At 44.5% G+C, this 69,476-nt stretch overlaps 5 protein-coding genes across 7 annotated transcripts; 2 read left to right on the forward strand and 3 right to left on the reverse strand.

Moving 5' to 3' along the window:
- The first annotated feature begins 15,290 nt into the window (after window positions 1-15,290).
- cibar2 (CBY1 interacting BAR domain containing 2) lies at window positions 15,291-21,426 on the forward strand. Its single transcript, XM_023810843.2, has 10 exons — window positions 15,291-15,385; window positions 15,775-15,897; window positions 16,352-16,586; window positions 18,823-18,891; window positions 19,083-19,184; window positions 19,516-19,521; window positions 20,067-20,171; window positions 20,258-20,371; window positions 20,623-20,766; window positions 21,002-21,426. Exons 2-10 carry the CDS (start codon window positions 15,878-15,880, stop codon window positions 21,143-21,145), a joined length of 939 nt encoding a protein of 312 aa, XP_023666611.1. The 5' UTR covers window positions 15,291-15,385; window positions 15,775-15,877; the 3' UTR covers window positions 21,146-21,426.
- Window positions 21,427-38,120: 16,694 nt separating this feature from the next.
- Window positions 38,121-42,916, reverse strand: LOC111843358 (protein phosphatase 1 regulatory subunit 3E). Its single transcript, XM_023810888.2, has one exon. It carries the CDS (start codon window positions 42,583-42,585, stop codon window positions 41,677-41,679), a length of 909 nt encoding a protein of 302 aa, XP_023666656.1. The 5' UTR covers window positions 42,586-42,916; the 3' UTR covers window positions 38,121-41,676.
- A 4,447-nt stretch (window positions 42,917-47,363) lies between these two features.
- atmin (ATM interactor) lies at window positions 47,364-54,102 on the reverse strand. Its single transcript, XM_023810890.2, has 4 exons — window positions 53,777-54,102; window positions 51,680-51,805; window positions 51,250-51,449; window positions 47,364-51,118 (listed from the first exon to the last, which is right to left on the reverse strand). The coding sequence occupies exons 1-4, from the start codon at window positions 54,014-54,016 to the stop codon at window positions 49,387-49,389; spliced, it is 2,298 nt and encodes a 765-aa protein (XP_023666658.1). The 5' UTR covers window positions 54,017-54,102; the 3' UTR covers window positions 47,364-49,386.
- Window positions 54,103-54,798: 696 nt separating this feature from the next.
- On the reverse strand, window positions 54,799-60,429 carry cenpn (centromere protein N). Its single transcript, XM_023810704.2, has 10 exons — window positions 59,998-60,429; window positions 59,245-59,290; window positions 58,648-58,707; window positions 57,770-57,843; window positions 57,471-57,644; window positions 57,253-57,354; window positions 57,095-57,146; window positions 56,900-57,009; window positions 56,652-56,775; window positions 54,799-55,225 (listed from the first exon to the last, which is right to left on the reverse strand). Exons 1-10 carry the CDS (start codon window positions 60,166-60,168, stop codon window positions 55,104-55,106), a joined length of 1,035 nt encoding a protein of 344 aa, XP_023666472.1. The 5' UTR covers window positions 60,169-60,429; the 3' UTR covers window positions 54,799-55,103.
- Window positions 60,430-62,131: 1,702 nt separating this feature from the next.
- cmc2 (C-x(9)-C motif containing 2) lies at window positions 62,132-65,580 on the forward strand. Of its 3 annotated transcripts, XM_023810657.2 has the most exons (5): window positions 62,132-62,231; window positions 62,377-62,459; window positions 63,421-63,516; window positions 64,915-64,986; window positions 65,191-65,580. In XM_023810657.2, the coding sequence occupies exons 3-5, from the start codon at window positions 63,436-63,438 to the stop codon at window positions 65,275-65,277; spliced, it is 240 nt and encodes a 79-aa protein (XP_023666425.1). In that variant the 5' UTR covers window positions 62,132-62,231; window positions 62,377-62,459; window positions 63,421-63,435; the 3' UTR covers window positions 65,278-65,580. The 3 variants fall into 3 exon arrangements, with proteins under 3 accessions (XP_023666425.1, XP_023666445.1, XP_023666435.1); XM_023810677.2 differs by lacking the exon at window positions 62,377-62,459; XM_023810667.2 differs by having other exon boundaries at window positions 62,176-62,459.
- The last annotated feature ends 3,896 nt before the right edge of the window (window positions 65,581-69,476 follow it).

Below are 69,476 nucleotides of genomic sequence, written 5' to 3' on the forward strand. Positions count from 1 at the left end.
AAAGATACCTTGGTCAGTGATGGCTTCCTACAAACAGCCAAGCTGCCCGACTGAGGAGGGAATGAAAACACTTCACTTTCCAAACAAATAACACGTGCATTTCTTGTTTTTCTGACTGTACTCTCGATGACAAATGATTCAGCTTCACACAGTTTTATGTGAATACCATTTGTTCTTAAATGCTTTTAATAGGTTTCCATTTTTGATTTTATATAGTTTTAAGCAGTTCCACATCAGTGAATCAAATGAATGAAGTATATTGACATTCAAAACAGAGTTCCATGTGACTTTTTGCATGGGTCTTGCATATAAGAAATGAAACAACAGCATGCACAATAAATTTTGGCCTCATCATGACAGTAGGACTCCCTGGCAGATTGTCCTTGACATAGTAGTCCCACATAATTTTTAACTAGAAGAGTCATTTCATGCAGTCAGATAGGAATTCAAGCCTGGAGTCCAAGTACAGTCCATTTCAGTGATTTATGAATTCATTTTCCCCAGATAGTTCTAATCTAGACGTTTCCAGGTCTCTAGCAAGTCATGCAAATCCCCTATTGCGAATATCTGCCGCTGCCACATTTGTTTCATACCCGCGTGCAGCAGCATTGTCTGAGGGGAAAGCGCATTGTTGACGGCGATCGACACCGTTATTTAAGGCCTGCAGGAGATGTTCACATAGCAGCCAGCTGAGATGCCCTGGCCGACTTGAACCCAGCTGACGTCTAAAACAGAACGATCTAAATTACACCCCACCACTGCAGAATTCTTGGTCACAGTTGGCGGGCAACATAAAGATTGTGTCCATATGGGAGGTATTAAGCATTCATTATGGAATCAGGAATAATTTCACAGAAAAGACCCTGACTTACCACAAGATTCTCCTCAAAAGGTTTGATGGATACATGTTTCAGAGCATGATGCAAGAGATGCATGAACACAGAAATCCCGGCCAGCAATGTTCTGATAAATAAGCAGTTTTCTCCTGTCATGCAACAGAGCTTTAATGATGACTGTTGCAAAGGGGCAGAACACCTCCAGTGGTTTGCTTTGTAACTGTTAGATTCTGAGCCATCTGAGAAGATTCCCAGAGATGCACTTGGAAATGCACACGGACAAACACACATGCAGGACTTGTGTCCTCATTGACTGTCTAGGCGCTCATTAAATCACCAGTGATTCAGAAGCAGACAGAAATGTGATTGTTCTTCATTCATTTAAGGGCTTCTTTCAGAAATTGGAAAATGATGATAGTGTATATGCAGAATGCATTATGGAAGCCTAATACTTTCTCTCACATGTCACAGGCTCGCACTTTAGCCGGTTAGCGATGTTAGTCCTTCTCTGAGGTCCCAGCAGGCTGTGCTATCGTCCGCATTCACCTGTCAAACGGGTTGGGATTCTCTCCCATGACGCTGGCTATATCGCCGCCAGGCCGCCTCTGTTCACCCCACACAGCCCGAGTGTTACCGCGACCCAGACTGGAGCCGCCGTCTTGGAGCCGGCAACTCGGTCTCCCAGGATTCTGTGGCAGTGGGCCAGCCTGGGCGGCTAACAGATTCAGCTCAGTGCTTCCAGCTTGCAACAACAGTCGGGGCCAAGGGAGAACATGGGAAAATGATTAATAGCACAGGAATAATCTGTTTGAGCTATTTCACAATGAATACAATACGCAGAGTCTCTTTGGTTTCAAAGACTCTTTGATTTTCAGTAGATATGAGTGCTTTGTATCATGTGCTGCAGTTTTGTCATCTTTCCATTGTGCCTGCTGCGTACAGGCTGCCAAGTGAACAGCTTCCTAAAGGCAAGTATTACTGGAGCTTTGAAAACAGAAGACGAACATTATATTGGAGTGATAGGTGAGGCTTCCATATTGGTATTGGGGGGAGCTGGAAGCAAATGGCAGCTGGAAAAAGACTGAATCTGTAAATGAGGATACCAAAACTTCAGTGCTGTCACCTAAAAGTTCTGGAACGAGACTGGCACTGGATGAAAATGCAGTGAAGAAGATGTCCGCCCACTATCTTAGTGACTGTGTCCAAGTCTAGGGGTTTTGAAAACTGAAAAGTCACCGACTGCAGCTGTAAAGTGCACACGACAGGCCTCTGACAGACTCCACGACAGGCCTCTGACAGACTCCACGACAGGCCTCTGACAGACTCGCACATCTAACTCTGCGTGAGCAGACAACTTCAGGCTTTCCTTTGTCCGTGGTGTGATTAGAGAAGGAGCTGAAATGGAAGGACGAGACACATTCAGGGTGTATTTTATTTGGGGAGGAAGGAGACAGCCAGCCGCAAGTGACTGGATTCTGTGTTCTCATTTTTCAGCAGCGGAACTATCTGCCAGATCGCGCCCCAGATGGCCTGCCTCCTCACGATTTAGAGAAGTTTCAAGTGAAATCTAGCTGATGCAAAATTGTCAGACGCTCACTATGAGTTCGTTTTTAAAGGGAAGGTGATGACTTCGACACCGGTTCAAGGGCAAAAATGTGACGGGGTGAAGGGAATAAAACAACCCCCTGGAAGAGGAGTGATATCCGTCCGGGGGGGTTTCCAGGGGTGCTTGACACAGGGTTAGACGTTGTTGTGTGGAATGCATCTGCTCACACAAAACAAACAGCATCCAGCTGATGGCCTTGTTTTCATTAATAACCCATAAAACCCTGTTGTTGATCTGCCCCGACCATCTTTCCCCACACTGGCACGCCGCTGAGAGACTGTTCCAGCTGATGTTCCCTCTCTCGCTCTAAACACGCTCACTCTGCTCCTCCAGCGTTTCGGACTGAAGTCTTGAAGCCAGCATGTTCAGAGTCACGTGAAAACCTACTAGCCCCTGTTTTCCGCTTCCGCTTCGTCCGGCTGCCTTGGTCATTCTACAACCAGAACATCTGCAAAGGCACTGCTCACTGATGGCCCCGCCCCTCCACCGCCCCCTCCAGTTGTCTCACCTGTCCCTGCCAATCAAATTCCTGACCTGGATGACCTATACTGCCCCCTGCTGAGGTGTCTCAGAATTGCATTTCCCTCACTGGAAAGGTCACCTCTACTGTCAGTGATGTACGGCAGTGCTGAATGCCCAAATAAGCTTGGAAATGGTACAGGGATAAACCTGTGTGTGACAGGCCCCTTTAAGAGAGTGGGCAGTCTGTGTCAGGCACCTTTAAGAGAGAGGGCAGTCTGTGTCAGGCACCTTTATGAGAGAGGGCAGTCTGTGTCAGGCCCCTTTAAGAGAGAGGGCAGTCTGTGTCAGGCACCTTTATGAGAGAGGGCAGTCTGTGTCAGGCCCCTTTAAGAGAGAGGGAAGTCTGTGTCAGGCACCTTTAAGAGAGAGGGCAGTCTGTGTCAGGCCCCTTTAAGAGAGAGGGCAGTCTGTGTCAGGCCCCTTTAAGAGAGAGGGCACTGAGCTGAATGAAGCGCTAATTTCTCCTAGTAATTCTTTAAAAATAATTTTACCCATATAGGCCAGTGTTTCCCAATCCGGTCCTCGAGGACCCACAGACAGTCAACGTTTTTGTGCCGGGAGCCGGGAGGGAGCAAAAACATGGACCGACAATGAATCTCCGAGGACCGGATTGGGAAACACTGTTGTAGGCTGCAGAAATACCTCAAAGCAACATGACTTCATAAACATGTACGGATTTGAAACAATCACATTTGACAGCACTGAATTAGAAACAAGAGCCAATTCTGCTGTCAGAAGATATCTGTACTGTGTGTATTTGTGTACGGCGTGTCCAGTGCAATTCCAGTATGGCTTCAGGACTGCTTTAGATGTGGCTCCTTTAAGGTCTTCAACTCTACTGTGACAAAGTGCTTTTTGACATAGTCATACAGTTAAAAGTTGTGCTATAGACATACTGAGCTGTTAAATACTCACTGGCAGATTCTCTTGAAACCGTCAGAGGTCATTCAGAAAATCCCAAACACATGACATGCTCTAAAATGCATCCAGCCACTGGCATCAGCCAACACGTCAAACTCGTCAACGTTCACCGTGTGACTATAGGAAAGTGTAACTTATCTAGAGAGAGGAAGCTTCTCCATCCCATAATATTCACAGTGCGGTATAAAGAGCCTGTGCTTGGTAATGGAGATCTTTTGAATCAGGTCCAACAGCAGATTCACTTTGTGGGGGAAGCAAAAGCAATGTATTGTACAAAAGCATGTCCCAGTTTCCTCACACATACTACATGGGGGGGGGGGGGGGCGGGCATCACTTATGCAGATGGGGTTTCTCCCACTGGACCCCCAGGTCAGCTGGAGAAGGGAAGGGATAACAGTCCCCAGCCCCCACCTGAGCGAGGAGTCCCCCCCCCCAGCCCCACACAGCAAACACAGCAGTCCAGTACCAGTGAAAGATGTTAAAAAAGGTTTAAATCCCCTCAAATCAGGCTCCTCATAAATGGACTTGAGGAATAACGTGAAAGGAATGTGCCTCTGAGCCGTTATGGCCCCCGGGGGAGCAGCACACATGAAGGCGTGCTGGTCGGGGGGGGGGGGTGGCTTTACAAATCAGCCTCCAGCCACTCTCTTCCTGTGCCGACCTACTGGAGTCGGCTGTTGTTGTTGGCGTCCTGCCCCCTCGGAAGAAATCTCCCTGCCGCACGGCCGGAGAAACACAGATGACATGACACCCCTGGAAAAGATGACAGAGTCCCCGCCCCCCCCCCCCACCCCCCCCCAACTCCACGGCCTGCAGCCAAAGGGCCCCGAGAGGACACCCATTGCTCATTCTGCTCGTCACACACACACACACACACACACACAGACACACACACACACAGACACACACGCGCACACACACACGCGCACACACACACGCGCACACACACACACACACACAGACACACACACATACATAGACACAGACACAGACACACACACATACATAGACACACACACAGACACACACACACACACGCGCACACACACGCACACACACTTACACACACACACACACACGCGCACACACACGCACACACACTTACACACACACACACACACACACGCTTCCCACCTTTCCGTTTATTGGGGGGGGCTGAGGGGGCAGGCTTGCTCGTTTCTCGGTTTATTACATAACGCTATGTGATTTGTTTATGTTGTGATTCACCTAAATATTTAGTTTGATGGTATAATGGCAGAGCTCTCTGCAGGTACTTGAGCCAGCAGCCTTGATGTCTGCTTCTCTGATCCCACAGCTACCTGCTGCCTGGCCCAAAGGAAACACCCTCGCAGCTTCATGCATGCACGCAGGACCTGCGACGTCCAAGGTACATGGACTGATCCACTCCCGCATGCAGCAGGGAATTGATTTTAAAGTGATCAATGTGCAAACTGTCGTGATTTACATAACGAAAAGGAATTTTGAGCCGTCCAACTATTTTTTTCTGCAACGGAGAAAGAGTGAAATCAGATCTGAAGGGGTGGATAATGGCCATAGAGAAATGCCAGTTGGCAAAGCAAACAGCTCTGTTCACTACACCCTGGTATGATCCAAACATGGAAAAAGGAGCCATGTTAGATTATGGAGTTTCATATTGTGGGTTGCAAAGTCTTTCAAATATTTCAGTAGAGAAAAAAAAGCATAACTTGTGAAAGGGAAACTAGAGGTCACACAAAGAATGCTGACCAAAAATGCAGGTGGTGTCCACCCAAGTGGATGTGTGTAACCACCCAGGGAGCAGAAGATTCTGCGATGTTCAGGCCACAGCCAGACATCCTTTGGCGTTTGGCGGCGCCGTTTTCCTTTCTACAAAAACTGTCGACCTGTCCGACATTTCCTGCATCGGACACACTCCTTACAAAAAGACCCAACAGAAAAACACGCACAGAACACACTTGGGACCTTGATATAATATTATTTGTTCCAGCACAGTGGGGAAGGAAAGGGGGCTGGATCTTCCAGACCTGTGCGTCCACTTGGCTGAAGCGGAACATGGGCGGTGATGTGTCCGTGTGAGGATCCACAGCAACTGATGCTTCAACCTGAAATGTCAGCTAAGGGAAGATTCTCCTGCATGAAACTTTATTAAATTTCTGATGCAGGATCACCTTCTGCCATATTCTGTTCCTACCTGTTGAGGAGACATAATTCTACCCCTCATCATTAAAGGAGATGCACAGAGGCTGAACTTGACCTGCTTGGAACGAGGAGGCGCTACAAGCTGCTGTATCACCGCGTGTCTAACTGGGTCAGCTTATGGCCGGCCTGTTGCGGATAGGAATGCGGACCAGCTGGCATCGGTCACCGCCTCACTGCCCATGTGTCTGACGGCGATCGGTCTCTGCAGATCGCACCTGCGGTCAGTCTGTTTGGGTTCAGCGCGACAGAATCTGACCTGAAAATAATACATACTTAAGTAAATAATCCTCGGGTTAATAATTCCCCAGTGAGGTGGAGGTTCCGTCCTGCCAAACCTTTTCTGTTACGAACCAATCACCCCCTGGCCGTTTCGGCACCCGGGCGTCGAAGCTCGGTCCTGCAAGCGGGGCGGAAGAAAGCTGGGCCGCCGTCCCGGGCCTTGGATTTAACTTCACATCCAATTACAGGAGCCTGCAGTGGCAGGGCCGTGCTCCCTGCGATGAGCCAAGCACTATTTAAAGGCCTTTTTTTCATAATTAAAGGAAATCGCTGCAGCGCCAAGGGGCTTCTGGACGGCCCGTTTTGCACGAAGTTCTGCTGAGAGCCGCAGCGCCGATGCCAGGGACAGTTAAACGGATCTCCTGAACAGAAGAGCCCGCAGGACACGGCGATAACTACCCCGACGCACCCTGAATGCGTTAACGCGGCGTCAGTCGCGGGCAAACATGACCGAACCTGGAACTTTTTGGTGTTCAGTCCTCCTCCTGTGGTTGGTAGGCTTGAGTAAGTGGTCTGGCTGGGTGTTGAGCTCCGGGGTTCATGTCATGTGAAGCTGCGCTCAGGGTCGGTGGGCGATGCCCCGTCAGGAGCCGATGGGAGACACAGAGAGGCCGCATTAATCTGGGCTTGCTGCACTACAACTCAGCATCTGCCCCTCTCTCAGCCCCCCCCCCCTTCTCTAAATCTTTCCACTGTAAGGCTTAAAGGAGCAACCACAGTCTCTTTTTTTCCAGAGAATAAGGTTTTGTTTGCTTTTATCCATCCTTCCCTCTGTCCCTATAGCTCTGCACTCGTATATTCTGGCCATTTTAAAGATATACGGCTAGAGATGGATCTGGGCCAGATTAACATATCGAAGCCACTTATAGGTTGAAGCCATGAAAAAAAGTCTCTTTTTGCCACCAATGGACCTCCTCCTCTCCCGGGGAAGGAGACCCGAGCGACACAAAGGAGGAAGGATTCCCAGTGCACTGGCGGACAGCTCCAGCATGGATACTGGGAGAGCTCACTGCTGGGGGGGGTGGGTGTCTGGAGCTGTGAGTTGCCCAGTCTGGGTGGGGGAGGAGGGGGGGAGTTTGTTACTGACGAGGAAGGCTGAGAAGGAGAAAGCTGGAGTGTGAAGGGCAGTGAAGCATAATGTAGACCGTGTGTAGCTCTCAAACTTCTCAGCCTCCCGGTCCATCACAATGCTGGCAGGCCCAGTCGCCAGGCCTCTAGCCGCTTGCCGTGCGGCCGATGACTTCATCCCAAATCGCATAACATACAAACAAAGAGTGGTGGTCAGGTCATGTTATTCCTGGCTTTGTGGTCATGTGGGGCAATGTGGCTCCGTGGAACATAATGTACATAACTAAAGCAAAGAAACAGGAGGCTGCAGGAATACTGAGGCAGCAGGGTTTCAATCAAAGGCATCGTTCTCTGCTACTTTTGAAGTTTGGACTTTTTTTTATTGTATTGCTGTGGTCCTAATAGGTCACAGGTAGCAGAAACATTAAGACTACTGAACAGAAGGTCACAAGTTCTGTTCCCAAGGGGCTCAAAAGGGGAAACTTGTTTGTACACCTGTACAAGGTACTTATTGCACATTTGTTCTCTAAAAGACCAGCTGTAAAATGGGAAAAGGAATGCAAAGGTCAGGTCAGACAGTAAGGTCTTGGTAAGCAGCTAAGCCCATGATGGCTGCCATGTAAACAAACAGCATTAAACAATTCCTGTAAGGCACCTTGTAGCTACATCACCTCTTCTGAGAGCCTCCCCCCTCCCCCCTATTTATTGGATAGAGCCTCTTGGGGGAGGCTTCATGTCTGGGTGCCAGATTCCCTCTGCTTGGTCAGCTGTAGTAAATGGGTGCCACTGGGCCAGTCTCCAGCTGATGGCCCTTTGATAGAGACGGCGCACTGCCTGCTGTAGGCGAGCGGAATTCGCCGGAAAGGCGCCCGTCAGGATGGGAATGTTCAGCTCGACCTTGCCAGTGACATCACAAGCTGGTCCGGCTGCGATTGTTGCCCTGCCTGTCGCAAGTTCAGTACTGGCTGAGGCCATTTCGTACACTCGTGGGAGTTTTATTTACACAAAAATGTTCTGAGGGCAGAAGGAAAAATGATTGATTTAGAGAGATGGTTCAGAGAGGAGGTGGGACCAAGACATCAATCGCCTCCTCTAGTTGCTTGGACCCGCCTCCTCTACAATTTCATTGGTTATCTCTCTGAACCAATCATTTTTCCTTCTGCCCTCAGAACATTTTTGTGAAAGTAAAACTTCCATGAGCAATTCTTACCCCCCTAGGGGTGCCGTACGTGGGCGGCCAGCGTCTCAGATGGCTGGCAAACGATGGCGGCGCCTCCCTCTTAAGCTTGGTGGCCTTCGGTCACAGCCGTTATAAGTTTGTGGCTCATGATTTATGGCTTGGGGCTGGAGGCCATAAATGCCCAGAGAATAGGACTAACAGAGCAACACTTGGAAGCTGCAGGTTGTAAGTACAGTTCATTGTGAGCCCTGGAACTTCAAGGGCCGCTGTGACAGAGCTGGTCCAGACCACAGATGTCTGTAACCATTTCATCCATGTGCTTGACGCCATGAATCCGGTTTTGTGGACTGATTAATAAAATATTACACGTAATTCTCTATATGTTCCACAAAACCTTATGTCTATTAATATATAAATAAAGTTATATATAAAATAAAGTAAAAATATATTTTCGGTGTATGACGCCTTTTGAGTGCTAATGTAAACATTTTTTGGATTTCCTGAAGTTTTACGTAATTCGAGATCTGCCTGTACTCTGGCATGGATTACCATGCCGCAATGAGTTTTATCAGATTAATGGCTGCTTTTAAGTTCTAAAGGGGGTCAACAAGAGAAGATTCATGAATGGAAGCTGATGGTGGTCTATGAATGCAGACCTCCTCATCCTCAGCGTACTTGGACCTGCTGAGGAAGGAGAACAAGCAAATAAAAATTGTGAATGACTGAGGTCCTCAGTCTGCCTCCCGTCGGGAAGCTGCTATCATGAGACTGGCCACTGGGGGCATCTCATGATTAATTTCCTGGCCCAAAAGGCTGCCCTCGTCCACTCAGCTCCCACTGTGCCTGCCCATCGTTTTAGAGGGAGCCCCACCTCATGTGCTGTATGATGAGCCAATTTGGCGAATCAGGAGAGCAGTGAGGGCTTCTGGGCCAGCGGCGGCTCTATGTCACCGTGGCGTTCAGCACCGGACACAGTGACGCAGATTCAGGCTCCGGATCCGGAGCGAAAACACCCAAAGTCTCTGTCACGCTGGCAACCCAAGTGTCAACAGCAGCCCGCTGTGACCAGAGCCCACGTCTCTGTGTGCGGTGAGAGAGGGAGCGAAGGAGAGAAACACACGCACATTCCTCTTTGGAGACTGACCAGAGCAGGATCAGATTACCTCATACGGGGGGTGGGGGGGGGCACTGTGCCCTTCGGTCCAGAGTCACAGGAAAACCACACCGGTGTGTTTCATAAACATGGCGCGTAGTGGAGCAGCCCAACTTGCCATTCCACAGCCTGCATGATGTATGCAAAGGACACCCCCAGAAAGCTGCTGATCCAGTGCACAGTGCTGGGGGGGCTGGAGCCTGTCCCAGGAAGCGCAGCTTCAGCATGCGCCCTGAGTGGGGGGGACACCCATCCTGCACCGTGCCTGTATTTCCAAAGCAGAATATTTATTCTTTAAGTAGCAGCAAAGTAAATAGCCTAACTTGGGACCGTTGTTAGTTTTCTTTAATATGCAGCATGCTGTGAGGAGGCCTTTGGAAGCTGCTTTAGGGAAGCTGACTGAATTTCTGAAGCTGGATTTCTGGTCCAAGTACCAGGGTCCAAACTGCAGCTCTGAGCGAGGTACTTCAGCAGCTGTAAAAAGGGCAAAGTCTGAAGTTGTCACTTTGGATAAAGCTGGAGCTAAATATAGGAATAATGCAAACAGGAGAGATTAAACACCTAATCCCCGCTCATCCCCCCCCCCCAGTTTGGTCAGGCTCAGGCACAGAGCCCCCCCCCCCCAGTTTGGTCAGGCTCAGGCACAGAGCCCCCCCCCCCCCAATTTGGTCAGGCTCAGGCACAGAGCCCCCCCCCCCCCCAGTTTGGTCAGGCTCAGGCACAGAGCCCCCCCCCCCCCCAGTTTGGTCAGACTCAGGCACAGAGCCCCCCCCCCCCCCCAGTTTGGTCAGGCTCAGGCACAGAGCCCCCCCCCCCCCAGTTTGGTCAGGCTCAGGCACAGAGCCCCCCCCCAGTTTGGTCAGGCACAGAGCCCCCCCCCAGTTTGGTCAGGCTCAGGCACAGAGCCCCCCCCCAGTTTGGTCAGGCACAGAGCCCCCCCCCAGAGATGCTCACCTCACACGCAGGAACTCTCCTGAGAAGGGAACAGATTAAACGGCGAATAAATAAATAAATCGCTGTGCGCTCGGACAGCAGTGGCGCCTGCCATGTCTGCCGTGTGAGGGGGAAGTGGAAAGGGAGGGCTTGCGTGGCCCCCCCGCGGGGGTGGGACCGGGGGCGGCGCTAACAGCCGGCCATGCTACCTTCTCAGCTGCCCCGGGGCTCCGAAGGCGGCCCCTGATTTATGTGCCGTCAGATGCTCTCTTATGGGGAGGCTGGCTGGCAGAGGACTGGCCAGTCTGGCTGGGTGTAGGACAGCAGGGACAGCATTAGGGGGGTGCATTTCACAGAGAGTCACTCCTGATTGGCCCAGCCCCCCCCCCCCCAATGTTCTTCATCCCACTCCCAAGCTCTGGGCCCTTTGTAGACAGAAATAAATAATCTGCCCCCTTTTTTTTCAGGTCCAGTGAAAAGCCCTCTTTCAGGAACCCTCCACAGTTGTTGCTGTTGGCACTGTGGTGGTGACCACAGGGGCAGAGGCCGACACAAGGCCAGGATCGCGATGGCGACATTCCCTACCCAGTGCTGCGGGCGGCCGCTCGCTCGCTCGCTCGCTCTGCACGGACGGCAGCCCGCCCCAGGCGTGGACAACAACAGGCCTGTTATGTCAGCCCCGAGATCTTTTCACCCTCGTGACGGCAGCACCTAGATTCACGTGCCGCTTTCAGGTTAATGCAGTTGCAGCCTGGCGGTTTCATTAAACCCTGAGGCTCATTAAGCTGCCTGTGCTGCTGTGGCGCCGATCAGGGTTTTCCCTCAGGGAGCAGCCATGACACCTTCACCATTCATCACAGATGAAATACACCCACAGTGACCCCCTCAGCTACCCCTTAATTTCCTCCCTGAACTACACCCACAGTGAACCCCTCAGCTACCCCTTCACTTCCTCCCTGAACTACACCCACAGTGACCCCCTCAGCTACGCCTTCACTTCCTCCCTGAACTACACCCACAGTGAACCCCTCAGCTACCCCTTCACTTCCTCCCTGAACTACACCCACAGTGACCCCCTCAGCTACCCCTTCACTTCCTCCCTGAACTACACCCACAGTGACCCCCTCAGCTACCCCTTCACTTCCTCCCTGAACTACACCCACAGTGACCCCCTCAGCTACGCCTTCACTTCCTCCCTGAACTACACCCACAGTGACCCTCTCAGCTACCCCTTCACTTCCTCCCTGAACTACACCCACAGTGAACCCCTCAGCTACGCCTTCACTTCCTCCCTGAACTACACCCACAGTGACCCGCTCAGCTACCCCTTCACTTCCTCCCTGAACTACACCTACAGTGACCCCCTCAGCTACCCCTTCACTTCCTCCCTGAACTACACCCACAGTGACCCCCTCAGCTACCCCTTCACTTCCTCCCTGAACTACACCCACAGTGACCCCCTCAGCTACGCCTTCACTTCCTCCCTGAACTACACCCACAGTGACCCCCTCAGCTACCCCTTCATTTCCTCCCTGAACTACACCCACAGTGACCCCCTCAGCTACGCCTTCACTTCCTCCCTGAACTACACCCACAGTGACCCCCTCAGCTACCCCTTCACTTCCTCCCTGAACTACACCCACAGTGAACCCCTCAGCTACGCCTTCACTTCCTCCCTGAACTACACCCACAGTGAACCCCTCAGCTACGCCTTCACTTCCTCCCTGAACTACACCCACAGTGACCCCCTCAGCTACCCCTTCACTTCCTCCCTGAACTACACCCACAGTGACCCCCTCAGCTACGCCTTCACTTCCTCCCTGAACTACACCCACAGTGACCCCCTCAGCTACGCCTTCACTTCCTCCCTGAACTACACCCACAGTGACCCCCTCAGCTACGCCTTCACTTCCTCCCTGAACTACACCCACAGTGACCCCCTCAGCTACCCCTTCACTTCCTCCCTGAACTACACCCACAGTGACCCCCTCAGCTACCCCTTCACTTCCTCCCTGAACTACACCCACAGCTACCCTGTCATACAGTCCTTCAAGGCACCTGGGTGAGACATCACATCCCGCAGTTATCAGCTTTCAGGGACATGTGTACCCATTTTTTTGTCCCACCCACTGTACTTCTACTCCTAAAATAATGAGTCCCTGTCCTGACTACAGCTAAAAATACTGCATATGCATGAATCATTTATACATGGGAGTCATGCAGGACCAGGGCCTGGTGCCTCTGTTGTGCTGTATCAGCTGACCAAGATCCCCCCCCCCTCCCCCCCAGTCAACTTAGCTATCCTGCGCCAAGCCATCTAGGAGAATAACAATCAAAATGAGTGTTTGTCCAAACATGGCTCTGTCAGGGGTGTGGAGTGACCTGTTGCCAGTGCACTGGTGTGTGCCCACTGTGACATGCCCCTGGTGCAGGGTCACTGCTGAGGGCGGGGGGGGGGGGGGGGGGGGGTGATGAGAAAAACAGATGTCAGTGGTATGTGCTGGAGATGACAAATCTCTCTAGGTGGGCAGATCAGCCCAGATGGATTATGTGATAATGAAATGGGAGGGGAGGAGGAGAGGGAGACAAGGGTGGCGGAGGAGAGAGGAGGAGCAGAGTGAGATCACGATAGTGAAGGAGAAAAGAGGAGCAGAGCAAGACAAGTATGGTAAAGGAGAGAGGAGGACTGCAGGGAGACAAGGATGGTGAAAGAGAGAGGAGGAGCAGAGGGAGACCATGGTAGTAAAGGAGAAAGGAGGGGCAGAGCAAGACAAGGATGGTAACGGAGAGAGGAGGACCAAGGGGGACAAGGATGGTGAAGGAGAGTGGATGAGCTGAGCAAGATAAGGATGATGAAGGAGAGAGGAGGAGCAGAAAGAGAGGAGCAAAGAGGGATGTAGAACCTGGAGCCAAGTGGAGGGGGAAAAGTCACTTACATTCCCTCATGATGTCATGAAGACATCAGATGAATCGTTGGCTTTCAAACTGCAGTTAAGGTTCATCGTGTCTCTGGTCGGTTTTCTATATAATACGCATTCTGCACCAGAATAGTGCCTTTGGCCACTGTTTCTGAAGCCAGCGCTGGTCCTGGTGTCAAAAAACCTAAATGTATTTGGGGTGAATATCGCTTAGACTAACAGCCGGAGAAGAATTCATTTTCCTCCATCAGAAGTCTTCCAACCTCTGCCCACCTTCCTGCCTTTCTGGGAAACCTGACATTTTGGTTAATGACGTGTTTTGACATTGGATAATTCAGGATCTGCACTGTTAAGGGGGTACAGGAGATCCACCAGGGTTAAACATCTTCCAGAAAGCAAGATGCATCAGTTAGGTTACAACAACAACAACAACAACAATAATAATAATAATAATAATAATAATAATAATAATACATTAGTTTACATAGCTCTTCTCAAGAACCCAAGGATGCTATCAAAAGATAAGGGCACAGGGCACAGGGCACAGGGCACAGAGATGCAGTAACAGACACAGAAAAACAAGCAGATAGTCTGATAAAGCACAGCATGCACACCGTGCTGAGCACACAGGTGTGGGGAGATAACTCCACCCCCCCAATCCATTCCTTGTTACTGCTATGTGCTAATGACACTGGACGCCGATGAGATAAGAGGCGTGTGCCGGGCACGGTCGCGAGCCACTGAGGAGAGGTGCATTTTGGGAGCAGGCAGGTTTCACGCTGTGTTGTGCTCTGATTACTCATGTGGCAGTGCAGGGGAAATGGCTAAGATTATCGCTTTAGCTCCTTTGCTGTCACGGCCGTCTGCCGCTGTGAGATGTGGCTCCTCTTGTTCCTCCGTCTCAAAGCCATAACCCAATAAATAAGTTGTTGGAGGGGGGAGGGATGGCTTTAGATTGTAACAGGCGACATGTGAGGGCTGGGTCCCATCTCCCATCTCGCGTGATAAGACGCCTCTCTAAACACCGTCGCATCCTGATTGGAGGGCTCTCGCCTCGTTTCCTCAGCTGGCCCCTGAAGACAGCTTGCTGGAACAGGACAGAACACCGCGAGCTGCATTGTCCTAGATGAGAGCAGGCTGGCATTGTTTTCATGTTCCCTTCCACTGAATAAGGAAATGCGGGAAGAGCAATGCATCTTGGGAAGCCATCTCTGGCTACCAGACAGGAGTGTTTATCATAGCAGATAACAGCTGCTGTCCATGGGGGATGTTTGGCAGGCAGTTCAAAGCCTTATTTTGAAACCACCTCTTCCTCTGCCTTAACTCACACACAAACACACAAACATTTTTTTTTCTCTTTTCTCTCCTTCCTCTCTTTCACACGCAGACATTAACACTTTGCTGCTCCGCGTTCCTCTCCTCTACCACCACCCCCTTCACACATACACTTAACACACATAACGTTCCCTTCAAACAGCCGTCCTCCCGCGCACGGCTCTCACAGAGACAGTAAAAGCTGTGACCTGCAAACAAACGTGCACATTCTGCTTTCACAGCAGGAGCGGAGCTCCTTAGAGAAGCCGGTCAGGACTGCGAGGGCTTCATTGTGGAGGCGGCTTTTGATCACACGGACAGGCGACTCGTCAGCTGCTCTTCTGTTTGTTTGTTTTTGCATCATTGTTAGAGGGACAGATTCAGTTCGATACGAGCATGTGCCTTTACACACATATACAGGAAGGGGGAAAGGACTGGTCTACCAGAAAACGATGAGTAAGACGATCTTACACGTGTTTGGACTGAAGATAAGCATTAAACTGTGCTGTATGTTAAACTGCGTCCCCAGCCGACACTCATAACTGCAGCCTGTGCAATATACAGTTAGAGTTCCCTAGACAGCTAGCCTTGCATCTGTTTTCTGCAAATGTGTTTAAGTCCAGTTCTGTGGAATGGGATTTCCTGATTTACTTAACATTTCACAAACTAGGGCAAGACAGCTCTTATAATTTACTGTTTTTCATTGACAAACTTGAACCTCAAATCGACTCCTCGGATGTCAGTGCTTCAAACAGCAGCGTAAAGATAGGGGCCTGCTGCCCTCTGGTGGCAGAGAAGTGAAATGCATTACGGAAATGCAGCGCCTTTTGTTGTCGTTTCCTTAGAAACTGATGCTTTTACCTGCGACAGGTGACGCTGGGCGGCAGATATTAGACCAGCTGGTATTCCAAAAGGTTGCACGTATTTGAGACCTCCACATAAATTGAGATGAGTACCTTTATTTCCAGGTAAGTCGATATTTTTTATGCAGTCTTGTATTTGCTGTCTTATATGTTGACGTCATCTAGGCATGTAAGACTGCTAGGAAGCAGAGACGACGTTTATAATTAAGGGAATATGCTCCCACTTTGCTCGAGACAACTGTGCCGTTATAAATGTTTTTTATTCAATGAAATCTTTTATATGATGCTATTTTTTCCTGGCATGTTTTGCAAAGAGGAAATCTTTTGCATTTATAATACGTTCATGCTTCTTAAAACATGTAATACTACCATATAAATGACCCCTGTAAAGCCACTCAAATAAAATAAAGTTTAACATGTTCTGGAACTCTCACTGATTCCCAGGAATGAAACGTTATGCATCTTCCACCATTCATTTAATACGTTCTGGACTCTGAAGTCAAAACAGATGGTAATGGGGGTCCAGGGGGGGCAGTTATGCTGGAGTGTCTGCTTCCAGGGAGCCACAGGTGAAGCTGATGGAGTCCACAGTGAGTCAGGCCGAGGTACACCTGGGCCAGCTGTGCATGGTGCTGGCCGCGTACGCGCGGCGCACGGCCAAGCTGCGGGACAAGGCGGACCAGCTGGTGCACCAGCTCAACGACTTCGCCAACACCGAGGACCTGGAGCTGCGCACCAGCCTGCGCATCCTGGCCGAGGACCTGGCTATGCTCCAGGACTATAGGCAAGCCCAGGTGCAGTGGCTGCCCCACCCTCTGCTTAGCCAGGATGCCTGGTAGCCATGTGGGGCAGCAGAGCGCCCTCTGCTGGTAGCTGCCACATGGGGCTTTGCGTAATGTTAGTGGCATCATGATGCCTAGTTGATATAAATCTTTACTTGCCATCTACAGGTACATTGCAATGCTTCTTTAAACATACCCCATCTTGCTCTCCTTTGAGACACATATACAGCTCTGGAAAAAAATTGAGACCATTCTATATATATTTTTTTTAAATCTGCATTTTTAAATCCTGGATTAATTCTGGTTCTGCTGGCAGAAGGCTAAGCTGAGCAACAGGTTGCTTCCAGGCTCAAAGTCTCTAAGACAGCACTACACAAGAATACAGTGAAGCAGGAGACACTGGGAACGACCAGAAACTAGCCAGGTAAAGGGCAGAAGCGACTTTCTAATGCCAGAGACGACCATCAACTTATCTGGCAGTGCTTCATAAATCGGAGGGTGACCTCAAGTGATCTTGAAAAAGAATGGGAAATATTAAGTGCAGATGTGAGGTGCACAGCTAGGACGGTTTGTATCAGGCTCCTAGAAGCAGGACCGAAGCCCCATAAAGCAAGGAAGAAGCCCTTCATTAATGAGAAACAGGGAAGATCCAGGCTGCAGTTTGTAAAAAATGTGTATTTTACATAGGCACATACCCATAAATTGAGAAATGAGTGAAACTGAACATTTTGCTATGCCTCTTAATTTTTTCCAGAGCTGTATATACCACTGATTATGGTATATACAGAGAGTCTATATACCACTGAGAGTGGTATTTACAGAGAGTCTGGGGTCCACGCAGGGGTCTGGGTGCTGATCCAGGGCCCCTGCAGCATTTCAGGCCCAATGGAATGTTACTATTATAGCACCCGGTGATCAACACGCATAGAGGCTTAACCCACAGAGCCACAGACCTCCATTAAGCTCTGCATGGAAGATAACGGCATGGGAAGGGTCTTCGGGGGTAGCACAGTAATGTGTATGTTGTAGCTCAAGCTGGTACTGATTGCAGTCTTTGAGCAAAGCCTCGTTACAAGCGGAGACGTGTGGGTTCTGGCGCGCATCAGCCAGAGACGCAGTACTCGCAGGGATTAGGCCGCCATCATCACAGACATAATGTCTGTCATATCAATAAGAACACCACCGCACCCCCTGTGAGACTTAATCCTCCTCATATGAAATCAGTTGCCCTAAGAAATCAATTACATTGACAGATATTTTCAAATACTGTTTTGGTTTGTTTTCAACTTGTGCAGCATCTGGATAAACAAATCTTTGCATTCAACACATCCATCTATCCATTTTCTGAAACCACGTAATCCCAACTGGGGTCGTGAGTGATTGAGCTTATCCTGGGAACAATGGGCACAGGCAGGAACCAACCTCGGGCAGTCGCCAACACAGCACAGGGCGCACACACTCACAGGGCCAATTTGGACCCACCAATCAACCTATCCTGCACGCTTTTAGACCATGGGAGGAAACTGGAGCCCCCGGCAAAAACCAACGCAAACTCGGGGAGGGCAAGAGAACCGCACACAGAAAGGACCTGGGACCGGACCCGGGACCTTCTTGCTGTGAGACAGCAGCGCTAACCACTGCACCCAATTCAACACATATGTAGTTTAATTCTGCGGACAGCCCAGTTACATGTCATTGTATGATGGGTTTACACAACACCGCCCTGACTCTCTAAGGACCCCCAGCTTAATTAGCTGTTACATGCATTCAGGTTTGTGCAGCATTAAAAAGAATCATCAGCAAACCAATTGTGTGACCCACCTTCTACAGCAGGGGTGGGGAGCCTGTTCCACGGAGGGCCGGTGCGGGTTTTTGATATGACCTCTCAACCAGCCAATAATAAAGCAGTGGTTCTCAACTCCAGTCCTGGGGACCCACTGTTATTGGCCGACTGAGAGGCCATCCCAAAAACCCACACCGGCCCTCCATGGAACAGAATCCCCACCCCAGTTCCACTGAAAATAATTAGCTCGGTTATGTGTTTATATACAGGAACCTCCTTAAAACATCACATGAGCCTTGGACCCTCTATAGCCACCTGTCATTGTGTTTATGGAGAGTATGACAAGTCATGTGACACTGCCTCAGTAGACAAAGGAAAGCGGCTTTGACATGATAAATGACCCTGGTATGACAAAAGACATCAACCGTGCCTCCTGTAACCAATGATCATCATTATCCTTGCAAGGTAGAGAGACTGGAGACCAGAGTTGTCACTCCGCTGAAAGCGTATGGTGAGATTGTGAAAAACAAACGAGTAAGTCTCACCTGTTCTCTGCCTGCTACTCTTTTCATTGGCTTATGACTGGCATTATTTAGATTTGCCATGATATATAGTTTCCAGTGTTCTACTCACAGTAACAAATACTAGCAGTCCCATGGTAAGAGTACACCTGTGATTCTGTTTATTATTCCCGATTTGTTCTGCATTCTGTGTCTGTCGATCAGGCTGATCTGAAGAAATTCACCAATGATCGTAACCGGGAACTGAAAGAAATACAGAAACTGGAAAGAATTCGGATTAAAAATCCCTCTGACAGACAGGGTATTGTATCCTTTGACGGGTGGCGCTTCTGCAAACTGAAGGTTCTTGTTAAGCATCTTTTTTTTAAAAATAAAAAAAAAAGATAAAATGACATCACATAGTAAGAGAATTATTTTCAATTTGATCAAAATTAAGTGAAGATTTAATTAATCGTTACATTTCTAACGAAATTAGAAGTTTGAGTTCCATTTAAAAGGACTGTGGTTTGACTGCGTGTGTTTTTCTTTTCAATGTGACATCACCCCAGGCCTTGCCAATAGCTAGAGTATGTTGTTTAAGGCCATATTTTAATCTGGCCATATGACGTATGGGATATCCTTAACTCTCCTTTATCAGTCCCAGGTAACTGTTTGCACTTGTATCCTGACAATGACAGTTGCTGTCTTTATATTCATATTCAGTCCGTAAATCTGCTCCCTATTTTTAACTGTCAGTTCATGCATCGCAGTGTTTGCAAGTCCGTACTTCTACGTCTGGGCATTGAGTGGCACTTGTTTAAGAGCAAACAGATTTAAAGACACTACACATCTGGCAAATCATGCCAAAGAGTTTCACTCTGCAGTGTATCATGTGATGTTTCAGTGTATCATGTGATGTTTCAGTGTATCATGTGATGTTTCAGTGTATCATGTGATGTTTCAGTGGTGCATTACAGTTTATTCATTTGGCAGACACCTTTATCCAAAGAGACACAGAACTGAGAAAGCGGGGTCTGACAGTCCCTGGAGTGAATGCGGGTTAAGAGCCTTGGTCAGGGGTCAAGATAAATCACTCTACCAATCCGGGGATTTAAACTGGTCACCCTCCAATCAGACACAGCGTTCTCACTCCCTGAACCACTCACTGCTACCAGATACAGGCTAGTCCCACCCCTCTCTTTCCGATAGGCCGAGGCCAGCGCACAGATAGCATCAACCAACATGCTTCGTAGCACCCGGCAGCTGGAAGAAACCATAAATAACTTCCAGATGCAGAAGCTGCAGGACATCAAGGTCTGTCGCAAGAGACAACAGTCCAGCTTTTAACTGGCTGAATACTTCAGCAGAACTCCATAACTGAAAACACTTCTCCATTTCAGGGGATCTTCACAGACTTCATCACCATTGAAATGCTCTTCCACGCAAAATCGCTGGAAGTTTACTCGAGCACTTTCCAGAACCTGAGCGACATGGACATTGACAAAGACTTAGAGGTAAAAGACCTTAAGTTGAGGTTTCCTGATGAGGACTTGGGTCCATTTGCACTTTGCTAGAAATCAACAAAACACAATGTGATTGAAAGGAAGGTACTACTATAAAAATTATGAGAATCATGTGGTAGAGTCCCTCAATTTGTTGGCTAATAATCCCACTTGAAGGAACTGATAACCTTGTGTATTAACATGACTTATCCATGTAGTGGGTGATTCTTCACATCTCCTTTTGCTCAAACTCCCGCTTCCAGAGATTTAGGTCAAGGATCCAGGTGCATGATGGGCTGTTGGACAATAAAATTCTCCAGAGTTCCATTCCCCTGACTTCCACAATGCCTCGCTATCCCAGCCCAACTATCTCTACTCTGAAACAACTGTCAGATTATCCCAGGAGGGTCAGTTGAATGACTTTTATTTAACAATAGTTACCACGTGATCTTTTCAGTAAGGGACTGAGCATTGATGGGTCACTAAGAATCAGAGGGATTTCGAACCAGAAGGTCATTGGTTTCAGCAAAAAATACCTTTGACGTTCTTGTTGCATGAGAAGAATGGCGTGACCGCCAGTGTGTCGCTCTCCTCAATGCAGAGTGAGACCCTAACAGACCCTAAACATTTTTTGCTCAACAGCATCATGAAAGTACACTGCAACGGCAGGAGGAAATGGAGGAGGAAGATGAAGAAGAACAGGAGGAAGAAGAAGAAGGGAAAAAAAGAGAGTCATACGCTGTCAAGTACACCAGAATGAAACGACAGCAATACGGTGGCGTGTGACGCCCCTATGGTCTCCATGACAACACGTCCAATGTAAACCTTCTTCACAATGCAATATAAATTAGTCATAAAACACTGTGGCTTAATAATCCGCGCAATGAATTCATATTAGTGCACAAATAATTCAATATAAAATATGTGGAATTAAGTAGTTACAAACTGTTATGACTAGCAAGCATTATACTGCATTATAAATAATCTCAAGTATCTTAAGTAAGGTATTAACACCTGTTTTAATGTTATTTCTGTAAAGCTGTGAGTTGCACATAACATCCTCATCTCTGAAAATCACTTTAAAAATAAAGATGTTTTCTGTTACTGTAATCTATTACTTTTTATTTTATCTATCACTTGTTTAATAATCGATCTTCTAAATTCAAAGTTGTCTCGCATGCTGATGGTTGATGACTAGTGTGGCTCCAGATTATAAGCCAAAGGAATAAATTATATTAACTGTACCTACGTCAGGGACAGCATGCGGCACCGTAACCCTCATTATATCCGATTTTCTCATGTCTCATTACCATACTGAGAAATGACCATTTCCCAGTCCTTGAAAAGTCAGTTTTTATACCTAAGCTCTAAGCACAGTGTCTCCACACCACTTGTTCCCTCACTGTCTCAGCTCCTGTCAAACGAAAGGTCATCTAGTATTCAGCCTCGACTCCACCAGCAAACCAGCAGTGCCACCTTCCTCGCTTTGTTTTTGCCCCGAGGGCAATTCCTTGTCCCCAAGATGTGCTTCTAATACACGTTTCCCTCACCTTAATGCAGTCCATGGAATTACCTTACTGTTTCAGTTTCTAGAACACTTGTATGATTCACCTGTTACTAGAGGTATAATTAGAAATTCCGGACCCCCTGACAAAATGTCGCCCCACCCAATTTTAGGTATAATTTTATTTAAGGGCCCCTGTCATGTGTTTGGCCCCTGGATCTTCCACACGCTTCCATTTCCCTTGCCTGTTATATACAGATTTTAGACCATTGGACCCTCATGAAGTCATTCATCCAAGAGGTGCTGTGTTAAACTGCAAATCAAGAGAAGGACAGCAGTATTTTCAATAGTAACAAGTCTACAAAAATAAAACCAAAAGCACAAAACTATAACAGTACAATAAAGAGAAAGATGATCTGTAAGATATTTTGTAGACATTTCACATATCCCAGTTTCACTCCAGTTGAGCCTTGGCGCAGTGGATAAAAAGGATAGATTTCCCATTAATGACAATGATGGAGCATGTCGTCTGAGTTTCTCTCCCAGTGTCTGTGATTGAGCAGCTCCAGTGGAGCCAGCGGCACACCCCACATGACTGGGCACTGAGTGGCTCCTTCTGAAGGTGCTAAGTGCGGCGCAGAAGGTGTCTGAAGCCTGCCAGCTGGAAGCCGTGTGCTCCACATCGCCACCCGAGGTGAAACCACCCTGGAAAAGAACAGTGAAGCAGTTCCTCCATGTGTCCCACATCTACAATGCAGCCAGTCTGTTTCTGTGAGGCTGTCTGGGCAACACAGTACTGGGGAGAAAGCCGATTGGTTTGTCGCCTTTAATAGACTGGTATTGGCGTACTCGTGTCAGGGCTGTGGGAGGAGCAGTGACCGTTGGCCACCACCAACCTATTAGTTCCTTCACAGGAACAAAGACAGAAAGCTCTTTTTTCTGATCAGTAACAGCACAGGTGGCAGAAATCTCCCCAGCAGCTGAAGTTCAGATGTATCGAGAAATGATTTTGTGAAGATTATGGCACAAGAGCAATGCACTGCAGCAGGCAGTGTTGTAGTAATTCAAAGTAAATTGTTCTTTGCTGATATGATGTTTGTATTGGGGAATCTGCTATAGATTTCCCTGCTTTTCTCTGTGATGAACAGACCGTTTAGGACACAAAGATTTTGTTGGATGGAATGGGGGACGTTATAATTAACTTTTAATTAAATAACTTTGGAGTTAACTGGTTTGGAGAGAAAAAAACCTAAAATCTCAATTTTCCCCAAAAAAAAGAAAGACCTCTGCACTCTCCTTAGCCACATTTACTGTTGACTATTAGCTAATTACATTTCCCAGTCTTCAAGCAGTTGCTTTCCATTTGCTAAATATGCAAAGTATCTGTAATTCGTTCAAGCAAATAACATGAAGTTCAGCAGAATTTCGGCCAAAAATACTCATTAAACCTTTAATGAAACATATACAGCTTTCAGCTGATTACTTATCAATCAGTGAACATTTATTACAGGCCATACTGCCTTCTAAACTTGCTTTGGTGGAACAGTGTTAGAAACCAGATACAGACAGAAGCAAACGATGGCAGATGTGACGCCTGACTATCGGTGACACAGAGTGTGGTTTTACAGCACTTCTTTCTGGTGGTCTGTATTCAGGCCCAGGCCGTGCTGAGCACAGATGTTCTCTCTAGCATGGTGCAGAAATGAGGAAATGATGCTCATTATCACTCCCTGAGTTTAAAAGGCTTGTACAAGTGTGAGCATGTGTCTAGGGGAAAAGGCGGTAATGGGCACTGCCACACACAAAGCCGAGTCAGGCCGGTGCCAGTGTGGGGGCTGCGCAGGTGTGGAATGAAAACCCAGTCAGCTGAAACAACAGCGGCAGCCCTCACTGCGCTGATCCGTGTCACGGCCAAAGCAAACAGCAGATCTGAGCCTTCCTCATGAGTCAGAGGCTGATGTGCTTTCTGCGGATGTACATCTAGAGGTATGCCCCCATTCAGACCCAGACTCAGTTACACAGCCACGTTCCTTTAAAGAGATACGATGTGTGAAACACAGTCATATTCAGGATCACATCCACGCAGCCTTATTCAGAACCACATCCACGCAGCCATGTTCAGGACCACATCCACGCAGCCTTATTCAGAACCACATCCACGTAGTCATATTCAGAACCACATCCACGTAGTCATATTCAGAACCACATCCACGTAGTCATATTCAGGACCACATCCACGCAGCCATATTCAGGACCACATCCACGCAGCCACATTCAGAACCACATCCACGCAGCCATATTCAGGACCACATCCACGCAGCCATATTCAGGACCACATCCACGCAGCCATGTTCAGAACTACATTCACTTAGTCATATTCAGGACCACATCCACGCAGCCTTATTCAGAACCACATCCATGCAGTCATATTGAGAACCACATCCACGCAGCCACATTCAGGACCACATCCAAGCAGTCATATTCAGAACCACATCCACGCAGCCACATTCAGGACCACATCCAAGCAGCCACAATCAGGACCACATCCAAGCAGCCATAATCAGAACGACATCCACGCAGCTATATTCAGGACCACATCCACGCAGCCATGTTCAGAACCACATCCATACAGCCATATTCAGGACCACATCCACGCAGCCATGTTCAGAACTACATTCACTTAGTCATATTCAGGACCACATCCACGCAGCCTTATTCAGAACCACATCCATGCAGTCATATTGAGAACCACATCCACGCAGCCACATTCAGGACCACATCCAAGCAGTCATATTCAGAACCACATCCACGCAGCCACATTCAGGACCACATCCAAGCAGCCATAATCAGAACGACATCCACGCAGCTATATTCAGGACCACATCCACGCGGCCATGTTCAGAACCACATCCACACAGCCATATTCAGGACCACATCCACGCAGCCTTATTCAGAACCACATCCATGCAGTCATATTCAGGACCACATCCACGCAGCCACATTCAGGACCACATCCACGCAGCCACATTCAGGACCACATCCAAGCAGCCATAATCAGAACGACATCCACGCAGCTATATTCAGGACCACATCCACGCAGCCATGTTCAGAACCACATCCACACAGCCATATTCAGGACCACATCCACGCAGCCTTATTCAGAACCACATCCATGCAGTCATATTCAGGACCACATCCATGCAGCCTTATTCAGAACCACATCCATTCAGTCATATTCAGGACCACATCCACGCAGCCTTATTCAGAACCACATCCATTCAGTCATATTCAGGACCACATCCTCACAGTCCTACTCAGAATGTAAATGATTTAGGTATCTCACAGGTCTGGGGAGTGAGAGGAACCAATATCCTGCATAAACATCATCAAATTTCTAGGAACTGCTTTGAGATCCCAGTTTTAATGTTATGCTTGAAGTTTCCGCCATGTTAATGTGACATTAAAATCCCTAACCTGAGTGTGGCCTTGCTGATTTCCACAGTCAGATGCACTTACCTGGGGCTTGCAGGCTGCCTAATAATTCTGTGCTCTGAGAGTCAATATGTTGAATGTTCACAGAAGCACAGGCAAAACTTATGTAAGGGGACCCAGAGAGTTGTTTCAAGAACCACTAAATCCTCAGCTCCAATGTTCTATATTTAGTGGCAGGTGGCCCCTAACTCTTTTCTGTTTTGGTTTGGGTACATGTTTCAGGAAAGGTTGAAAAATCCTACTGAAAAAAAAACACCTCTCCACCACTAGAGGGCAGCAACAGGTCTTCTCTGGACCACAGCTTTGCAGATCATGCACGTGCCTCAGTACACGAAGGCATGCAGTAACAACATCGAAAATGGGTCTATTCATTCCTGTCACTGTTAATAGATCGGCCCGGCCTAATTACAGCCCCACCTTTAACTTTCCGTGGATGTTCTCCCTATTTTCAATTTTTTCCTATTTCTCTATATTTAGCTTTAAACATGAGACAGTTACTCTTATATTTTAATCTGTCACATCAGTTAAGAGATGTAACAACCAAAGGAAGACTCACAGATGGCAAACCCTAACTCAGGACCCCCCGATTATTTTTTCAGTGAGGGCCGAATTGCATTATTCGTCAGTAGTCAAATTTGGTTATCTGAGGGGGTGGGGTGGGGTGGGGTTAGGTGGGGGGAATTGGCTTTAATTGCATGGTCTGGATTCAGTTGCGTTTCCATCTGTGTGCAGTCTGCCAGTTGGTGACCACTGCCCTACTGTATCACCTACATGACCAGGAATGTAAACAGATCTGCTGTCTGAGGCCGTAATGCCCTCTAGAGTTTTGGAACATTACGGCACAGCATAAACTAGCGACAATAACAGATCCATTCCAAGCATAAACATTATACATTGAGACAGATGCCATATTAAAATACTGTTTGTTTATTTGTTCTTGTTCCAAGTAGTGGCATGATTTTATTAATTTGTGAGAAATGTGTCTCACTATAGACCCGATTCTGCCCACAGGAAAAATATAGGCCTCACTAAGCAATAATCTGAAGGAAAATGTGCTTAATACTCTGGTACCTCATTTTTATAACTCATTATATGAAATGAATTTATAAATCACTGCTTTGGGGCTGAAATGTAATGGTAGTGTTGTTCTGCAAAGGCACAAACATACTAGGTTGTCAGGCGACTGTAGAGGAGAACAAAATGCTGAAATTCAGCCACTAGTAATTTACCCACAATGCAACTGCAGCACATCCAGGGGTAATGGGGTGCAAAGCCCACCGCGGCGAAATCTGTGACTCTCTCTGGGGCACCCGGCTTGTTGTCACTATCTTGGCAAAGCGGAGAACCAGGAACATCCCCAGAAGCTGACAGACACACACAGCCTTCACCGATACACCCAGCGGCCTTGGCTAAACAGTCTACACGTCTCCTTGATTCACCCTTGAGGAAGGAAAGGGCGAAATGGCCCTCAGAGAAGCACTCAGATCAAGGTTGGTTGGGAAGCCGACTATGCGTCCAGGAACAGAGCGTCAGTGCATTCATAATTAATGATGGCAGCTGAGCCCTGCTGTGGGGAGCATTATGATGGAGAACGTCAAGGTGACGTTTGCCTGGCCACTCTGGAGGTGAAACACATCATTAGGACCTCTTATTACATCCCCTACAGATGACGCAAGTCCCGTCCAAGAGGACTGAGAGCTTACACACCCCTCCCACCCCCGTGTAGATTACTGTTGATAGGGGAGCTGAAAAGAGACTCTTGGTAGGTCTCCATTAAACTCTCTGCACTGACCACAGAAATGATAAAGAGCTCATCTACATAAATATGATTATGATTCATAACTAAATTAGGAAATATTACCCATACGTTCATTAAAAACCCCTTAGGTGTCAATCAACAGTAGTGAAAACCATCCATCCATCCATTCATCATCTTCCGCTTGTCCGGGGTTCGGGTCGCGGGGGTAGCAGCTTCAGTAGAGGCACCCAGGCCTCCCTCTCCCCAGCTAACCCCACCAGCTCCTCGGGGGGGACACCGAGGCGTTCCCAGGCCAGCCGAGAGATATAATCCCTCCAGCGAGTCCTGGGCCTGCCCCGGGACCTCCTCCCTGTAGGACATGCACGGAAAACCTCTCCGGGTAGCCGCCCAGGAGGCATCCGCACCAGATGTCCAAACCACCTCAACTGGCTCCTTTCGACGTGAAGAAGCAGCGGTTCTACTCCGAGGCCCTCCCGGATATCCGAACTTCTCACCCTATCCCTAAGGGAGAGCCCAGACACCCTGCGGAGAAACCTCATTTCGGCCGCTTGTATTCGCAATCTCGTTCTTTCGGTCATTACCCATAGCTCATGACCATAGGTGAGGGTAGGGACAAAGATGGACCAATAGATCGAGAGTTTGGCTTTTTGGCTCAGTTCTTTCTTAGCCACGACGGACCGGTTAAGCGCCTGCAGAACTGCAGACGCCGCTCCGATCCGTCTATCCAACTCCCGATCCCGCCTACCCTCACTCGTGAACAAGACCCCGAGATACTTAAACTCCTCCACTTGAGGCAGTACGTCTTCCCCAACCCGAAGAGGGCAAACCACCCGTTTCCGGCTGAGAACCATGGTGTCGGACTTGGAGGTGCTAATCCTCATCCCTGCCGCTTCGCACTCGGCTGCGAACCGCCCCAGTGCCTGCTGGATATCCCCAGCAGATGAAGCCAACAGGACGACATCGTCTGCAAAAAGCAGCGAGGCAATCCTGAGGTCACCAAACTGGACACCCTCAACGCCTTGGCTGCGCCTAGAAATCCTGTCCATAAATATGATAAACAGGACCGATGACAAAGGGCAGCCCTGGCCGAGCCCAACACGCACCTGGAACACGTCCGACTTATTGCCGGCAATGCGGACCAAGCTTCTGCTCCGTTCGTACAGGGACCGGATCGCCCACAACAGTGGACCCCGGACCCCATACTCGCGAAGCACCCCCCACAGAGCACTTCGGGGAACCCGGTCGTAAGCCTTTTCCAAATCCACAAAACACATGTAGACTGGATAGGCAAACTCCCAGGCCCCCTCCAGTACCCCTGCAAGGGTATAAAGCTGGTCCAGTAGTGAAAACCCTTAATACTATATATAACAAAACATGGTAATGATGAAAAAGCCTGCAGAGAACATCAACAACCAGTTTCTTGTGCCATTTAATAGCTGAAGCTAACAAAGATTCCATAATTTGGTTGCTGTTCATCAGAATGCAATAATTGCTATAATCCCAGCATATTCGCCACAGAGTAACAAGTGTCTGAAACTCACATGTTAGTGTTCTGTTAAAGTGTGTTAAAGTCAGCTGGCACTAATACTGTTAACTAACCTGCCTATAGTCGTTTTGCTGTGTCAGTCGCTCCATCTAAAAACATTTAGCTGGCACGGTTTATTTCGCCAGGTGTAATAAGGTTCTGTGAGTTTGGAAGTGAAGTAGAGTTCTGTGAGTTTGGAAGTGGAATAAGGTTCTGTGAGTTTGGGAAGCCAGTTTTAGCACCATTTTGAGGGAGATCCAGAAGCTAGAAGCCATACAGGGAACTGGAGAAAGGGAGGAAAAATGATGGGTACCGATCCATAGTTATAACTGCCAAAGCAGTCATTGGTGCGCAGAAGGAAAGAGAAAACTAATAACACTGATCTCTCAGAGCTGTTCATTCCAGAGACATTTATTAGATATTTCATGATACACAGAGGTCAGGGGACAGTCCAGATGTCCACAATTCAACGACAGGGACGAATATGGGATATGGGAATTTGCTGTTTGCAAATACATAATTTTTTTTTCCAAATTATTTATTGAAAAATATCTGACAAATTTTGGTTTCAATGACAAAAATCCAATAGATGGTGTTTAGTGATCTATGAAATGGAAAGTACAATATAACTAATTCCTTATTCTCAGAGTGAAAAAAATTTCTGAAAGTTTTTTAAAGATTTCAAATGGAAAAAAGTGCTTTAATATTTCTTGTTACTGATATTTCTGATTTTGTAAATGCAAACAATGCATTTAAAGAGGACCTTTTGAAAAATGAAAAATGCTGTTTCATTATTTTGTTGAGGTGTGCTGCATAACAGATTTATAGTGTTTGTTTGGATGCACTGATTTGAACCAGCAGTTATTAAACCCATAGGGGATTGACGTTTTATTGTGCTTTTATAAATGAAGCAGAATGTTACTAACACTAAAATGTCACACACTCAATGTGAAGTTCCAAAGCTAATAGTGTTTCATTGTTTTCTCATTAATATGATCATCAGACTGGTCATCATCTGAACCCGAGATACAGACGAGCACAAAGATCTGTAGTGTAAAGATCTCGAAAACAATTACGGAACTGGATAAGCTAGAACACATGATTATGATAAAAGGATCAAACATCTTACCATTAATTTGATTTGTGATTTGTCATAGTATTAGGATACTGTCAATGCATGATATTTTATTAAATATCACAGCCAGTGTTGGTGTAATCAGCTGTCTTCAGCTGTTCATAATTAGATTTGGTGCAGAAAATAACTCATGTTTTCTGCTCTTTGGCTGTATTGACTTTGTTCAGTGTTTACAAAATGTACTGCTGTGAATATGATTGCAGTGGGACAGGAGGGAGGATTGTGAAGAGTTGCTGTTTATTCTACTGCACTGACAAATATGGCCACCCAGTGGTGGGGAGGATCTTTGCAAAGAGAAGAAGCCCCAGACACATTTATCCAAAGCAACTGATGGTGAAGGGCAGGGCCATAATTTAAGTGGGTTTACTGGTAGTAGAACCCAAGAACTTCACATTAGTAGTGGAGCAGCCTCCTTATTGAGCTACTGAAGCAAACATGCTCAGCGGAACCAACAAATAATAGAGAAAGCAGGATCAAAAGGTCCCTGGGGCAATTAGAGGTTAATCATTCAAGAGCCCAAAGGTGGAATTACTCAGTGAAGCATGGCACTGGAATCAGTGACCTTCTGATCACAGGAACAGCACCAGAACCACTTGGTACCACATTCCCAAACCCTGACCGCTGTGTTACATAAAGCAACTGGGACTAATGCAGACCCAAAAACAATCCCAGCAATGATGTCTGTTCAGCAGCAATGCATTCTGGGCCACAAGGCAGGCTACACGAGGGTTCAGCTGGAAAGATTGAGACACTCAGTGCTATTTAGGTTCTTCACAAATCAGGGAAAGTTAATCAGTCAGCTGCAACTCAGATGGCTGTAATTCCACACCAAAACCTGGCATCATAAAATCAGTGACACCGCCATGCATCCGTGTAGGGGAATTCCCTGACAGGCAGCTAGGCGGAACCTTGGGCACACTGCTGCTTCTAGATTTTCAGTGGGTTGTTCTAAAACACATTACAGGGGCTACTGAGAGTCAGCATAAGGATTCCTACGCAGCACATATTGCCTGATATTAAGGCATCCAAATGTTCCTTTAAGCCACACAGCGCGTCAGTTCACTCAGCCCCTACAGGATGTGTATAATGTTTCGCATCCCAGTATTTGGGGACCCCCACACAGTCCACATTTTTGCTTCCTCCCAGCTCCCAACACACCAGAACCAAACAATCGAGAATACCAGCTGGGAGGGAGCAAAAATGTGGGCTATGTGGGCGATTCTGATTTCTGGTGTAACACTGGTGTAACACTGGTGTAAATTTGACGACTGTCTGGTCGAAACACATGAGTCCCTCACATAAATACAAACACATGAGTCCCTCACATAAATACAAACACATGAGTCCCTCACATAAATACAAACACATGAGTCCCTCACATAAATACAAACACATGAGTCCCTCACATAAATACAAACACATGAGTCCCTCACATAAATACAAACACATGAGTCCCTCACATAAATACAAACACATGAGTTTCCAGGAATGGAGGAGATGACGGACTGATAAAGAGGTTCCTTAAGATGCAAATACAGTGAGGTGTCGCCGTTTGACAGCATTGGTGACGATGACGAGTGCTGACGCTGTCGCGATTGGCTCCCATCTGTGAGAGCAAGTAGGGGTCAGAGAGCACAGGGGAGTAGGGAACTCGGGGGCCGGCTCATCAGTCTGGTAGGCGGGGGGGACGGGGGGAGTTCACTGAGACTAAGCTGTGCCTCCTAACAAAGGAGACAAACTGGATGCCTTCCCATGATGCACCAAGACGCTTTGTGCACTGGGGCCCCGGTTGTGCTGACAGCTACATTCCTGTCCTAAAGTGGCTGAGCGTGAGTGAGGAATATGGGGCATGTGGCATGCAAGCCCAAGTCACGTGTAGCTTGCATTCTCACGGAAGGGCTGCCTGGAGCAGCGGGATGGGAGCAGAAAAGAGCCGTTCCCTGTGTAAAAAAGACAAAACAACAAACCTCGTGCTTTTTAAACACACCCAGTTTTATGTGTGTATAGTATAAATAAGAGCTTCCAACTAGAATGCAGGCATATTTTGTATCTATATTTACCATTTTTACCTCAGTACAAAAGACTCAAGATGAATACGTACATTCTACGTATATCTGGAAAAATTTAGAGATCACTCTATATTTTTTTAAAATCTGCATTTCTAAATCTTGGTTTAATCCTGATTCTGCTGGCAGAGGCTACGCTGAGCAGCAGGTTGCTTCCAGGCTCAGAGTTTCTAAGACAGCAGTAAACAAAAACAAATTGAAGCAGGAGACACTGGGAATGACCAAAAACTAGCCAGGCCAATGGCAGAAGCCACTTTCTAATGCCAGAGAAGATCATCAACTTATCTGACAGTTTCTCATGAAAAATAGGACGACATCAAGTAACCTTCAAAAGGAATAGGAAACATTAAGTGCTGTGAAGTGCACTGCTAGGACAGTTCATAACAGGCTCCAAGTAGCAGGACTGAAGTCCCATAAAGCAGGGAAGAAGCCCTTCATTAATGAGAAGCAGGGAAGAAGCCCTTCATTAATGAGAAGCAGGGAAGAAGCCCTTCATTAATGAGAAGCAGGGAAGAAGCCCTTCATTAATGAGAAGCAGAGAAGAAGCCCTTCATTAATGAGAAGCAGGGAAGAAGCCCTTCATTAATGAGAAGCAGGGAAGAAGCCCTTCATTAATGAGAAGCAGGGAAGAACCAGGCTGCAGTTTGAAAAATATATATGCATTATTCACAGACACACACCCATAAATTAAGACATTAGTGAAACAAAAAATCGTGCTGTGGTCTCTTAATTTTTTCCAGAGCTCTATATAATAGGACAAATCTTTATTCTTTGATCACACCCATTTTTAATCTGGTTATCCCTGTCCTTGTTCGGTGGCTGTTTTTCACCCAGTGACCAGACAGTGGCAATTCTGCTTGTTACCCAGTGCTTCTGCAGGCTCTGTTGCCGGGGCCGTGAGCAGACAGCGCTTCCCCCTGTGCATATCAGGTGCCTCCACAGCGGATCACATTTAGCAGCAGATTAGCGGAGGGCAGCTATGCGGCGCTTCCAGCAGGCACAGGGGCGTGCGGCTGTTTTAGGCTGGCTGCAGCTATCCCCAGGGGCCCCAGCCGTTTCACCAGCGGGGGCATTCAGTGGGACCCTCGCACACATTCCAGATCGTTGGGGGGGGGGGGGGTGTGACTCTTAGACCACTGATCTGTTCTGCGTCTGTGCAGCCTTGCTTCACACCCCGGGGACTCCAAACCGGGCCAGAATGGGTGGGAACACAGCACATGCACAGTGGAATCGTCCTACTTTCCCAAGGCAAGAGATATTTATTGTAAAGCTGCATATAATAACACTTACAGAGCTTCAGCTTAAACTTGCGCCGTATAACAGAAACCCACCTCTGGTGGAATGTTCCGGGACGCTCCTGATCATGGATACCAACTACCCGACACCTGGAGATCTATTCACAGAAAATTAAAAACAAATGAACACAAAGGATTGTCTGCCCACGCCCCCATCTCAACAACTTTTACTGTTGCCACAATGCCCCCCCCCCCACTTGCACGGTTCATCGCTTTGAACCACCTCCCTGAAATCAATATGCCTAAGGTGAGATGTCAGCAATAATGACGGGCAGCGATCGATACACAATTTTATCAGGGCACAGTAGGGCTACAACCTTAATGGTTTGGTCCAAATAAAAACAATTCCAAATTTGGGGCCTCTGATTAAATTTCAGCTGACACTATTAGATTCAAATCTTTGTTATTAAAAAAAAAGCAAAGGTTGCAGGATGTGTTTTCTGCGCTGCCTCAGGTGTGCTGGGTCCTTTGCTGGGAGGTAGATCTGCGTTATGAACTGCCAGGACATGGTTCCGCTGAGGCTGTCTGAATGAATTACAGCCTATTGGCCATGGGGATTACATCAGCCGCAGCCGAATAAGCATGCGCGGAGGAAGACCTCGTCCCCTAGAAGATACCGCATAGAACACAGAGCAGTGTGTCTGCATGACGCCAAGTAGCCCTTTGTCACCCACTTCACAGACTGCAGACGTGCTGGAAGCAACCAAATACTCCCAGTGCATGTGATGCTCGTATGCAACCCTAGGTGCTACAAATACGGCAAAGTCACCATAAAACGAGAGGGAAGGACTGACCTGGCAGGAATGCTAACACTGAAAGGCTAAGATAAGCAAAGCACCATGCGAAGGATCAGCAGAGGTTAACATGCCCCCCAGCACAGTGACATTTTACAACATTTTCAGCTCATGTGTTTCGCTAGCAGTTCAAGCAACAGCCTTTGGTTACGTGTGTTCCGGAGGTCTGCAGGTGATTGGTTATGCGTGTTCCGGAGGTCTGCAGGTGATTGGTTATGCGTGTTCCGGTGGTCTGCAGGTGATTGGTTATGCGTGTTCCGGTGGTCTGCAGGTGATTGGTTATGTGTGTTCCGGAGGTCTGCAGGTGATTGGTTATGTGTGTTCCGGTGGTCTGCAGGTGAACTGCTTTGTTACGTCCGTAAGTTTGCTACTGCCAGCAAATCGTCCTTGCGGCACCTATCGAACTGCTCGAGCGTGGGGTGGAGGGTGAAAGCTACGAGATCGAACTGGGCCATTCTCACTAACACAACCACAACACCGCCCCCCCACAAAAAAATCCGCTAGACAAACACCGGAAGGAAGAAAAGAAAGGACAAGCCCCCAAGTTAGGGATGTGATTAGATTAACCTGTGTTAAATTAACCTGTGACCTAAACATTCACATAAATACATCCGCTTTCTAGTTTACATGTAATCACCTATGTTTTCCATGAGTAGTGCATGCCACCTGAAAAAATGCTCGATATTTAATCATCTTCGTAACATTAACAAACTCAGGAAGTGTTCTAATTTTGTGAGTGGTTGTTAAACTTCTTGTTTAAACGTTACTGTCCCTAGGCTTTTACAGCAAATATATATCATGCTTTTCTGGATGCTGTTTCTGATCATCTGACCCACGCAATCACTTATGGGATAATTTATTTGTGTTCCCTCTCTTTCTCTCTGTTTATCCACTTTGAATAACAGGAAATGTTTTGGCAGACAGGAAACTCCAGCCAATGCCAGCAATAGAATTAAAAACCTGAATTCTAAGGAGGCCAATAGAGGGGGAAGGAATACCTCAATTTGATGAATTGCAGCTTGGAAGAGGCTGCTGGCCATTGTAAGACACACAATGGCAAGTAAGGTCAACGGGGACCAATGAGGAGATGGATGCCAAATGCTGCACCAATCAGAGTGCATGGATTCCAGGTCATGACCTTTCATGTTTTCCTAGCTTCCTTCCTTTCCCACTGCACAAGAATTCCATGCACATATGTATCTATGATTAAAATAGTTATAAAGTTATACAAATGTTGTATTCAATGACATTTACCACCATGTTTCTGAAATTGGAAAATTTTTAAAGAAAGGTTTTATGAATTTGGATAGATTCTATGCTACGTTGAATTATTGATTACTAAGCCATGCTTCTGAGTAAATTGGGCTACATCATTTTTTTGTACCCTTGAATGTGAGTATTCTCATTTAAGTAAAATGGAAAGATCAGAGATCTAAAATACTGGGTAGGACATCAAATACTCACCTACAAATCCCAGTGCAGCAGTGTGTCTTGGTCTGATATCACAGGTAGCAAGTACAAAGCTACCTAAGCTAAAGCTTCATATTTTCCTCTGAGTTCATTCTACAAAACACATGCTAAAGAGGAGGAAGAAGAACTTCCATGAAGTTCGTGTCTGTAGAACAAGGTTTCCCAGTTCCGGTCCTGGGGGACCAGAATCCAACACAGATTGCAGATTTCCCTACTCTAACACATCAGCGAATTACTAGGTTTAGTAGGTGTATCTGAGCAGGGAAATTTGTTCTCCAGGACCAGAATTGGCAAACCCTGCAGTAGATAATCGTTTCTGGATACTCAGTCTCCAATAATACGTCTTACAAGGAGATTAGAGGCATTTAATCAAACACTGTGGGCCTTTGATCCTGTCATTCAACATGTTGCTGACTTTGAAGGAGAAAGTACCGTTAGGGACACATGGACACAGTCAAGAAGGACTTAAATTCAGCTACGGTCTTTTCAACTGAATGTCACACATGCACACTTTCATCCCTGTCACCTCATGTGACATTCATGTGACAGCAGTCTGTATGTGTAGCTCTCCAGGAATTCTTTCTGAGAAGGAATGTTAAGCAGAGATTGATAAACTCTTCTAGGAATGCTTTCCTCATATGGAAAATTCTGCTAAAGTAAACACTGCCATTTCCAAGCAGCAAATAGTCGCCCCCCATGATTATTCTGTTTTTGCAGTAATGACCAGGCTCCCCAGCCATTGAAGAAAGGAGCACAGGGGCATTTCTCTGGATCCTTTCCCAGTTCTGTGAAAACCCTCCAAATTCCCCTGTTGTTCTATCACCTAGAGTCCATCTTAAGACAAAGAGCGTAACGTCACATGCCATAGTTAGTTTACATGGGGTGATACGGGAATCTTAACAGCGAAGTTATCTTTAGCCGTTTTCAGCACTGAAGAAATACCTAGTTCTGTGACTTTGTGGCAGATAAATAAACATCTATTTCTTGACAAAAGGTCAAATGAAAAACTACTTAAAAGTGACATGTATCTGTGTGGCATCAATCTGTTTCGTGATGCTACCCTTTAAACTATAGCAACAACACCAGCTTTGAAAGACATTAAATTTCACAATTATGACCTGTTCGTCCTGATCTTCTTTTTCCAGGCCACATTGTCCATGGTGTTCACGTTGCTCTAGAAACCTTACATATTAGATTACTGACTGAATGCACTGCAGGAGATGCTCTCAGTTTCTGGCCATGCTGTCAAGAACATTATCTAAGGGATAACATGCCATTTCTCATACATTACCTGCTCTCAGGAGAGGCTCCTCCCTCCCGGCTAAAAGAATCGATCTCGGAGGACCTCATGCATCACACAGAGAGGCTCAGGGATGAACACACACGGCACACAGAGCGAGAGCAGCTCAGGGATGAACACGCACGGCACACAGAGATGCTCAGGGATGAACACGCACGGCACACAGAGAGGCTCAGGGATGAACACGCACGGCACACAGAGCGGCTCAGGGATGAACACGCACGGCACACAGAGAGGCTCAGGGATGAACACGCACGGCACACAGAGATGCTCAGGGATGAACACGCACGGCACACAGAGCGGCTCAGGGATGAACACGCACGGCACACAGAACGGCTCAGGGATGAACACGCACGGCACACAGAGAGGCTCAGGGATGAACACGCACGGCACACAGAGCGGCTCAGGGATGAACACGCACGGCACACAGAGCGGCTCAGGGATGAACACGCACGGCACACAGAGCGGCTCAGGGATGAACACGCACGGCACACAGAGCGGCTCAGGGATGAACACGCACGGCACACAGAGCGGCTCAGGGATGAACACGCACGGCACACAGAGCGGCTCAGGGATGAACACGCACGGCACACAGAGAGGCTCAGGGATGAACAAGCACGGCACACAGAGCGGCTCAGGGATGAACACGCACGGCACACAGAGCGGCTCAGGGATGAACACGCACGGCACACAGAGAGGCTCAGGGATGAACACGCACGGCACACAGAAAGGCTCAGGGATGAACACGCACAGCACAGAGTGAACTTTGCCTCATTTAGGAGCTAGTGAACACCAATTAAGTCACCACACAAGACCTCTTCACATTTTATGACACAGAACTACAACATGTGTAATGTCATATTTCCAAAGCTCGCCAGTTAGGTAACAAAGAACAAACATAATATTGTTCAGTGAACTGGGAAGGAAGCTCAGAAATTACACATTGGAAGTGTTCAGGCTTTGCTCGGAGCGTTCAGGCTTTGCTCGGAGTCTGCGTACTGAGGAACACGGCATGGTCTGCTGGGACTTCTGCCATCATTCACTGCTGTGTGGGTCTTTGTGTACAGCCACTGTATTCCCCAAAGAGAAGCCCACCTCCTTACTGACACCCTTGAGGTTGACCTTGACATTAATACTGGAGGAGAACCAGATGACTGGACTGATCCTGCTGCAGACACACGTTGGCCTCTGGTGCTGCTTCCTCCACAGGATCGGTGCCTTCTCATTAGGGAACGGCCATATGTGACTTCCCACATAGTAGCTGTCAATAAAACTGATGTGGAGAAGCAAAACCACTGTAGAAACTGTTGCACACCACTGAATTCTTAAAATGTACTAATTTCTTTAATCTGATAATTGCACAAAATATAGCTTGATGCAGTACAGCTAAAATACTCACAGAATAACATGCAAAGCCTTGATTTCCATCAGAAATGCCTTTAATACAAGTATTAACAAAATGTAGGCAACATTACAAATTCACCATACAAAAAAAACAAACAAAATTCAGCTGTACATGCAAACAGCTGAAATACCATAATCAACATTCAGACACAACATTTCAACACAAAGACAAAGACATAAGCTGTGCTACACATCGGATGCATTGCATAGATTAAAAAAATATATAGATTTACCTTATGCTGTTAGTGACATAATGTCATACATACTAGACAGCAGACTCTGTGACAGAAAACTGGTACGTTAACTGGAAACTATTCACAGAAGAGTGGCAGCAAAGGTGTCAAGTAAGGAGGTGTGGACACTGTAAGGAGGTGTGGACACTGTAAGGAGGTGTGGACACTGTAAGGAGGTGTGGACACTGAGTGCCTGAATAGTTTTCCTAAAAGTGCACTATGTGGGAAAATGCGTCTGCAGCTCAGGTGCAGCCCTCAGCCGGCACAGCCGACACAGCCGGCACACCTTCTCCCTCCGTGCCTCACTATGCTCCATTGCCACATGTGGCGTGAGCAGTTTCCACCTGCTGTCCACAATGGTGACCCAAAGACCTGAAACCATCATGGAGGAGGCCTGAGAGCGGACCTAAGGAAGTGATGTGCACTATTTATTCATTTAAATCTGCTGATCTGTGGCAACGCTGGTGAGAACAAACAGCAAAAGAGCATCCAACTAACATTGTAACTGTAACCTGACACATCAGCTCTAAACACAATAAGCTAATGAGCCTTGCAGATGCTGGAAAGGCAGATAACAACATGCTTCCTCGATCGAGAACCATTTCTGCAACGTAACTATTATGCAACTGTACTAAACAAATGTTTCAGTAGCTGATTATCGGTAATGGGTCCCACATATTAGTGATGAAACAGCTTTTATATGTTGCACAGATCAGCCTTAGCATTAAAGACAACAACAGTTAGCAGCAGTCATGCTGAAAAATTCTCTTTAGGTGAAAACAAATGACCATTACAACGAGGAAAGATGCTGATATGCTTAACCAGTCTGACTGTAAAGCAAAATCAAATGCAGCAAAATAAATGAGAATAATTCATGATTTAAAGCCTTTGGTTCATGGCAAAATGCAATCAGTTCCTGTAGCAATTAAATTATTTTTTCTACATCTCACAGGTGAAACTTTTCCTGACTTTGTACAAAGGCTGAATAAGTGGGAAATAGTGGAAAAGTAGGGAGACGTAAACCTAGAAAAGGACGGTCTGCATTCAACCACTCAAGAAAGATGTAACTTTAAGGCCATGATGACAGACAATCTTATTAATGTTAACTGCAATAACAAGAAATCGAGTAAAAATGTTAGCAGCTGGCCTTGTTTACAAGACAATGTCCACATTCAGAACAAATAAGGACAACTTACACTAACTTTATATTATTAGAACTACTGTTTATACTTTTCGTATTCAAAGCCAAAATATTCCCAGCATCTAAAACAATTACAAGCCAAACTGAGCAAAAAAAAATATATATTATGAGAAGCTTCAAAAAAATATTTACCACCCAAGAGAAACTTCAGCATACTTCTTGAATATATGTACAATCACAAGATTACTGCCCTATCTGAAGCTGCTATTTAAGAGTTGGCGGAACTTACATCTTAGTTAAAAGTTCAGAAACCCACCTAGAAACGACTTCTCTGTATTTTAACAGTATCCAATACTCTCTTCCCAAAGAGTTTCACTTCTAGCGACACCTTCAGAATTACCAGTAGTACACATCATTCTTATGCTAATTGTGCCCATCTAGACAGAGAGAAAGGCTTTTAGAGAACTGGGTCATTTCCTGAGTAGGACTTGCAATGTCTATCGGAGAGATATAAGTACAGTGATACACCATTGCTAATGCAAAAATAGCAAGCACTTGTCATAAATATACATATTTTCAGCTGTGGAGACAGTTTAAGGGGCCCTATATCCTTTGTACAATTAAAATATATGTAACTGCACAAAATAGGAAGTATTTACAATTATTTAATATCTAATATTAGGGCTAGAGGGAGACGGTGTCAGAAGGACAACAAAGGATGAATCCACAATATATATATATTTTTTATAATTAAAATATTTTTGTTCTGGAATAGCAGCTAAAGTCTCAGTTATGGCTAGTATATACTGATTTTGTTGGATCTTGTAAAAATATTTACACTCATTAAACATATAACAAACCTAAATAAATATATCATCTTGTTTTACTGGAACTATATTAAGTTCATACTATAAATGCCTTTGATTTGTATGAGGTAAAAATATTCCAAGAAATAAAAAAGTTATAATCAGACTCCACACAGAAGCCCATTTCCCTTCTAATTCGATATAATACAGGCTAACGACGCTACTTTTAATACACCCTTCTAGAGAACACAGTTAAAGCTAAAATATTTCATTGCACGTTAAACACACCATTAAACCGACATTCAATAAGGAATACCAAGTTGCTACCTGAACTGGTCCTTCATGGTTCCACACCACAGTTAATTATAAGCATAATTGCTGATAAATTTATTACTATATATTACTAATGACAATTCCCGACACTTTAGGCATATTTGAGGACATTTACTAAAAATCAAATTCTGTAATTCCGTTTTGGTCAACTTCTTATTTAGATATTCAATCTAAACATTACATTGAAGCGAAGAATTTGCATTACACTTTGCCATAAAACAGATCATGTAACGGTTGTACAGTGGACAGTTCTGTAGAGGTAAATTACTTTCACAGTGTTTTGCAGCCATTTTAAATTGACGGTGTCAGCTCACAAGGTCACAGTTTGAGAGCGAAAAAAAAACATCACTTCTCTCGAACCTACACGATAAAACAAGAGCGACACATCCATAATTAGGAAATCTGCGGATTCAGTTAAAAATAACCCATCTGCAAATAAAAACAGGTAAAAAAATTGTGTTTAAAGTAAAATACGTAAATTCAAGTTCTTTTACACTGCTAAATTGTGTTATTTTGGGTTAAAGTCGGTTTCCCGGTAAGGCGAGAGTAAAGTAAATTCCTGTCCATTGGCCATAATCAAATGAATATGGAACTGCCTATTTCAGGGGTACGGATAGACAGACAACCAACGACCAAATAACCACGATAAGAAAATGCAGACACAATTTAACGTTACATGGACCTGACTCGAAAGGACAGTCGTTAAGTGGATGGAGATTTAAAAAAAAAATGAAAAAGGTCGTCTTATGTACCATGGGGACGTCTCATCCTAAATATGCTACGTACTGTAATGCCTTGCTCTTGGCGGAAAGCATTTGATCGATGCAAAAGCTTGAACCATTAAACCATTGGGCAACATGCGTGGAAGTAGACTTCCTCTGTCCATCACCGGGGTTTCTGAGATATAGAGGAACATAAAACAAAGCATAAATAAAACACGGACATCCCGACTTTGGGTCTCTAACAGGTGAATTGCTTTTTCCGGCTCACAGCCAGACCATCAACTGTATTATTAAAATATGCCTTGTTAATGCACTCGTTATGCCCCTTACGACGAACGCTATATAAAATGAATCCAGCCGTTCTCCCATTCTCTGGGCGGAGAAATTTTAAACCTGTGCCGACGCACTTTATAATTATTGCCCTTATTGTTGTCCCAGAACTCATTGCCACCAACGGTGTACTTGATGGCAAACTGAAGGGTGCCTCCGGTCTCCAAAAACGCGGGCGTGATTATTTTGAAGGAAAACTTATCCGTCGCCCCATCGCTGGACCGGGGAACGTAGGACGCCTGCACGTCGAAAAACGTTAACCAGTTATTGAGGGTATATCGCAGCAGGACGCTCTTCTCGAAAGCCAGGTTCAAAACGCGCACTACGCCTGACATGCTGAACTCGTCAGTCTCCACAGATTCCAGCAACACTTTGACTTCTTGCACTTTCTCCATGAATCCCGGTAACTGACCGGGGTTGACAAACTGGGTTTCCATGCAAGCCGGCTGGTTGGTTATTTTGGGGAAGTTGTTTAAGTGCATGGCATTTCCCCGTTTGAATTTGTCGAGGATCCTCTGCGGAACCTCCGGCATATCTGCATCGCAAAAATGCTTCACTGAAGTCAGTTCCAGACCCAGGGAATCCGCGAATCGCACCTTTTTCTGGCTGGTCGGGCTGCGACTCCGCGCAATCTCCAGCCGGGCTCTCTCCACCGGGGTCGGCAGCGATTTGCATCTTCTTCGCAGCGTCGGACTTTGCGGAGGTTTCAGGAAACATTCCCTGCCTCTCGGTCTCTCGTCGACGACCTGATCTTCGGGGGTTTCACTGGCAGGCTCGCTGTCTTCTTCCCCGTCCTCTTTCCTGTGGCTTGCCGCTGCCAGGCTTCCGAATAAACCAGCCATACAGCTGTAATTCCTGGGGATGCAACTGTTAGGAGGCAACATTACAACAACTGAGTGCGCTGCTAGGTTTTCCATATAACAGTACAAGAGCCTAGAAGGAGCGTAGTCGTGAGAGCAGCCGTCAGGTGCCTGAATTTGCACACCGGAATGGTGGCTGCTGTCGTCGTGCCTGTGACACTGCGGATTTCTGAACCAATCTTCTTAGAGCTAAAGCAAGTGCACATGACATCACGAGCGATGGAGAGGATACTCCTCTTACATCATACAGTATATAGTATTCACGGGTGCAGTTTCTTAGACGTGTGGACATCAATGTATGTGATTCCCTGATGACAGGACCTCAGCAGGCGCGTGGATGCTCGGGGTCCGTGCATTTTGTTGTAAAAGGAGTTTGCAGGACTGCAGCGCACAATGCGGCACATGGGTTTAGATACAGGAAGTAGGCGACGTGCTGGATTGCTCGTTCCTATCTTGGCCAACTGCCGAACTAAAGCCGTCATTACTTTTACAGAAAATGAATCTTTAATCTTTAATGTGGAGTTACTTAACATTAAAGAAACTTTATTTCCTGACAAGGTATTACTCCACTGGAGTATTGCTTTTATTCAGTATATCATTAGTTCGTAGAATAACAACTATACGGATATATTGTCCGCTTTCTATTTTTCATAAAAATTCACAAGAATTCCTTTTAAAGTTTTGACCAACGCCAGACTAGACTTTTATCATAGCCTATACTTTATGAAATTCGACGTGCTGCATTCACATTCGTCATATCGCAGATCATCAAAATGCATTTCTCAAGTAAACAAAAAAGTAAGAAGCAACAATATTTCCACAGTAACAGTAAAAACAAGATAATAAAAAAATATATAATTTGCGTCTCAGGAAAAATACACAGAAAATGTAAGCAATTTAACCCACAATTCTGCAGACATCTTGAATATACATCTATCTGAATATAAATTACCGATTACTAAGTGTAATTTTCTTTGCTGAGACATTATGATCATTATCCTGCGTATTTTTACGACTGTATGTGTGCGTGCGTGTGTGTATATTAAAGAATACGCCCACTTTTTACACAATTTAATTAATTTCCAATGCACTTAGGTTTAGCTTGGATTGACTCCTTCTGTTAAATTTCTTCTGTGTGCATCAATAAGAGACTAATTGAAATGGTCACTGGTAATATTTATGCTGTTTATAAGGTGGGGGTGGCCAGTCTTATCCAGTCACTGCAACTCCCTAATTAGATTACTAATTAGAGGACTGATTGGCAGAAGAGTCCTCATCACCTGGGTTTGAACAGCTGACCGAAAGATTACCCCAAAAACCCGCATACACACTGACCCTTTGCGGATAAGATTGGCCACCCCTGTTTTAAGCTGAGATTTTAACCTTTAAGAAACATTTTGTGCTGTTTACAGGTTACAGGCTGGCAGAGGTATCCGCCACTCTCCTGCTTCTCTCATGCTCAGAAGGGAAAAAACCACACGAGTGGAGAGACAGATTACCACTGTCTTCTGTGTGCCGACATCAAACCAACAAAACTCCCAGAATCTAAGGAAAACTGCCCAAGAAACCCAATTTTATCATATGGCCATCAAACAAACAAAGAGACTACATCCCCAGAATGGTCTTCGAGGTCTGCTGTTCACCCAGGAGGCAGAGGGGAATACAGAAGCCATGGGATTGTCCATCTGGGTAGGAAAACCCCTGAAGACAGGCAAAGGCACGTCCAGGGTCCTGTGCTGGCGACAAACTGGCGCATTACCAGTATTATCAATATCTTACCACCAGTCATGCCACCAGGGTTGGCATCTGGAAATTGGACGATTCCCCCCATCCTGAAGAAAACACAGAATGCCACTGGTGGTGTCACGAGAGAGGATAGGTCACACTGCACAAACGTAGCGAGGAAGAAGGCCACTGGTAAGCGAAGAGGGAATCTGGTTCCCAGTGCTCCCACAGAAGATGCAGGTGCGGTCACCAGCCGCGGTTCCCTTTCAAAGGACTTACCAGCCTCCTTCAGCAGCCGCATACCCAAGACGGGGGATGCCCCATTCGGCCCCTATATGGCTGCATTGCCACCCATTTCCTGGCCTTTTGAGAAACAACAAAAAACAGAATTACCTCAGCAGTGTAGTACACAGGAGGACAGAGATCCAGACGATTTACAGTGTGTTCCTGTGAAAGCAGTGAGTGAAACAGCCAAAGACATTGCTGTTGTCCCTGTTGTCCAGAGCCAAAACCATCTCTGTGACAACTCAGCATCTCCAGAACTATTCTCACCTCTTTGTAATTAAGTAATATGCTATTGTTTTCTTATTAAAATGTCTTTTCCATGTTATTCAAGTTGAATGATATATTCACTTACTGACTGAGTGGTTTAATTTAATTTGAACCAGACATAATATTCAGGCACCTTGGGTGAAGATGCCAGGTGTCTTGGAGTTTCAGATCAGCATGACACAGCGTGCAGAGCGGCAGTGTGTTCTGAAGGTGGCATGAGGCTGTGGGTCTGTAAACAGTTTTATTGGGAAGGCTTTATAATGCAGATGAAATGAGATGAAAGTAACTTGAAATTGATGCACCTGATTAATTTCAAGCCAATTCTTGTGGATGAAAAGGCACACATACTTTCCCCAATATGTACAACCAGGATTTAGTGGGGAGAAAAGATGGTTAAAAACATCTATATAAAAATAGGTGTGGAATGTGGACACCCACGCTGAGAGATGCATCATTTCATGGCAGCACTTACTACTACACAGACCAGCTTTTTCGTTGCTAAGCAACTGTAGTCCTTTTTACAAAATCTGATAGCTGTCAGGTTAGACATTCCGATACATTACATGAATGCCCTCAGTATTAACATTTCACTACACTAATATTTACAACCTCAATATACTGTACTTGACTGAAAAGTTATGGGAAATTAGCATTAATCTGGTAAGAAAACTGAAACAAGGCGAGGAAGTTTATGATGTAGAACCATTAGATTTGTATTTAGAAGAAGTGGAGATACAAGCCCTCAATTCCATCGATAGGGATGGGGATCGTGAACTCACTGGCTAATAAGACTGACGAACTGGCTACCTTGGTAAGGAACCAGACGTTGTTCAGAGAATGTAGTCTGGTATGCCTGACGGAGACGTGGCTATAACTAGCTGCATCCCCACTGCTAACGTGGAGCTACCGGGATTCAGCGTGGTTCGCTTGGACAGAGAAACTTTCGGGCAAGAAGAAGGGAGGTGGACTGGCACTGTACATAAATAACAGATGGTGTAATCCTGGTTATGTTACAGTTAAAGAGACTGTATGCAGTAAGGATGTGGAGTAACTAGTGGTTAGTCTCCGGCTGTACTCCATGCTGAAGGTGTTCTCGCACGCCATTGTTGTCTGTGTTTACGTTCCGCCACGAACCCTTCTGGACACAGTGTGTCACGTCATTCACTCTACAAAGTCTCCAAACTCAACACACAGATGCTTTTTTTGCGATCTCTGTGGACTTCAATCACGTAACACTGGATTCCACCCTCACTAATTTTTACCAGTTTGTTGAATGCCCAACTAAGAAAAATAGGACAATAGACCTCATGTATGCAAACGTGAGGGATGCATACAGCTCCACCCTCCCTACCCCCACTGGGAAAGTCGGACCACAACCTCATTCATCTTTAGCCAAGGTACAAGCCACAAGTACAGAGGCTGCCAGCTGCTACACGCACCTTCAGGAAGTGGACACCAGAAGCAGAAGAGGCCTTGAGAGACTGCTTTGAATCCACTGACTGGAGTGTGCTACAGAATGGAGAGGATCTAGAGAAGGTCATTGCACAACGGACTATCTGAACTTCTGCATGGACGTTGTAGTTTCCACAAAGACTGTGCGCTGCTTCTCTAATAATAAATCTTGGGTGACCAGTGATGTCAAAAACCTCCTTAATAAGACGGCGTTTAAGGATGGTAACTTAACTGAACTGAGGCGTGTGCAGAAGGAGCTCAGAGCGTCAAACAGACAAAGGAGTCTCACAGGAAGAAAGTTGAAAGGAAATTGGAAGAAAACAATTTGAAAGAGGTATGGAAGGGGATGAAGCAGCGCCAGGGCAGAGGGTGATGTGGCCAGAGCAAATCAGCGAAATCATTTCTATAACCGTTTTGATGACTCTGCCAGTGCTGCTAATGGCCTTGCCATTGTAACCGCTTTATTTTGTCATTTTTGTTTTTTCCTTACTGCAATGGCACACAATTGATATTTTCCTTTGTATTTTTTGCAGTATGTATGTGTGCGTAAATGTCATAGGTCTGTGTGCCTATGTGTATGTACACTGTATATACGCTACTGGACACCTAAATTTCCTTCTGGATAGATATATTTATCTATCCATCATCTATCTTTTTTTTTTTATCACGCGTCTTTCATATTACCAATCTCAGGCTACTTAATACCAGGGGTCCGTCAGCGCTGTGTGGGTATCAGGTGTCTCCAGTCACTGTATGTGCATATTCTGAGGTTAGGCTTTCAAAGCCTCAAAGCAAGAGAATTTAAAGCATGAAGCCCAGAAAAGTAGTTTAATGTATATACAACCTCAAAGTGGCCAGTTGACTTAACTGTCATCTTCAACATTTTACCCTAAACACATTAAAAAGGTCACATTTTACTGGTTATATATGTCATTTTTTTTAATAATATAACTTCAACACCTTTCTCACAAATAATCTGAAAATAAAATGCATCCATTTAATTTACGTACAGATTTGGACTATAAATATTTATCAGGAATCATAGTTTTGTATTTCATATAGCATCTAAGTAAAGTTCATATTAAAAGGAGGGGAAAAAACCAACATTCTCTATTAGAAATTAATTTATTGTGCATCTACTGCATAGCTTTCACAACTGAACATACAGTGCTGCTGATGTACAAAAAGGTACTGCTGTAACTGCCTAACCCGCTTCACATTTAGGCAACACAAGTTAAGACAAGCTGAACATAAAAACACAAAAAACTGGCACATGCATTGGCCAGAGGAAAAAAAAAGCACTAAATTGATTATAAAGTAGATCTCTCCTTCCAGTTTATGTACAATCCTGTAGTAAGACTAAAACTGTTTTTGTTAATTATAACAACGAAAGCAGCAACAACTTAAACTGGAACCATGAATTGTTTTATACATAGTGTCACAAATGTCCCGGATTTACCTATGAGGTCTAAAGAATAACATTTTTTAGCCTCTCAGAACTGGAACACTTGAGATTTTACGTTTATAGACATATTCTCTAATGGAGAGATAACTTGTATGTTTAGTTCATAATCTCATGAAAACAGGACACTGTGCATCACAAATTTGCATAACATTCCTGGAATCTGCACATATTGCACTAAACGAAATCTAAACAAAAATAGCTCTCAAATATTTTAGGACAGCGTGAGATGCATTACCACTGTCAACAGCCAGGGGACCCCAAGGGCACAGAAACATCGACACACAGCCAAGAAAGTAATAACGGGATTGCCAGTATGAACAAGGTCCATTCCTTTGATTTTCAGATGCAGCAGAATCTGCCTCCTGTTGCCAGACAGGAAAGCCAGAAATGAATAAGCCGTTTCTTCTGTAGTGACATCTTTTAAATTGTGATTTCCAAACAAAGTAACATACAAGAAAAGCAGGATGGCAAGAAAGAAATCCCCCCCCCCCCTTTTTTTTTAACATTAGTCAGTCTTCAGTCGTAAACTTAAATATATCTATACATTCATCATGAGTCTGGATCCCTCTGTAAAGTAGCAGCACAGTGTATTTCTGTCAAACACCGTAAACAAAAAGGGAACACTAGGAACAAAGCAGACACCTGAGATAAGGCACCAAAAGAAAACTAATCTTTAACAAGGGAACACATCAGGTATGTAGACCACAAGTTTGGTGGAGGAAAAAAAAATCTATCAGTTCTCCAAACAATTATTGTGTTTCTGTATCATAACTTGTGGTCTATAAATTTTCTAAAGTGAATACAACTGCATCACTTATTGATGAATAATCAAGATGCAAATGAAGACTGGATTTTGGCAGAACACACAGAAATTTGCATTTTATAAATATCCCCTTGCAATTTTAGTTAAAATCCAACCAACAGTGTTTCCACACACACACACACACACACACACAGTACAAACATCATGCAAGAAAAGGAAAACATTCTTTCAGCATGCTGACAAATGACTCTCCTGATATCTTCAAATAAGAAGACCAGCTCTGGTCAGTCACTATTCCTCATAGTCCTGCTAGAAGGATCTCCAACCACAATCTTACTCAGGAAGTTGAAACCCTGTTGGTTTTAATAATGCTACTCCTTCAGTACACCGTGCTGCATTAGACAGCATTAATCAGAATATGAATGGTCTATACTGACGTCTTAATACAAGGTGGTTCTGTTACAATATACAAGACAAGCACTGGCAATCGCATAGCTCAAGCAGGCAAGACTTGCGTACCAGTGAGAGACATGCAGAACCTTAAATGTGGTGGCACAGATAAAGGTGTGCATCTCAAAAGAGAAAACACACCTCCACTGGAAAGCTTGGTAGAATTAGTGTTCTGTGTTTGAAGTAGTACAACATTTTCAACCAACATGCCATAAAGCATTTTCTGTTTTGGGCACACACAAATGATTCAGCTGAGGTATTTAAAAATTGAAATAAATAAAAAGTATGGCAAACAAATTTGGTGGAATGTGCACTGAAAATGTGGTAAATTGAACATAAAGGCTCACTCTTCCTCACGCTTTGCAGATAGAGTTTATGTTACAACATGCCCTGTTAAATGACCTGACTGCCATCACCAACCCCAGAAGTTTGGCCGTCCCAACAAACTAGATCAGAGCGACAAACATTCCGCTGCTGCGTTTCTCCGAGTGCTGAGAGAACACAGTTCCTCACATGTCTGCGTTTCCACAGAGCTGAAATGGGAATCCATGTTCCAGGCGAGGTCGGCCATCAGGAAGTCATCCATTACTGTCTGAGTCTCATTGCTGGTCAAGAACAAGTGGCCCAAGCTCTCAAAAGAGCTGCTCACGGTTTGCGTTTCCGTGCTGCTGAGTTTTATCTGGCTGTCCTGAGCACTGGCTGGAGAAACAGCCTGGACAGGTTTATGTGTCTCTGAGTCTGAGGCCTCAATACTCATTGAGAAGCCCGATTGTTTGAGAAAGTTCCCCAGAGGAACGGGGTCATTTGTGTCCAAGAGGAAGTTGAGATCCGTTTGAGTCTGGGTGTCAAACGTCTCTAGCCCAAGATAATTTGATTGAGGCCTAGGATTATTGTCGTTCTGGGCCGGGTAATCGAGAAACAGAAAGTCAGTTTGAGTTTCGATGTCTAGGGATTCCAAAGGTGTCTCAGAGGTCAAAGTACCAAGTTCACTTTCCTCTGTTTGAGTCTGAATGTGTGCAGCATTTAAAAACTCCTCAAAATCAAAGTCAATGCTGGCATTATGTTCCGGGACAGATGTCAGACCTGGTTCACAGACCACTGTGGCATTAGACAGAGGGCTACTGGTCATTGAGTGGGACAGAATGTTCTCCAGGTCATTGAATAATGCCATAGTCTGAGTCTGGTTGTCGGCCATGGCATTTGTTTGGAGCAGTTCTGTCTGAGAACCAAAACACATGACACCTACTGACTTATGGTCATAGAGACCGGAACTACTGCAGTTCAAAGATTCTTCCACAGCGTCTGTTCTGAAAGGTCTCTCTTTCACGGTGGTCTGTGTTGACACACTAAGGGAACTGCTATCAAAAAGGTCTGTGCACATTATAGCCTGGTCCATCTGACCTCTGTCCTCAGTAACACCTAGGCTGGCACAAGTCTGTGTTTCCCTAGTAATATTATAGGTAGGCAGGCAAGTCTGTGCTCCAATGGAGGATGTTACTTTGGACTGTGAAGGAAAAGTCTGGGTCTCAACGCTGACTGGAAGTTGGACCTGAGCACTAACACTGATGTCTGTTTGGGAGCATGATGAAACTGAGGACTCACTCAAGATGCATGTGCTCCCTGGGGTGAAGCTCTTCGAAAGGTAAGAAATATCAGTCTGAATGTTGGTAGAGGTGCTGTTCTTTTCTGTGGGGTCTCCTGAGTTTTGACCAGAGGTTATACTTTCCAAATTTACTTGTATTCCGGTACTAACAGGATCCAGGCCCAACCTGGGTAAGGGCACCGTCTCTCTAAGGTTCCATGTCTTTGTGTTCACTGTAGGCATCACACTTCCTGACTGAGGCACCAGGTGAACGGTGCTCATTAAGGAGGCTTGATTGTTTACAGCCAACACAACTGACCTGACTGGGGTGCTGTCTGCAGAGGACAGGAGAACTGGCACATGTGCAAACTGCATCACTGGTACGTTCAACAGTGCAACCTTAGGCTTTGGGAGCAGGAGCTTGGGAATACCTTTACTTGGACTGAGGTTCTGGTTGGTTGTATCAGACTTGGATACTCCATCAGCAGAGGGAATTGCTGCGTGGAACTCTTTCTCCAATGGACAAGGCTGCTCTGTAAGTTTGACTTTTGTAGAACCCACAGTTAATCCCTCCATCTTTCTTTTTTTGACTGGCGGATATCTGTAAAACCAAGACGACAAATAAGTCCTGTCATGAGAACCAGTCTCAAAGTTCTCAAACTGCCTTAATTCATGCAACAGTGGTATGTCCTTCTCCTGTGGATTCATGTCCCTGAAAAGGGGATGGCCTACCTGTGCTCAGTTGGCACCTCATGACCTGTTCTGTAGATGTGGGATAGAAGGGCTGCCCGGCTGGCGTAGGGGCAGCCGCAGGTACAGTGGTAGGTCTTCCCACAATCCTCAGCATGTCTCCTCAGGTCCCACTCTGTGCTGTAGCAATTGCTGCACTTGGCACACCTGTGCTTCCTCTCTGCATGCATTTTCATGAAATGCTACTCCAAGACACATAAGAAAACCATGATGATGTGATAAGAAAATGCATCCTTAAAAGAATTTTTAAACTGACGACTGCCTAAAAAACAAAACCCAGCATATGGGAGAGAGAACCAAATTGCTACACCTTTTCAGTACAAAATGGATCAAAGACGTGTGAGACCGAATCTCCATTCTGGAATATCAGCAAGGAGATCTGAAAGTAGCTTTAATGGATTGTGAGTCATACCTGTTTAACCAGGGAAAACTGTGAGAACGGTCGGTTTGGTCCTCTGGGACAGCCTTCTATCGGACAGCAGTAGAGTTTCTGTGATCCCTTCATATCCTTCCTGACCGTAGGGTTGATGAGGCCATCCTGCAATGGGCAGAAACACAGATGTACAAAAAAGGATCTCAAATGGGGTCTGATCACTAGGAAATCAGTTACATTAAAAAGAACACGAGTGACTTATTGTAGTATGCTTTACCAAATCAGGTCAGATTTAGAGTTAGAATACTGACAGTAGTTTAATGCTCAAGGTGTTCAAACAGAATAAACGATATTCAATCATAAATTTCCAAACATATAACTATAACCCAGTTATAAAGGCGCACTAAGATTTTTTCTGGTGAAACAATGCTGCTAGGCATATCCAAGTAAATCTGAGTAAATACTTTGCACCTTTTCAGAACAAAATTAAATCGCTAATGAGGCCATGATATGACCAACAATAAGGAAACAGGGATAGCAAGAGCCCTACATGCACAGCACGGATAAACACGGATTAAAAATGGCTGCTAATCTGCGATGCCTTTTCAAAGGACTATAGGATCGTATGATTGCTATGGAGTCAATGCCTGAAACATCACAGAAATCGATGCAGGCACACAGGGGAAAAACACGCCATGTTACAGCTCTAAGGTTATGAGTACAATGAACATGCTACCGTGCTAACACTCAATTCGAAAAGTGAAATTAGTTGGTTCTATTCTTACATGACCACATAGAACATGCACTGAGGGACAGAAACCTTAAGTAACACCAATATTTAGCAAAAGATTTGCTGGTAGGGTGAATTTAAGATGATACAACTGCTCTTTGTATTCTACAGAGCTCAGTGAAAATTAAACGGCCAAAATTCACACATAAAAGGATGCACATATGTTTATTGCAGATTTAACTCAAATTACAAAAACAGCAAGAAACAAGATCCTTAGGAAAGGTAGATGACTGTGAGGCACTTCTCCAAGCAAAATGAAGGGTAAACAGGGTCAAAAAGTGGATGAAAGTTGCAGACCAGTTATACATGCACATGCCTATGGAGATTGGATTATGCTCTATTCTGCACAGACTAAAATCTTTAAATGATGCATGTGGGGAAAACAAACCTCTTCTGGCCTTTTCTCTTTTTGGGATGGTGTTACTCCGCATTTTATGAGAAAACTGCTGTTTTGGGGTTGAGCATTATTGCAACCGAGCCTTTTCCCGGCCTGGCGAACAGCATATTCACTTTGAGCCTGCGCGGTTCTCTTAAGATTTTCTTATTTTGACAAATACAGGTGTCAGGAATAATAAAATAAACCTAATCCAAAATAACAACATTCCATTACAAATGCGCAGCAGTCATGTCATTGTAGTTAACACATCTCAGCCCTTGGTGTCAATGTTCACCTAAAATCCCTTTCGACATAATTCACAGTAACACTGCTAGCACACCGTGAAACAAACATTAAACTGAACAGAAAAAGTGTTCAGGTAGAACTTTTTAACCATGGGTCTTATATCACAGACCGGCAGTTTAGTGTCATGCAAATAATTACGACAGTCAGATTAAACACATAAAATTAGCCTTCCGCGTCCATTAAAGCACAAGTGACAAGGAGTTCAAACTATCATTTTTCATTTCGACAGAATCAAATTCCTTGTATGTGCGAACGTACAATAAACTCGATTCTGATCAATGTAAAAGATAACGGCACTGAGAACATGCGTAAACATCAACACCAAATATTATTGATATTAATAAATAATGTTTTGCTTGAATACGCTTCTCAAAATGCTTTACACCGGCGGAAGCGCTTGTACGCGCATCATACAGCACAGATACATTATTACTGCGTACATATTTCTGCGTGCACGACCAAATACACGCAATAAGAGCACGGAGCTCTGCGTTAATCAGCCAGCGTTCATCACTCCGCTGCCGGCAAACGCTCACCCAAAGCACTGACGATGAGCAACTTGCCTGTGAACAGCCAACAACTCGAAATTGCACTGTTTACCCCTCGCTGAGCTTGCGGCATTTGGAAGCATATATATGTAGTTTAAAAGCTGCTCTGTACACACCTTGACCCTGTGTGACTTCACCAGATGCATGTTGAGCGCAGGGGTATTGGGGAGGATTTTCCCGCATCCTTCGACCGTGCAGAGGATGTTGGTGCGCACCTCTTTGGTCAGCTCGGTAATCGAGGGCTTTATGATCTCCCGGGGCTGAGACGGCGGCCCCTTATCTTCCTGACTGGGGGAGCAGACCTTGCTGTTCCTATATAGGTGAGCTCCTCTTGCCTCGGATGCGGTAGCAGCCATCTTTCTGCTGTCAAGCCGAACAAACGGAGCAAGGCGGCGCAGTAGAGCCGACACTTCCGGGGGATCGCCCCTCCGGTGCTTGTCCATCAACGTCATAAAAGAGGCGTGTTCCCGACGGGAAGTGACGTTGTTCGTGACGTTTCCATTCGAGTTCCGACTCGGAAATAATCGAACGCATATGGCAAGCCGTTTTAACATTTAATCAAGTCACACTCCTATCCGTAATTACATTTTAGATATTCACAATAGCTTTTCTCCTAGTCAAAATTGTATTCTTACTAGTCAAAAAGAGCATTTCAGATATCCACATCGTCATTCTTCCTAGGAGAAATTACGTCACTTTTGCCATTCATGTCTATTGTGCTTTTTAATTTCAGATATCAACAATTATATTTCAGATATCCAGAATGTTCATTCTGGATATCTGCAATTGAATTCTTACTAGGAAAAACTCCCATTTCAGATATCTACAATGCAATTGTTATTAGTCGCAATTAATTTTTTTTAAAAATGTATTCGAAATTACATTATGGATATCTAATATGGTGGTACCCTTTCGGATATCTGAAATTAAAATTAAAAAGATCCCAGGGCAGGGAAGAGCAAAGATAACTGTCCTAAATGGAGTTTAGCGTGTCCCCCTGTTCCCTTAATAAATCTCCCTCTAGAAAGGCGATTCTCAGCATGTCGGTCTCCCAAGTCATCATGCTCCATTAGTGTCTCAAATTCTAGTCTCTCCGCCTAAAATTCAAGTTTCATTAAGTAAAAGCTCTCAAAATACATACAATGAACCAGTAATTTATTTTAACAAAAATATAAAAACTGCATTTTCCAGCAGTAGAAAGCAAATACACCTATTCAAAATTTGCCGTCTTCCACAAATTCAACTGACAAGGCAACTGTTATGGAAAGCAGAGAGTATTGTAAGATATATACATTAAAAGCAGAATGGAATAAGATGGTAAAAGCAGTGCAACAATACACACTTCATACAAATGAACACAAAACAATAAGACACATGGATACACTCCAGACAGTTCGCTTCAAGTCTGTACAATAAAATATTCTCAGGTCTCCAGTCTGTACTTCAATGATCTGGACCTAGTGTATCAGAGGCAATGCTAGGACCTTTGTCTCGGATCACAAAGTAATTCCTTCCTTTCTGCGTTATAGATGACAGCAGAGGTGTCAGGGGTGTAGAAGCCATTCCTAAAAACAAAAATAAGAATATGACAGCTTAGCTCCAAGAAGGTATCTGCTATTGCACCATTAAGCAGGGTAATTGACCAGTATCTTAGAAATACAACGATCTTAATGATCCAACTAATTTGCGTTGGTGTCAACAAAACCAGTCTCTGAAAAGGCAGGCAAAATAAATGCAGAGAATGTTACTGCCCCTCGGTGGCGAAATGACGCACTGCATTTGACAAGAATATTACTGCAGTCACAACTGACGGATTTTTAAAACGCTAGTAGAATCAGCCCATTTTTAACAGTATTTTCTCTACATTAATGATTAGCACAACTATAATGAACCAAGTTTGTGGCATGTGAGGAAAGTCAGATGGTTATGCTGCAGAAGTGCTAATTTCAGGGGCACCACAAGAGACACTTCGTGCATGTGAAGTGTTCATAGCTAGTTCAAAGGTATTTTTTTTGTTAATTAATTTAGCAACTAATATTCCAATATATAACGTTGGTGTCAAAACAAAATACCACTCTAGAATAGAAGATTTATGTATCGGCAGACTAACGCTGAAATCTATTTTTCATGTACAGAGATTCTTTAGTGCACCGATTTATGCATCGCCACATTAACTCCGAAATTCGATTTTTAATTAATTTATGATTTAAATATGTTTGGATTTCAGATGGAGAAATGTTGCAAAGCCTCTATAATACTATATGTGGTGCGCTCTAAACTATTCCCACATTGTCAATACATGCTGCATGTGTGGTAATATGAGGAACATACTGGCACATATTGCTGGACAACATCCTGACACAGACAAGGCATCAGAGAAGCATAAAAGCTCAATGTAGTTTATGCTACGACAACAGCAAATGTAGCTTTTTGTTAACGTCTGATTTTACGTTAAAATTTATACTATTGTATTTGAAGTTGTTTTGCATTATTTAAATGCTGCCTTTGAAAATTATTTGGAGTGTGCTACGTTTACTCATGTTAAGTTCAGCTGCACAGCTATTATGTAAAGCTTTAGTTTTTTACATGGTTCAAGGCTTTAAAATTCTAAATAACAGAAAAAACTCATAGTATCAAATCGGGATATCCATAGAACTGCACTACACATCAAATCGGCACCTAGGTATCACGATAATACCGTATCGGTAAGTGACTGCTCATTCCAAACCCTAATGATTAACCAAATGTGTTTTGCTATCCAGACAAAATGGTCTTTTGGTGCTTTGGCACCCTTAAGCAACACCTTTAAATTTAAATTCAGATTAAAAACACAAAGATGAGTGGCAAACAACTCCCCACAAAAATGAACGTGGGGGACATGAAAAGTATCAAAGTTCATTCAAAGGAAGGAAGGAAAGCAGGAATGATAATTTAGACAGCAGATTAAAAGTTCCAGAGTATGATACTTTCCAGAATGAAAAAGGTACGCACCTGAAGTAATGCAGTATTTCAGTGATTCAAGGAGGTTGCTGCTGGTGAACTTGACTACACCCCGGAAGGGCTCATCCCTGCCATTAAGGCTCTCGTTCCCATGTTCTCTGTACTTAGTTTCCAGCTGATATAAAAAAGGAAACTGGGATGATGCCGCATTCTCTTTGACCTTTGAGGTCACCACAACTGCCCTCGTGTACAGGTGGTGAAGGAAAGGACAGAAAGGAGAGAGACTGAAGGTGCTGTACCTTGTAAGTAGCTCTCTCCAGCTTTGGTGGATCCTCGTAACCAAAGGCCTCAGCAGCTGCCCGCTGTTTATGTTCCACGAGTTTAGCGTGTTCATTTTCAATATTGGGATCTTGGCAAGGAAAGGAAAAAAATCTCAGAATTAATCTCTACATCACAAGTTTCTAAAATACTGCTTTAAAAGTGTCACCTCATACTTGGAAGCGGATTGCTCTCCTTCAATGGCTTTGGACAACTTGATGGGAATACCTGAAATGTGTGGTCAAAAATTTAAAAACGGAAAATGTCTTGTTTGTAGACATTATCAAGGTCTCCTCATTCCCCCACAACATAAGAAAAAGTTGCCTGTACATACCTGCTTGTACTGTCTCATCAACAAATCTCTCAGAGCAGTGATGCAACGCCCATTAAGGTGAGCATTTTTGATTGAACTGTACCCAGCGGCCAGAACCAAAGCCTGTGGATCACACTACACGTTACACCAAATACAGGACAATGTGCCAGCATCATAAAATGGACTTAAACAGAATATACTCAGGAGGCACAAAGCAGGTTAAGTAAGGTTCACTTTACCTGAAACAACAGAGGCTTGTGTTTGTTGGTCAAACCGGAAACAAACACATAAGGAGTCTGAAGATGGTGCATGACATATGTTGGTTTTAAGTGGTTTGGTCTGTTAAAATTGTCCCCCCAAGCAATTCGAATCCAAACAGATTCATCCTGGTGCCTCTTCAGCTTTATGGAAACCTGCAAAGTATTCAAAGCACCTTTCATTACCGTGAATGTTGTCTGCTTATTTTCCTCCTAGTCTGCATTCAGATCTCAGTGATTTCTTCTCATTCGTCTAGGAGTCTGTGAGGCCGGGTACGTACATGACCGATGAGATCCTTCAGATGTGCTTTAAATCGCTCTCTAAAATGCATCAGCTCCAAAGACTGGGCTTCATCTGCACAAAGACAATTGACAAAAGTAAATGGACCAAAACACAACAAAAGAGAAATAAAACCAGCACCCAATTCTTCATGACTAGGGCTCGTCAATATGGCAAAGTATTTTATTGCAATAATTTTTCTCCCATAGCATTCAGTATCGATAATTATTACTATATAATTCAAGTCATCAATTATTTACTTCAATGCTCCATTATGGTTGAAAATTCCCCTAGGATTCCCCTTAAACAGATTCAGAATATGAAAAAAGATGACAAATCGATCTGCAAGCTGAAATCTAATTTTAATAACTAAATCATACAAAAATAAAACTTTTCTGCATAGGGCATAAAACTAGCTGACAGTATGGTTTGTTGTTCTGCAGCCTGCAGCTTGTTCCAGGGAACCTGACTGACATTGATGGTATCGAGTTGCCATGTTGAAAAATAAAATGCCGTATCTCATCTTGAACCAATGCGGGATGTGATTTGTGCTGTATTCCAGTATTTCATGATTTCTGCTCAGCAAATTTTATCACTGGCTTTCTGTAAATGCTTACATTTTGCACGTTCTACTGCTGCGCGTTCCGAAAAGACTACCATGCCATTGGTTGGAATCATGTTAATGTTTGTGATTCGTGCCATCATACAATGCTCCTCATCAAAAGTTCATCCAAGTTTTTCATTTTCTTATCGGTTTAATTTTATATGTCAATGAGTCAGTATATTATTTCTATCACCTAGGCCAATTCATGACAAAAGCAAATATTATACGGGAATGATTGAAATTTGACAGCAAAATAAGAGCCGGCATCACCTTACCATCAGTTTCCACCATCTGGTAAGCATACCACATCCCCCGCTTTGGGTTCTCTATGCAGTCTGGCAGAAGGAAAGTTATTTACAATAAATGTTAATTAACATCAAGCAGGCAAAGGAAGAAAAACAGTAAAGCAAAAGAAATGGTGGACCATGAGGATCTCTCTCATTATACACTTTTTACTGAACAATTTGCATGCTTCCTATTACTTAAGGTAGGGAAACATAGTGGCTCAATGGGTTGCTTTGCAGCTCCAGAGCTGGGGATTTGAATGTCACCCCTGATCCATGTTGACAGATTGCATGTTTTCCCTGGGTGGTGTGGGATTCTTCTCTCAGTGCAAAAGACAGGAAAATTGACATCTCTAAATTGTGAATTGTGAAATTGTGAAGATTGGAATCCAGGGCGTTTTCCTGCCTTGTGCCCTATTTCACCTGGGATGGGCTCCAACCTTGGATCACTAAAGGTATTACATAAAGCACTTTGCACTAATTTAGAATCATTCTAACAGGCCTGGCAAGCGCACTTACTGCGTCCAGAGTACGGCCCGGTAACCCGAATACGTTAAGGAAAGGAATAACATTTCAGACAAGACTTACAAAGCATTTCTACCTCCGCGACATGTTTCATTGACAGGTCGTTTTCCTATAGGAAACACAAAGGGAGAGAAGTGGCCGGGTCAGGGAACGCGACTGTGCGGCGGGGTGCGCAGCACGCGCAGTGTCCCGGATGCTTTTCACTAGAAGAAACGACAAAAATGCCAGCTGGCCGAGCCACTCAAAAACACAACATCGCTTGAAGTGTAACTCACTGATGTCCTATTATCATGCCTTATTAACCCATCAAATATTTCATCTGTGGAATTTACACAGCAATCGTTTACATTTTTAGATCAAGGCTGCAAACTCCCCTGACTCACGCTATCTGACTCTCACGCTCAAGCAGGAAATCTTACGGCAAATCTGAATTATTCCATTATAAACCTAAAATTAGCTACATCAAAAGCGTTGGGGTAGCTTGCAAAACCGACAAACTATTTACAAGTTAAATAAAACTGCTACATGCATGTAAATGTGTGTGCAGACGTGATTCGAAAATCTCACTCCAGCCAGCTGACCAAAGTTGGCAGCTGTTACATTTACTTTCAATTGCGCATAGCATTTACATTTTTACTTTTAATTTAGCAGACCCCTTTTCCAAAACAACACACAAGTGAAGGAAATACAATATAAAAGTACGTGCGACCAAGGAGTCGACTAGGACTATGAATCGATTAGCAAAAAGACAAAACGATTAAAAATATGCGAGAAGCGGCAGGCGGTTGCCGGCCGAGCAAAGCGAGCCAAACGAACCCGGCAGAGAGAGATGAGGTTATCACACAGCAGCCACTTCGGCTGCATGGATTCCAGCGATCCGAGTTGTGCTTCCGACAAGCAGCCCCACCGCCCCAGGACGCCGTTCAGCTTGCTGGAGGGTATTCTCCGCACCGTCTGCCGCAGAAGTGCTTCGGCTGCAGCATCCATGCCGCTGCGAGAGGCGGACACACCTACAGCACCGACTGGGCCGAAAGGCTAACCAGCTAACTAGATTTTAAAATCGCCGTCCACTGGAACCATATAACAGGCCGGCGTTAAATGCTTTAAGATATAACTATATGTTTATTTATAACATATCATTACTGTACCAATACACCATATAACTGCCTAAAACGTTCGACTCTAAGCTTGGAAACGAAAACATGCCATTGGAAAAAAATTTAAACAAGCCGCCAATGTGCGCAGTTGAAACTGATGGACATCCTGTGAGCCAATCACTGCCGACGTCCCGCCCAAAGGCGCATGCGCAGATCGTCAGCTTAGCCTAAAATCGTCATACTGAGAATAACAGAAGGACTGGGAGGGTTATTCGTATTTAGGCAAATAGATCACTTGATTTTTGATTTCACGCTACTGGAAAAGTTCCGAAACAACACTTACATTTAAACAGTATATGTTTTATTGTTTAGTCAGCTATGCAGTGAATTGTTTGTGTAGAGCTGAAATGGATGATTGGGGCATTATTTCAAAAGCAAAATAAGCAATTTTAAAAGAAGCTCACATAAAATACCCATCTATATTCGAAAATGCAATTTAAAAGAGTCACGGCCAGGCGTATAACCGTTGAAGCTGGTAATACTGGCCCAGACAAGCAATCATTTGACAGACCTCGATTCATCCTTTTCAAATTAATACTGGGAATAGTGGTTTATACATCATGCCTGATGCCACCTGATACTTTCACGTTTGAGTCATATTTCGTAGTGATATTAAATTAATTAAAAATGACACAATATAATAGAGACCAAGATAACACTCACAGCATTCCCACCAGTAATATATTTGTCTCCGACTGCTGGAGAGGAGGATAAACTGACGGCCAGTTTACAAAGAAGCACATTGTCTCTAATGTAAATTCTTGGATCAAGGTTGGTCCTCGTCATCATCTACCATCATCATTCCTGAGACGAGTGTAAACGTCAACAATTTCATTTGGCTGTATCCCCTTTAATATAATTAATAAAAATGTATATTGTACCAAAGCTGAGATACTGCCCACGTATGAGGGCTGCGGATGATACAATACATTAATGTGCTTATAATAATGTACGTATTAATCTAATTTGAGATTTTTTGTAATTGTAATCCCGGAATTCAAATTCGTTTGTTTACTACACTTTAAATAAGACATAAAAACGGACTATGATTGCTGTGACGAGAATCCTCGATGGCGAGTCTGGGTTATGAACCAGTTCATTTTTATGTCGGTATTTCAGAATGGAACCTGCAGCTTTCTCAGCGCGTGCATCCCCGCTGCCGCTTTGCCAAGAGGTGCTGAATAACACTTTATTTGACGGGGCACAAATAATACAGTATTATGCCATTATTTATGTATCAATGATCCACAAACTCTCTTATAATTACATACTATTCTCATGTTAGTTCATCATTAATGAATCGTGACGCATGTTTCATCTCCAGCAGTCACTCTCCTTGTTACTATATCTGTTAATTCTGTAAACCTTTGTGAACTACTTATGGAACTACTGAAGGAAGAAGTCATGAATAACACAAGCTGAATACTGATCACATATTATTTGTGCATCATTAACGAATCATGATGCATCTTTCATCCCAAGCAGTTACTATATTTTTGTATTCTATAAACCCTTGTGAACTACCAAGGAACTACTGAAAGAACAAGTTATGGATCACCATGCAGTGAAATACAGATATCATACTGTTATCATATTTGTTCATCATTACTGAATCGTGACGCATCTTTTATCTTAAGCACCGACTGCATTTGTTCATGATTTGCTAGTAATTGAGCTATTACTATATATCTGTGCCCCATCAAGTAAAGTGTGACCTGTGCTAGGACTGTCACTGTAAGTCCATCCGTCGTGTTTTGTGGCTGTAGCCTATGAGGGATTACGGGAAAAGGAAAGCAGCCTCTTGTAAGGCTGCCTGTGAAAGTCTGTCAACTTACGTCACCCTGTACTTCCGTCTGTTCCATACGGTCACACTTTAGCTAACTGGATATAGAGGTACGGCAAAATAGTGCATCGCTGTCTGCATATTGACCATCTAGGAAAATCAGACTGACTGATTTTAAGGTTTTGGTGCATTCGTGATAGAGAGGGAGTGGTTGCACAGCACTGCTTTGGATTTTGACGCGTTTTCCGTTCGCAGGGAAAAGGGCAGGGGGGTGTCCTGACCGGTGGCATGTCATTTTGTGAACCGTAAACTGCCACGATCGTTCCGTTATTTATTTGGTAAGTTACAGTTTATCAGATTCCGTTACATGTGCTGCGTTTTGAGTATACTCTGGTAGTTTTAAGTTATATGTACGAACCCACTTAAACAGCTGTGTAAAATGCACCTTCGCGTATAGAAGCTTTATATAATTTGTTATAAACATTAAACACTATCGACCAAGTGAATGGATGACAAGAGCTCTCCCAATATGTTTGTGTCCTTGTAATCACATTTCTAAGTACACCGTTTAATATCGCTCCTTTTTGCTAACGGAGTAGTGAATAAATGCAGTCAAGGTTGTAAACGTGTTCTGCAAGCCTGGACCACTGTAGTGGAAAATGCAAGGTAAAGTGCGATATAGCAGCTGTCACCATAATCAAGTGCAACCGCGCGTGTCTGGGCCATTACACATATATTTATATATTTCAGATTTATTTAGCAGAGGCTTTTTAGCAAAGCCACTTAAGAAAGTGGGGTCAGTTAGTCCCTGGTGCCATTGAGGGTAAAGGCTTTTCTCAAGGGCTGGACTCACTCTGCTGGCCATGGATTTAAACCGGTGACCTTCCAATCACATGTACGGAGTCCTACCCCACATCGCCAAATACCACCAACAGAATGTCATTCTCTGCATTTACAAAATCACTCGGGAAAGAGATTCTCTATATTTTGTGCCATATGGACTACGTTGTTACAGCAGCACAGACCGACCGCCATTGTGATTACGGTAGTGTACGGCCGGATAATAGCGGCTTCTGGGTAGAATTTCGGTCATTGCGTTCTGGTGGTCTTCATACATGTTCTTGGTGGAAACTCATGCACCTTCTATCCATAGTTTATTGTTGCCCCCCGTGATATTTTATGTAGATTTTTTTCCCACTTTGTCTATAAGTATCTGCATGCGTTCACATGATGGGACCGACCCGGGGTATATCGCTGTTTTTACACACGCATCATGTCTTGTTTGTTTTTCGTTATTAGAGCCCTTACCTGAAAATGCACCCAGACTTGTCTCCTCATCTGCACACGGACGAGTGCAATGAGCTGATCGCACAGCTGAAACAGTGCCACAAGGAGGTAAGCTAGGAATCAGACCAAATGATATTGTGACAAAGTCACTTGAAAGTAACATGAATTCAGACTGTACTTGTAAAATTTTGGGATAAAATCAGTTACTTAAGAAAAAGAGGGGGGGATATTCTGGATTGTTTCATTATTTCAGCAGATGTATCATCTAAAAAACATAACTCTCTCTAGTTTGTGTGGGATTCGCATGGCTAGTCTGGTTCCTGCCCACATGCCAAAAACACGCAATTAGGCTAATCAGTGTCTCTGAATTGGTCATAGAACATGATTGTGTGCATATGCTTGATCGGCAAAAGATTTAAGGTGTACTGCTGCCTGTCCTATTCTTTCTTGTGATAGGCTCCAGACCCCTCTATAATTGTTTCCCAATTTGGTTCTTGGGGACCCACAGACAGTCTGGCATGGAGCTCGGAGGGAGCAAAAACGTGGCATGACTGTGGTCCCGGAGGATCGGATTGGGAAACATTGAGTTAGAAGATGAGTTAGAACGAAGCAGTTTTGTAGACCATACCTGAACTCGTAGTAAAAACATAAATTATTATAACCCATTGTAACATTACAGATTCGGTCCACTAAAATTTAGTGTTAACACCTGCTTTCGGACCAGTTAATAAAATGTCAAAGTGCACTATCGTATGCTAAAAGTATGCCTGTGAGTATCTCTTACGTCATATGTAAGCATGCAGAATTAATTATAGACGTAACGGTGCCATGGATAGAACTGCTGTCTCATACCTTTGGAAGCAGAGTTTCAGTCTCTGCCTGACTCTGCGTGTATGGTCTAAAAAGACACAAAGGTGAATGGCGTGTGTGTGTATGTGTATGTGTGAGCCCTGAGATAGGTTGGCACCCTGTCCTAGGTTATTCCCTCCCTTCTAAGATTGGCTCCAGACCCTGCATAGGACAAGCATGTATAGAAAATGGATGGGTGAGAACAGAATTAATGGAATGGCCAAATGTCTTTTTGGTGACAATTAAATGTAAGCATCATGCTACTTACCAACATCATCCCAACTGCGGTACTTAATCAGAATAGCTAAAAATGATACAATAAGTTGTTTTGTGTAAGAAGCACTGAGTGAGAAACTAGATGTTGAGCTAGTTACTCTACTGATTCCCCTTTGGGTCTAGCTCGTCTTTTATAGTACCTTGCACTGGGCGGGTTCAAGTGAGTTGGAGGGACATACACTATCCTGACAACTGAGGGTGATCAAAATTGATTGAACAGCCTAGCTGACTAATTAATGACCTCAATAATAGGTAGTAATTACAGCATATACAAGCCATACAGTCAATTTTGAGGCCTTTCACCAATGAAGGTCTTTGAGCATAACTGAAAGCATTTTCACCTTTTCCAGCTAGGTGTCTGATTTTTATTTCAATTCACAGCATAACTTCCTCAGGTTTTTCGGCACTTGCAATGATTTTGACCGGGCTATGCGTGCGTGCTTGAAGAAGGAGGTGAGTGACAGCTTTTAAAATGTTCTTTTTTAGGAAATAGTTTCAATGAGTCTGACGTTTTAAAACCACAAAGAAATATTATTAATGAGGTGAACATTCTCGCCCAGAGTGCTGACAAAGCTCACATGGTAGATTTAGGTGGATTTAAAGAGCGGTGAAAGCCTTTTAATGCTGCCTGTCGCCTGGTTTTGTCTTGTCCCACAGTACCAGGCGAAGAGGGAGCAGAACAAGGCTCATGCGGAGAGGATGAGGAAGAGGATTAGAGAGGGACCCAAGAATCTGGAAAACTGAACCTGGCAAGACTGGAGCAGACAGTTTGACCTTTAGGAGTGACTCTCTTCCTGCTGTCCGGCCTCCAAAGAGATGTAAAATGTTCCATTTGTGCAGCATCATATTATTCTGAATCATGGGGAAGAACAGAGCAGGGCTGAGTCCAGCCCCATGGGCACTGAAATTGGCCTGTTTGAACATTTGCCTTTCAGTGTGAGCTGGGCTTCACTCTTTGATGTATCTGAGATACTGTATTGCCATTTCCTGTGCAGACCCACTACGGGTAATTAAATTAGTTAGTAATAAAAATGAAAAATTTCAACATGTTTCTTTCCAGTTTCATGATGTATTCCTTTTGTGTTTAATTGATTATACTTGAAAATACTTAATATGTTAGTAATGGTTTAATAGGTGGAGGCCACTGACATTTTTCCCTCCTCATCTTTTCTGGCTGTTTTTTCACTAGTTTTGCATTTGGCTACAGCCAGTGTCACTACTGGTAGCATGAGGTGATACTTGGACCCTCCAGAAGTTGCACAGGTAGTTCAACTCCTCCAGGATGGTGCATCAATATGTGCCATTGCCAGAAGGTTTGCTCTGTGTCCTAGCACAGTCTCAAGGGCATGGAGGAGATTCCAGGAGACTGACAGTTACTCTAGGAGAGCTGGACAGGGCCATAGTAAGCATGTGGGGGCCATAAAAACTACCGAGTATGATTTTGAGTTGAATTTCAGCAAAATGGATAGATTGGCGCATCATCTTTTCACTTTGATATACGGGGTGACTTTGAATTCAGCCCTCTGTAGGTTCATAATTTTCATTTCCATCAAACGATGTGGCATCCTTTCGTTCCTAACGCATTACCCAGTCTATATTAGTATAGATATCCAGCATGATATTTTTCCATTGACATCTGATGTGTTTTCAAAGTGTTCCTTTACATTTTTTGAGCAGTGTAAAAATGTATTTACTCAGAGGTATGAATAATTGCACCAGGTCAGCCCAGAAACTGCATGGGTTGGAATGAAAGCCAGAATAGACGAAGCAGTGATCCTTTGTGTACATCGTTATGTGGACATCATGGTAAATCCTGATGCTGTAGCAGCGTGTGAGTGCAAACACATGGAAGCCATGGATCTTTAATCGGAATCAGTCTGGAGATTGAGCCTCACGGTGTTTTTGCTCTGAGGTTGATTTGGCCAGTTCTGGGCTTTGTAGCTGCTCTCTCAGGATTTAAAATGCGTCTTGGGTGATGGGATCACAAGAAGACAGCACTAAATACAAGGGTAAATGACGCATTGTGATCTGATCACTCAAACCAGTTGGCCTGGTGGTCTGGCATGCATTTGACCACATATCTTTTGTAATGTAAACGCTAATGCATCCTGATGCATCCCCGACAAGGACGTCAGGATAATTGTGCACAAGGCTTTTTATTGCTTCCCCACACTGGCGAGAGTGGGACATGGAAGCATCAACATACACTCGAGGTCTTTCTCATAATCAGCTACCTTTATTTCAGTGGAACCCATAAAATATCTGTACTTTATATTTCTGCTCCCGGCATGGATTACCTTACATTTATCTATGTTAAATTTCATCTGCCAGGCATCAGCCCAGTCGCTAATTAAATCCAGATCCCGTTGCAACCTAAACACTTTAATCACATATTAAGATGAAATAGGAGGGGGTGAGGACTTACACCTATTTTGACAGCAATTTGGGATCCCCAGATCAGTCCATGATCCGCTTGATTAGAATTACTAATCTATCCAAGCAATCATGCTCTTGTCAGTCACCGTGTGCCTTAAGCACCCTGCCATTGGCAGCGATGGATTTTAATGCCTCATTTCTCCTTTCTGTAGTCAACCCTGCTCTCAACAAGTGATTCAGTTCAATTTATTTTTATATAGCGCCTTTCACAAGAGCCGTTCATGGGCGTTGTGATACAGTTCAGCATCATTAAGAGAGGGTAACAGGGAAAAGGAAAGACAAAGAAATGAAAAAAAGAAAACCAGATGACAACGGAGGAGAGGAACCAATAACCCCAAGTAAGGAGAAAAAAAAACCCTCTGGGGGTCGAGAACTTCCTGCTCCTGGTGACAATTCCAGCTGCTGCATTTCGAATCCACTGCAAGGTGTTTAATGTGCAGTGTGGGCTTCCAGATAGGAGCATTGCAGTGGTCTAACCTACTGTATACAAAAGCATGTATCAATTTCTCAGTGTCTTGAATAGTAAGAAATCATCACAATTTGGCAATGTTGCGTAGCTGTAGGAAGCACGCCTTCGATACTGCATCCACGTGTGATCTGAATGAGGTGTTTGTATCTAAGATGTGGAAGTGAAGGTTATTTCTATAAGGTTAGAATAATGGGCTGATGTGCCTTATAAAGGGTTTTCTGGTATTGCTTGTCGGACCATCCCAACTTGAGCACTTCTAAGCCTGTGGATTTCCATTTCTGCTCCAATCTGTGGCACTCCTGCTTCGAAGAGCGTGTGTGATCATTAAACCACAGAACCTGGTGGTTTTCACCATTTCATTTTGAATAAAAGGTGCTATTTTGTCTAAAAACTGACTAACCACTGTACTGAAGTCATGGGTGACTTCACTGACATCTACTAGTAATGAAGTTCACATTATTTACTGCATTAATAAATCGTAAGGAATTTCTATCATTTAGGTGACGAGTCCTAATAAGCTTCTCTGCCATAGTCAAAGAGGGTGACTCAATCACAAAGGTGATTAAAAAATAGCTGTAGAAGGATTTATTCAATGTACAGACAGATTCATAATGAACATAAACTCCATGAGTGATAATCAAGTCTAATGTATGACTGTGAACATGCGTTGGTCCCGTTACGTGTTGGTAACATTCATCAGAGTCCAGGAGGGCCAGGAAACTTTTGCTGAATTCACTAGTTTCTATGAAACTTAAATATACTTTTGATGATGACTAAGCTTTACATGTAGCCAAGTTCTTTGAATAACTGCCTTGAGCCCTGACTGTACAACCAACCAAAAGGACCTGTGACATACGAAAGTATCACAGCGTGACTCAGAGCGCAACATGCAGAATTCACCAAACAAAAGCCAAGGCGTTCAAATTAATTACATGGTTTATTCAAAGCAGCTTCTCATCCACAAGTATAAATACTGAATCTCATCGACAGACATGAAAAATACAACTTCTAAGGCACCCAGAAATTCATAGACTAGGTAAAGTGGACATACTGTACAAAGTTACATCTGAGAAATTCTCCACTGCAAGAAGGGGGAGGGGCTGTGAGGGGCTGTGAGGGGCTGTTTGAGCAAGTACATACCATACTTCCTAATATGGAATGCAGCTGCACTTCAAGTTTTAAAGGAAAACGTTACACAGAGGTATTTAATATAATGTATTATAATTTATTTATACATCTATGTGTGTGAGAGATATCTGCCAATTTATAGGTCATTATCAATTTGATATTTATTGGCAAAAATGAAAGGGTTAGCCATCACGATCAGCAAACCAGTCCCAACCCAGAGATGGACATAAACATCAAGCAGTAAACAGGGATGTAAACTTTGTGGTACTATATTTCATTAAATTATTTCAAACTTTCATTAAGTTAGATCTTCTAACCCGTATTTTCAATTATAAATTTGGTAAGAGCCCGCAATCCTGTTCAGTAGGAGCGGTTGGAAGTTAGGCAAAATGGATGGATGGATAGATTTTGATAAATCTACAGCATTTAAATAAGTTTTAAATGTCTTGCATCCAATATAAAGCAAATTATTACAGTTTTAGAGGTCAGTGTTTTGATTTGTCCTATAGCAATATAATATAGAGCAAAATAAAGTATGTTTTGGTAACTGGTGATATTCAGAAGCACTTAGTACCAATATGTTTTTTTTTTTACTATAACGAGCTAACACAAACTAATGTTATATAAAATTATAGAACATTACTGAAATTATAGAATATTTATATTTTCTAAATATCAATTAAAATAATGAACTTGGGCAGAAATAAGTAAAGTTACAGATCAAAAGGTTTACTCTTATGCAATATATATAAAGCATCTCTATTGCACTAAATAAATTTAGATACTGTGAGATTGCATTTTCTGTGAGATGGAAATTCACTTGTAAATCTCTATTAAATTGTATGCATCTCATCCTACATAAATTAAAAGGAACATATGTTATTAAACTTGCCTTAGGAAAAGACATGCA

This window comes from Paramormyrops kingsleyae, chromosome 11, assembly GCF_048594095.1.
Source record: "Paramormyrops kingsleyae isolate MSU_618 chromosome 11, PKINGS_0.4, whole genome shotgun sequence".
NCBI lineage: Eukaryota > Metazoa > Chordata > Actinopteri > Osteoglossiformes > Mormyridae > Paramormyrops > Paramormyrops kingsleyae.

Excerpts from the sequence above, each read along its gene's own strand:
- cibar2 (XM_023810843.2), top strand. The coding sequence starts at position 15,878 with ATGAGTACCTTTATTTCCAG. Across the intron at positions 15,898-16,351 it reads ATGAGTACCTTTATTTCCAG|GGAGCCACAGGTGAAGCTGA; the intron begins GTAAGTCGATAT and ends GTCTGCTTCCAG. Across the intron at positions 16,587-18,822 it reads AGGACTATAGGCAAGCCCAG|GTAGAGAGACTGGAGACCAG; the intron begins GTGCAGTGGCTG and ends TATCCTTGCAAG.
- cmc2 (XM_023810657.2), top strand. The coding sequence starts at position 63,436 with ATGCACCCAGACTTGTCTCCTCATCTGCACACGGACGAGTGCAATGAG. Across the intron at positions 63,517-64,914 it reads TGAAACAGTGCCACAAGGAG|CATAACTTCCTCAGGTTTTT; the intron begins GTAAGCTAGGAA and ends TTCAATTCACAG. Across the intron at positions 64,987-65,190 it reads GTGCGTGCTTGAAGAAGGAG|TACCAGGCGAAGAGGGAGCA; the intron begins GTGAGTGACAGC and ends CTTGTCCCACAG.
- atmin (XM_023810890.2), bottom strand. The coding sequence starts at position 54,016 with ATGGCTGCTACCGCATCCGAGGCAAGAGGAGCTCACCTATATAGGAAC. Across the intron at positions 51,806-53,776 it reads TGAAGTCACACAGGGTCAAG|GATGGCCTCATCAACCCTAC; the intron begins GTGTGTACAGAG and ends TGCCCATTGCAG. Across the intron at positions 51,450-51,679 it reads AGTTTTCCCTGGTTAAACAG|CATTTCATGAAAATGCATGC; the intron begins GTATGACTCACA and ends GTCTTGGAGTAG.
- LOC111843358 (XM_023810888.2), bottom strand. The coding sequence starts at position 42,585 with ATGGAAAACCTAGCAGCGCACTCAGTTGTTGTAATGTTGCCTCCTAAC.
- cenpn (XM_023810704.2), bottom strand. The coding sequence starts at position 60,168 with ATGGATGCTGCAGCCGAAGCACTTCTGCGGCAGACGGTGCGGAGAATA. Across the intron at positions 59,291-59,997 it reads ACCTCATCTCTCTCTGCCGG|GAAAACGACCTGTCAATGAA; the intron begins GTTCGTTTGGCT and ends TGTTTCCTATAG. Across the intron at positions 57,147-57,252 it reads TGATGAGACAGTACAAGCAG|GTATTCCCATCAAGTTGTCC; the intron begins GTATGTACAGGC and ends CACACATTTCAG.